We start from the raw sequence: 69731 nt of genomic DNA on the forward strand, positions 1-69731 counted from the left end.
ATGCCCGTTCGACTGGCATTTTGAGTTCAAAGCCTTAGAGGCTGGAAGATGTGTTGGTAGGGGCTGAAGGTAGGAGATATGTTTGAAACAAGACTGGAATCAGATTCTGAAGAGTGTGTACACCTTGTTTTAGACATCACTTTCTGCCTTGAGTTGTTAGGTCCGTACACACCTTCAGTCCCCTACTAGACGGTGACGTCCAGCTCCATGTCCTGTGCTTAGAAAGCAGTCACTATGTCCTGAATAAAGACTTCATTGTGTTGCTGTAGAGTGTATGGGGTTAATTAGACTGAGGAGATAGGTTCTACTGATCCATCTGACGAGTGCCAAGGAAACACAAGGGCATGGACACTGAGAGGTGCGAGTGGTGAGAGAGGCAACAGCAAGAAGCCGACCCAGTTTAGAGTTGAGCTCTCCGTTCCCCTTGCTTCAAACGCAGGTGCAGGCAGGGGGGACATGTCCACGGTCCCGCAGCCGGCTGACCCCAGGGCTCAGGTTCTCCACAACTTCTCCAGCTGAATTTGGCAATCCATATAAAAGACCAATTCCCTGCTTCTTAGTATGGAATGCGTCTACTCAGAGCCTCTATGAGGAGCTTAGTTTCTTCTCAGCCCCTCGGTACCCCTGGGGCTCTCACCACCCAGCGTTCTCTCCCACTGCTCCCCCTTCAGCAGCGCGGGGCCTGACCACTCACTGTGCTTGAGTGTTTCCAGGAAGGCAAGAGAGTTTGGTCCGTGGTGTCACATTTCTGCACAAGTAGAGATCAAGAATACTTTCTTTTCTCAACAAATTCTTAGAAATCACGACTACTTCCTCAAAGAGCTATTGTTTATTTGTTTGGTCTTTTTAAGCAAATTATGGATACATGCAACAACATAGCTGAATCTTAAAACATGTTGAGTGAAAGAATCCAGACAAGAAAGTACATACTGGGATGCCTGGGTGGCTCAGTCGGTTGAGCGCCCAACTCTTGATTTTGGCTCAGGTCATGATCTCAGGGTCCTGGGATGGAGCCCCGAGCTGGGCTCCGGGCTCATTGGGGAATCTGTTTGAGGACTCTCTCTCCCTCTACTTCTGCCTCTCTCTCTCTCTCTCTCTAGGATAAATGAATTTTTTTTTTTTTTAAAGATACCTACTGGTCCAAGGACATAGAGCTGGGACTTGAACCCAAGCGTGGGTGACTTTGAAACTTATCCTCTTTCTACTACTCCCTGGCTCCATCTTTTGGCTTCTGGTCTGGGCTCTGGGTCTGCTGTTAGCGGAGGGCCTTGGACAAGTCCTTTCCTGTGTCTGAATAATGAGAGGCTCGGATTGGATTGTTCCTGAGATTCCTTCCAGTTCTAACATCCTGTAACTCCATATGTCTCTTTCTTTTAAAAAATGTACTTATTTTTTTGGAATAGTTAATAGTCACATGAGACACAACCCAAAAATTTCCAAAGGGTGTCCATGTCACAGACCAGAGAGGCTAAAGAGATGTGACCGCTAACTGCCATGTGGTCTCCTGGATGGGATCCTGGAACGGAAAGAGGATTATTAGTGGAAAAGCTGATGGAAGTCAAAGTTTTGAGTTTAGTGAAGAGTGATGTACCAATGCTGGTTTCTTAGAGTTGGCAAAAATCCCATGGTCATAGAAGATGTCAACACGAGGGCAACCAGGGGAGGGGGCATATGGGAACTCTGTGTTATCTGTACCAACACTCAGTAAATCTAAATGATTTCGAAATAAGAAGTGGTTTGGTTTTGTCTGAGTATACAGTGAGACGTTGTCCTCTCACCCTTGCCCTTGGGCCACCCAATCTGCCCCCCAACCAGGCAGCCAATGGTACCCATTTTCTTTCATAATCTTTCAGGGATTATGTAAGAAAATATCCATATTGTATAAATACCATTTCTCAAAGCAGAAAATACATCTGTGAGATAAATTCCTCCTAGTGGAATTCCTGGGCCACAGTGTTCTTGCTAAGTTGCCTTCTATGAAATTTGGGCCAGTTCATCCTGCCGGCCCACAACACGTATGGGCCCCGCCATTTCACCAACACAGACGTGTCCGGGAGACCAAGACACCTCAGCTTAAGTCAGACTGCCAGCTCTCTAGAGCCTGTGGACTGCAGACCTCTCTAGAACGCTCTCACGGAACAGTGGGTCCCTTCTGAAGCACGTAGCAAGGTGAGTTGGGGGTGGCCACAGTGGCCATGGGCAGTGAGGCTGTGGGGAGTGACAGCCAGGTGGTTAACATTCTTCACAGCCATGACCATTGTCCTCAGGAGAAGCCATTCATAGGCGGCCATTGTCTCGGCTCCATGGCACACAAAGGGTCAAGCTTCACAAACTTGCTCATAGTTGGGGGGAAATCTCCCCACGGGTCAGAATGTTCAGATTACAGGTCCAGGAAAATCCCTTTACAGAAAGAAGACAGCAAATCCCCAGTGCAGTTGAAAGGACAAAACTTTCTTCACCTCAGAGATTCTCCAATGAATAAACCGGTTAAACATGGTTTGGATTTACTGAACATGAAAACAACTGGATTAAAGTATAATCTAGCTAGAAAGGAGAGGAAATGTACCGAGGAAGCTAAGTAATGACAAAGCTGCAGTGTTTGAATGTGCCAAGCGTGGACGGACATTCCAGTTTTATAACCGGGTTCTCTTCACTGTTTAACTTTCCTTTAGATCAAGAGAATGAGTCTCTGCTTGCGTTGGCCTCTGTGCTAACAACACTGGTATCAAGGCAACTGTTGGAGCACTAGAGAGGGGAGAGGGCATGGATGCTGTGGAGGCCACGGCCCTGGCAACCCCAGGATCTGGAGGCCGGGGCTGTCAGGGCGGATGCTTAGCGTGGGTCCTGCCCTCACGGCCAAAGGCCCATGCAATCTGTATCGGGGTCAGCATGGCCCTGGCCCCGGTTCCAGAATTAGAAGGACATGGGTTTCTTTCTTTTTTTATTATTTCTTTTCGGTGTAACAGTATTCATTATTTATGCACCACACCCAGTGCTCCATGCAATCCGTGCCCTCCATAATACCCACCACCTGGCTCCCCCAACCTCCCACCCCCGCCCCTTCAAAACCCTCAGATTGTTTTTCAGAGTCCATAGTCTCTCATGGTTCATCTCCCCCTCCAATTTCCCTCAACTCCCTTCTCCTCTCCATCTCTCCAAGACATGGGTCTCTACGCCAGTTTCACTTCTTACTGGCTGGATGACCTTGGACTGATTAATCACACCATCTCAGCTCTTCTTTGGTAACATGAGGATAATAACAGGCTATTTTGTGGGTTAAATGAGATAATGCACGTGAAAGCCCGGGCTGGAACCTCAGCCCACAACAGACAGTAGTAGGTCAGTTGTGTTTTGATCTCCCTCGCCCTCTCTACACACGCACAGCAAGTGAGGCCGCTTGGCTCCGTGTAGACTCAGGACATGTCCAGAGCTCGCTCTGGGACAGGAGCCTTCAGGAGTTGGGACATCACCACCTCCTGACCTTATTTGTGCCAAACATTCCCTCCTTGGATGTTTATAAAAGCATAAAATAAAACACACCGGATTATGAAGAAAATGAATTTGTTGAAATCATTTATTAAAGTGGTTTTTATTTTTATTTTTATTTTTTAGAGTGTGCGCTCGTACACAGACACACACACACACACACACACACACACGAGCAGGGGGAGGGGCAGAGGGAGAGAATCTCCAGCAGACTCCCCGGTGGGCATGGAGCCAGATGCAGGGCTCCATCTCACGACCCTGACATCAGGAGCTGAGCCCAAACCAAAAGTTGGATGCTTGACTGAGCCACCCAGGCACCCCATTAATGTGTTTTTTAAAACTTGTGATAAGGTAACATACGGGCCACTCTGTAACACATTAAACAAGATTCAGGGGCAGGTCTGACAACTACAATCATTTTCAAGCGGTGACCAGTGTATTTCAAGATCTGCAGCCACACATGGGACATACATACTCGTATTCTACTACTTCTCTGGTTGGCTCCCACCTTCACAAGGGAAGACATGCTAAGTCCCAGTTAGAGAATACGGAGTATAGACATGCAACCTTCCTCCCAATCCGAATCCAGACTCCAGATGAAACAACGGCGCCCCCTCTGGCCTCCAGACTGTGGATGAAAAGCATTTCAAAACCGTCCTGCCAGCATTCCTTTGACTCTGAGGCTTCTGAGATTTTCCTGTTGGTCTGGGATTTTCTGCAATTAGGAAATCATATGCCTACAGGTTGTTTTGCTTTGAATTGGTCCCGCTTGCTACCCTCTCAGCTTCCTGGACCTGGGGTTTGGTATCTTTAATTTTGGAAAGTTCTCGACCATGGCTCTGTTCTGTTTCCCCTTCTGTTCTTGCATGTGGTCTTCTTCTATTAAAACCTTTCACATATTATATAATTATTTTAAATATAACATAGTGGGGCACCTGGGTGGCTCAGTGGGTTGAAGCCTCTGCCTTCGGCTTGGGTCATGATCCCAGGTCCTGTGATCAAGCCCCGCATCGGGCTCTCTGCTCAGCAGGAAGCCTGCTTCCTCCTCTCTCTCTGCCTGCCTCTCTGCCTACTTGTGATCTCTATCAAATAAATAAATAAAATCTTTAAAAAAATATGTAACATAGGTATTTTAAATTCCCTGCCTGACAGTTCCAGAATCTGTGCCATGTCTGGCTCCGGTTCTGATGCCTGCTCTCTCTCTCTCTCCTGACTTCCTGCCTTTGGGCATGACTTGTGAAGTTTTGCTGAAAGCCAGACATGCTGCATTGGGTAACAGGAAGTGAGGTAAGCAGGCCTCTGTGATTTATGGTAATCTGGCTAGGGAGTGGATGTGTTCGGTTTTTGCTGTGGTTTTAGGTACCAGAGGCTTCAAATTCCTTTAGGTCTGCTTTTGTCTCTCTCTTAACCTTGGGTTTCCCTCATTACTTCTCAGAGTCTTATAGCAGTCAGCGGCGATCACTAGGGCTCTACCGGAGCTCTGGGGTGTGGTGGTGAAGTAGGGGGAGTGTATGCATGTTCTTAGGCCCAGATTAAATCTCCCTGTCGTAGTGGGCCTGAGACCCTCACCAGTGTGCCCGCAGTGGTAGAGCCTCGCCCCTCTGCCCCGTCCTCCCTTCTCGGACAGCCCCATTCCCAACCTGTTTCCTTGAAGTCTTGACAACCTGGTTGACTGAATGTATCCCCCCCTCCTTAGGTAAGAGAGGAAGGCTAGAGGGGCTGGTGGGCAAGGAGCGCCCTTCCCCTGACAGGGATTCGGCTCTGGCAAAATCTTTTGCCTTGGAGAGTAGGCCTTGGTGGTAAAGAAGGTTCTGGGTGTACTTCACAATGATTATTCATCTCCTCTCCCTGCCAGAGCCAGAAGGAGATCTTCTTAAGCTTCACTGTGGTATCTGGTGGGGTGCCTGCAGGTAAAAAGCCCAGGGACATGGGTTTTGAGCCCTGCAGCCCCTCAAAACTGCAGGCTCCAGGAACTTCTCACTCTCGTGCTGGGCCACGCTCAACTCGCAGCAACCCAGTATCGGCATGTGAGTGTTCCTGCCAGTTTATGGCTCAGCAGTGTCTGCTCCAGGCAAACAGATTTTTACTGTCTGTTCTAGAGGAGCCTCTTTCTTCAGATTTTGGGATGATGGTTTGCCCTGCAACCTCAATTCTGATGGGTGGGTCCAAGGAAAGACACGGAATTTCAGTGTGACCAGCTTTTCTGAGAGAGAAGAGTGTACATGTGTATGTGGGGTGGGGCACTGTGGGCAGAGGGAGAGGGAGGCCATCTTTTTTTTTTTTTTTAGTATTTTGATTATTTGACAGGGAGAGAGAGAGCACAAGGAGGGAGAGCAGCAGGCAGAGGGAGAGAGAGAAGCAGGCTTCCCATTGAGCAGGGAGCCTGACTCAGGACTCCACCCCAGGATCCTGGGGTCATGACCTGAGCCAAAGGCAGATGCATAACCAGCTGAGCCACCCAGGCGCCCCTAGGGAGAGAATCTCAAGCAAGCTCCACTCCCAGCGCAGAGCCCAATGCAGGACTTGATCTCACCACCCTGGGATCATGACCTGAGCCAAAATCGAGTCAGACGCCTAACCAACTGAGCCACCCCAGCTCCTCTGACCAGCTTTTTCCTGTAAGGACAAGAGTGCCAACTTTCACCTCTTTACACATCAGAATTGGAACCGGAAGTCCCTTTATTTTGAATAGCCATTCCCTTGCCTCCATCTGAACTCCTAGATCCCTTCTTGTCCTCACATTTGCCGTATCTTCTCTCTGGCTAGACTATCAGTGAGTTCTTTCATGATGGTTTTTTTTTTTTTTTTTTTTTTAAGATTTTATTTATTTGACAGAGAGAGCACAAGCAGGCTCCCCACTGAGCAGGGATCCTGATGTGGGGCTTGATCCCAGGATTCTGGGATCATGACCTGAGCCGAAGGCAGTTGCTTAACCGGCTGAGCCACTCAGGTGCCCCTGATGATGATGTCTTAACAAGACTGAGTTTCTTCAGAAAAGGAGCCATGGTTAGCCTCTTGCCCATGTTAACACTTTGCATACATACAATGCTTCGTGTTGCTGTTTGATTTTACTGAATTGCTTCCATTTATGACCTTCATTCTAACAGGAGAAAGCACCTGGTGAGTTTTAACCAGCACCTTCTAAACTTCTTTTCGTGCTGTTGAATGAATTATCAGGGTCTTCTTTTTTTTTTTTAAAGATTTTATTTATTTATTTAACAGAGATCACAAGTAGGCAGAGAGGCAGGCAGAGAGAGAGGGGGGAAGCAGGCAGAGAGCCTGATGCGGGGCTCCATCCCAGGACCCTGGGATCATGACCTGAGCCAAAGGGAGAAGCCCAACCCACTGAGCCACCCAGGCGCCCCTGGGGTCTTATTTTCTTAGCAAAGTTGGAATAACACAAATTTCATGCACTATGAATTGAGTTACAAAAGTAACTTCTCAAGATCTGGTAAGTCCTGACTCTTTTGATTTTTTAAAATTTTTAAGCTTTTACTAAAATTCCAGGTAGGGGCACCTAGCTGGCTCAGTTGATATAGCGCACCACCCTTAATCTCAGGGTCATTGAGTTTATTAAGCCCCCATTGGGTGTCGAGCCAAATAAATAAATAAATGAATTCCAGTTAGTCAACATACAGTGTAATAGGAGTTTCAGGTGTACAATATAGTGATTCAACACTTCCACACATCACCTGGTGCTCATCACAAGTGCCCTCCTTAGTCCCCATCCCCTGGTTAACCCATCCTCCCACCCTCCTCCCCTCTGGTAACCATCAGTTTGTTCTCTATAGTCCAGAGTCTATTTCTTGGTTTGCCTCTTTTTTTCCCCTTTTGCTTGTTTTCTTAAATTCCATAGATGAGTGAAATCATATGGTACTTGTCTTTCTTTGGATTTCTTGACTTTGTCTTGTAATGACTTAAGTAGCTAGGTTAAGATGGAATCTGACCAAATTCTAGGCAAAGGGCCTTCTGGCTAAGTGTCTGAACAGGCTGTTTCAGAATTATCTAGCAAGTTTAAAAAAAAAAAATTCTTGGACTCAGTCTTAGGGAGCAATTATGGTACACAGCTAAGTGTAGAAAAATAAGAAACTCCTGATCAGCAAGTTATTCATGTCCAAAAATGTTTTTATACCCACACTTAAAAAATCTAACCAAAAACCAAAACAAAACCCATCCATTCTTCATTCATGTTCAGTCTAGAAGACACAGGAAATGTTACTGAAAACTCATGCTTTCACTCATTTGGTAAATGTACTGAGCACCAAGTAAAGGCTGGTTACCGGGTCTCGGGACCCGTTCAAAAGCAGCAAGTGCACCAACGTATGGCTTTTAGAGTCAGACGTCCCTACAGTCTTCATCCAGAGCCATCGCAACCTGGGTGACCGTGAGCGTGTCCCTTAGGCTTGCATGGCCTCAGTCTTCCCATGTGTGAGAGTGATGCTCTGTGACAGAGATCACGAAGCAAGTACCAAGGAAAATTTACACTTCATCCTCCTAAAATGGTTTCTAACTCATTTCTCAGTCCCGGCACTGGCACACTGTAATCATCACAGCCAGCATCCACCGAGCAGCCCACCGACGTGCCGGGCAGCACGCCATGCTATCTGTCCATCCAGATGTCACACTGTATCTGTGAAGGTCTAGAGGCCAGTAGCCTCCTCCCTCCAGTGGCTGTTTATCCTCACTCCCGTAACCAAACACGGACAGAGCCGGCTGCAGCAGCGGGACAAGGGCTTGTAATCTACAAGAGGGCTGGGCTCAAAAGTCCCATGATGTAATAAAAAGATCCTCCCCTGTGTCCCCCCTCAGAGGTCATCACAACTGAGGGGCATGATGGCAGAACCTCCAATAAGGAAGCCAAATAAATACCAGATAAACCTATGCAGGAACAGCCGTGGGTTTAACGGTGGTTTCACTGACGAGCACTGCCATCAGGTAACGAAGTCTTTACGTGTCCCAGATACCGCTGTGCTAAGGACTTTTTTTTTTTTTAAAGATTTTATTTATTTGTCAGAGAGAGAGAGGGAGAGAGAGCAAGCACAGGCAGAGGCAGAGGGAGAAGCAGGCTCCCCAATGAGCAAGGAGCCCGATGTGGGACTCGATCCCAGGACGCCGGGATCATGACCTGAGCCGAAGGCAGCTGCTTAACCAACTGAGCCACCCAGGCGTCCCATGTGCTAAGGATTTTACATCCGGTTCGCCACCACTGTAAGTTACTGGAGGCTTTAATCACTGATGCTGATGCTTCACAACTAACAGCTGAGACGAGGCAATTACTGAGAGGCTCTTGTAGCACAACTCACTGCCAGATTAATTTCTACTTCTAGGAAGACCCTTAAGGACTTCTAGAACCCCCTCCTGTATGGTTGGAGTTAACAGCACCTGCATTTTTACTTCACAGGCTCGAAGGTGTCACTTCATTTTTTCTTCAGAGAATTAAGAGTGTGCACGTGCATACACACGCACACGCACACATGCACACATGACGAGTCAGGGGGCGGGGCACAGGGAGAGGGATTAGCAGACTCCCCGCTGAGCTTGAAGCCTGGAAGTGGGGCTCCATCCCAGGACCCTGAGACCATGACCTGAACCGAAATCAAGAGTGAGATACCTAACCAACTGAGCCACCCAGGCGCCTCAAAGGTGTTATTCTAATAGGGACCATGGTTTCAATTCTCTGACACAACCCTGAGAAGTACTTTCCCACATCAGGCAAAAACATATCTGAAATAAGCACCTTTTCACCTAACTTCAACTTTCTAAGAGCATGCCTGCCCTTAGGCAATTGTAGAGGTTAAAAGTAAGCAGGCCAGTACCATCCCTCTGAAGCCATGTTACTTCCTTGCCTATAAATGGCCAAAATCAAAAGAATTCCAGTGAGTGGAAGCCTCTGCACTCCTGGTGTTTTCTGACGTAGGAGCCCGCCCCTCGCATTGTAGGAGGCTCAGCGGCATCTCTAACTTCTGTCCTGTATAGTCGGTAGTGGTCCCCAGTTGTGACGACCAAAGATGTCTTGGGAGAGTGCGACATGTGCCTTGGGGGCAAAACCATCCCTGCTTGAAAACCACTGCTTGCAAGGAATGAATTCAGAGCTGCCACTGCTCCGTCCTGCATACCAACATCGATGGCTTTGATGTTACCTCTCCGGCTCACTGAAATCACCTGTTTAGCTTTGTACCTTCTTAATTTATAGGAAGTGAAATGTCCAGTTTATGGAATTGTGAAATATTATTTAAGCATAATATAAGCATATAAAAGGCCTTAGAGGGCAGCTCTAACTCCTAGGACTTCCAGTCTGCTTGGTGGACATCCTAGTTTGGCCCAGACCTAAGCTGGTTTCCTCTCAAATGGACTGACCTATTTCCAGAGACAGCTCTGGAGTGGGAGGACAAGCTTTCCTTACCTTGGGGTTTAACTCTGGGTCACAACGAGACCCCCCAAACCACCAGATGTTGTACAGACTCAAATTAGAGACCACATTCTGACTGCAATGGTCTGGCTACAACACAGTTAGAGAGGGAGGAGTCCTTCATTTTCTGGTTTCTTATCATTTACACAAGTCAGGCTAGAACACTGTGCCCTTCAGCCTTGGTCAAAGAGGATGAAGTGTGCCATGACCCCAAACCAAATTAAAGAGAAAGCGTGACTCTGCTGACCAAGAAAAGGGTTATTATACCCTTGCTAAGTGTGTTTAAACAAGTCACTCAGAAAACTAGGAAAAAAATTCCTGTGAAAAATAGGAGGCACAGTACTGACTTATCTTAAAAGGCCTTTTAAGAAGAATGACTTAAGATTATAAAGCATTTTTCAAATGCACAAAGTGCTTCATAACAACTCAGTAAGCTTTAAGGAATGCTTTTTCTAGTACATCACTTTTTTTGTTGTATAAAAGAAAATACCCCAATTCAAAGGGTGGTAGCATATTTGATATCACCACTGTTTAAGAGGAATGGAGTTACAGGAATGAGAAGTATATAATTAGTAAATAATCCCTCTCAACAGTGAGTTAAGCAGGAAAGCCATAAGGGCGTGGGGGGGAAAAACAGCCAGAGGCAACACAATCAGTGCATATCAGAAATGCTTTTTTATTTTTTATTTGAAAACAACTTAAATTTTTAGACAAATGATTTTAGTATATAAATTTGATTTTGTTTTTTATACAGAATATAAAGATTTCCCTCATTAATCTTCCACGCGAAGGGTATTACAAGCCTGAAGGGAGACTTTCTGCACACAAGTGTGTATCTTACACACAGGGGACTGGAAACCAATGGTGTCGTGCTTCTACACATAAATTAGGTCAAGGGACATCACATATTAAAAAGAATAAGAGAAATATTCTAGTTAATCAGATTCAAGAAGCAAACAGGACACAAAAACTGTGCAGATAAGACCAAGTCAGTAACTTTAGTTAGGACACTGTGGGTTATACTGGAGTAACAGGTCTGCGAGGCGATCGTGGGGACCACATTAAAACAGCAAGGAAGAGCTATTTATATAGAAAGGCTGGAAGAAGGGATTTTCACTAAAGCAAATTAACTTCTTGTCAACTGCCAAAACCAAACCAAACCAAACTGAGCGTATGGATGTTAGTATACCAAGGGCATGTTATACCAGTTTTTGTGCGGCATGCTGAGAGTTAGTTAGAACTTCTTCACTGGTGCGTATGAACCATTAATAGTCACGGAGAGGTGTGTTTTTTTTTTTTGTCTTTTTTGTTTTTTGTTTTTTTGCCCCTTCTCACCAAATTTCAGGCATGTCTTATTTTAGATGGAGTATAGCTTTTATCTATAATTTCATCCTGTAAAAACATGTGAAGACAACGTTCATTCTGTGCCAGAGGATGACCAGCGACCCTAGAAATTAAAAAACACACACTTAGTCCAGTGTTTTTCAAAAGCAAGCCTGGGGGGGTCAAACACACATTTTCTAAGGTTAAAAAGCATGTATGATTTAGTAATAATACGTGTTATTCTGGACTGCTCACAAGGCTATGCTCTCTCAGCAAATGGCTGATACTTCCTTTCCTTTGGCTCACTGGGGTCATTTAGAAAACATTTAATCACCAGTTCTGTACTGCTTCTGGAACACGTGACCAATTCACTTCTTTATATATTACTGGGTATATTCACAAGAAACCTAAATGAATTTTAACGTCAAAAGTGAAACATGTCATTAAATCTACGAACACATTTTAAAGAAGGAAAAGATACAGGATCAGAATTAGAAATATACTGAAGTTCACTAAAAGCTCAAAATATTAAGAAAGAGGTGTAAGTGTCCAGTTTTTTCTTTTTTTCTTTTTGGCTTGCTTTAAAGGTTTCCATTGCAGACTACACATAAGATACAGATGGGTGACCAGACTTCTATCTCTGAATTACAAAACCACCTCAGCTGGCGTTCCCTTCTCCTAAAGGAAAGCATGTTCGTAAGACAACAAAAGTGACGTGATAAGTGAAAGTTTAAGGCTTTGTACAACTTTCCCTCCTGTTTAACCACTCACAGATCTTCAATCTTTATTACTAGGTAAAAACTGAAGTGTTGATTAATACATAAGCTCACACAACCATGTTCTCCAGCATTTGATTTTATTTGGTCAAATTTAAGGCCAATGCACAATTACAGCGATCCCTTTCCTGGCATAATTCTATTACTTTGGTTTTTAAAAACCGCTGTATTTCCAAAAGCGTAAAATTAAAAGCAGAAATTTTGGTTTAAAAACCAAAATCTCAGGTCTTCTTACATTTTGAAAAAAATACATTCTGCCATGAACATTTTAAATGTGTACCTTTACATAAGACATGCTGATAATACCTCCATCTGCAAACAAAATGATTGCATGTGTACTCTAAGTTTTATTGTTCATGCTAGAACATACCTTAAATGAGAAAGAATCATAAGTAAAACTGTATTTTTTAAATGCTGCAATTTTAAATGTAATTTGCATAAATTAACTATGAAAAACAAATACAAAACTTAGGTCAACACAAAGCTACTCATTTTAATCACTCAAGTGTGTTAATATTTATCACACGATCTTCAACTTGTTACATACTTCTACTTTATTCAAATGGCACAAACAGTTAGGAAATGGCCAAAAAGAAAAGTAGTGTTACCGTTCAGCTTAATACCTAAATTACTAGTATTCACCTGAAGTCGTCTCAGAACACTATTCCCTCTTAAACCTTGAGGTACAGAAAGTACTCACTTGTTTATAAACTGCTCCAGTCCTTGCTTCCTTTCTTCAATAAAATTATCATCAAATATTCCATCATCTCCTCTAAAGGGAAGCTGACGCAAAAACGCTTTTCCAGGGAGCGGGGGAACTACAACCTGAAAAAACACAGGAAAGAAAGCTCTTGAAGATGCTGACCGGGTTGTGAAAATTTATAGCGCACAACATGAAGACAAGTATACGTTCACTAGGACAGCCATTCCACTGTGACACCAGTTTAAATATAAAAGAAAATCAGTAAAAAACACAATGAAAAAAGATTCAACGTTTGGAGGCAAGATAACCGAAACGCAGAATAATCCATCAGACTACGGCTCCTCAATGGCATGGCCTGTAGCTTAATTATCGTTTTCCCTGAACCTGTCGAGGCTCAAGTGTACCAAGAGAACACTCGAGCAATGCTACAGTAAAGGCTGTGATGCCTCCAGACAGTCCGGCTGCCACTTAGGAGAGATAATGCTCCCTACAGTTGAAGCTGCAGAGGCCACAATCAACTTTCAATTACAATAGTAACAGACTCTCTCCAGCCTGGGCAGGTAAGAATTTCATGGTCTGTCTCTTCCACCTCATACCATCTGCAAATAGTCTTTCCTACCTGTGTTCGAGCAGCATTTAAAAAATAAAATACTCAACAATTCTGTCACCACTCCACCATTTTCTAGGCTAAGAAACAGGTCAACTTTCTCCCACATCCGCTACCTTCTCTCTTCCCAAGGGCCTGTCAATTTCTTTCTTCTGACAGAGGAATATCCTGATTTTCCCCTTCAAAGCCTAACTGTCCTCTAGGACCAACTCATACTGATCTCTCTCTTCCAGGAATTACCTGGAGCTCAAATATTTGAGTTAAACAGCACAAAGCTCTATTTCACAGGTGAGTTTGGTTTCTCAAACTATGGCACTATTAACATTTTGAACCAGGTCATTCTCTGGGGGTGGGGTGGGGAGGGCTTTCTTGCACACTGTATAATGCTTAACAGCATCACAGGCCTCTACCCACCAGACTGAGCAGCATCCAGGAGCACCCCCTTGTTGTGACAATAAAAACTGTCTCCAGACATTGTCACATGGCTCCTGGGGGACAAAACTGCCCCTGGTGGAAAACCACTAACTTATGCTATCAATGCCTTCAAATAATGATCCCGTCTCAGGCCTTAAAATTTTAAGAAAGCCTGGGCACAAAACAGAAGCTCAAAGACCTGTTATATGACTAACCATTTAGCTGGATCCGTATCTTACACAAAACAGAAAAGGTGTAAGGAATCAATTCAGACAAGAAGAAATATAAACAGTAAACACCAGTAATAAAATTATATGCATTCTAAAAATTTTAAACCCTTGATGCAGTTTCTATCCTAAAACAAAAAGAAATGAACTAGGGTGAAAAAAGAAAGATCAACACAGGGCGCCTGGGTGGCTCAGTGGGTTAAGCCTCTGCCTTCAGCTCAGGTCATGATCTCAGGGTCCTGGGATCAAGCCCTGCATTGGGCTCTCTGCTCAGCAGGGAGCCTGCTTCCCTCTCTCTCTCTGCCTGCCTCTCTGCCTACTTGTGATCTCTGGAAATAAATAAATAAAAACTTAAAAAAAAAAAAAAGATCAACACAACTTCATACAGAATAGCAAAGAACAAAATAAAAGCAAAAGAGAACAGAAAACCAAATGCCCAACATGAACTTCCTAATTCCTTCCCAGATCCATCTACTCTTCTCCCCAGAAGACCAATGATTAAGACGTCTGAAGATTTACCTTCCTAACTCTGCCTTAGCATTCTCAAATCTCTCTCCCTATATCAGCATTTGTGAAGTTGAGTGTTAAAACCTGCAGCGACCATACAACTGAGAAGCCGAGACTGTGACCACTAACTGAACTCCAGTACGATGGCTATCTGATGGGCAGGGAAAAACACCTCCATGTATAAAGCTATTGTTAATAAAAGAAGCCAGAACTATACTAAACAAATAACTACCATTAATTCAGGGCATAATTTAGCATGAAACTTAAGATTACTATGTGTTATCTGCAGAGATATATTCTTCCTAACATAATATTCAAAGCTGTCACTGAAATGGATGGTGAGGTTGTAGGATTAATAATCTACAAAAATCATGAGTGGCTTGTTTGGCTAAGATTCCAAAGATCCTCTTCGACATCAAATTATTTTTGCTTAAGCAGTCTGAAACAATCTCGTTAGAGTTCTTACCAATTTAACAGTCATTAATCCAAAGATATTTGTGTATATGTGGGGTGAGAAGTGGACAGGAAGATACTTGGGCCAGCATAATAAAGGAAAGTATACTAAACATCACCTACTTTCTAGCCTCAAAAACCGTATTTTGGTTAAAAGTACTAATACATAAACGAAAATAACTGTTTTTAGCAATACTGTAATACAAGTACAACTTTCACAGGAAACCAACCCTTCAGATATTTAACTGGCCTATTACTAAAAGTGAAGTATTGACCTTCAAAGGACAGCAATTATATGAAAACAATCCATAAAATGGGGAGATTTTTGCAAATCACATGTCTGATAAGGAACTTGTAAGACTTTTTAAATATATTCGAGATACAACTCAATAATAAAAAGACAAAACATTCTATTAAACGGGCAAAGGACCTGAAAAAAGTGTTTCTCCACAGAAGATATATAAATGACCAATAAGTACACGGAAAGATGATCAACATCACCAGCCCTCAGGGAAATGAAAATCTCAAACCACACTGACCCCGCACCTCACACATGCTAGGACAGCTATAGTAAAGCAGCTAGCTGTAGAGGCACCTGTGCATCTCAGTCGACTCAGGTCATGATCTTAGGGTTGTGGGATTAAGCCCCGCAAGGGGCTCTGCACTCAGCAGGACTCTGCTTGAGATTCCCTCTCCCCCTCCCCTCAAAGCGCGCATACATACTCGCTCTCTATCAAGTAAGTCTTAAAAGAAAAAAAAAAAAAAAAGACAGATACTAGTAAGTGTTGGTAAGGACAGAGAGAAAAGTGGGACTCTCAGACATTGGTGGGATTGTGAAAATGGTATAGCTGCTTTGGAAAACAGTCTGGGAGTTCCTTAAACAGTTATCACAGAACCCAGTAAATCCACTCCTGTGTATACACTCAAGAGAAACAGAAACATATGTCCAAAAACCCTGTGCCAGATGTTCACAGCAGCGTTATCTCCAACAGTCAAAAGTAGAAACAACCCGAATGTCTACCAACGCATGAAAGGATAAATAAAATAAATAAATAAAATGCATATCCATACAACAGAATATTTGGCAACAAAAAGAAATGAACTAGGAAAAAAAAAGAATGAGTAAGTAATGTTAAAAACACCCTCAGTGAAAGAAGCCAGACACATCAGACTACATACTCTATGCTATTTATATGAAATGTTCAGAACAGGCAAGTCCATACAGAAAGTCAATTAGCACTTGTACAGGCCTGGGTGAGGGGGGGCTGAGGGAGAAATTGGTAGTGACTACTAATGGGTATGGGGTTTCTTTTATGGAATGACTAAGTTGTTCTAAAACTGACTGTAAAGATTGTTGTACAACTTTGTGAATATACTAAGAACCAATGAATTTTACTTTAAATGGGTGAACTGTATGGCATGTGAATTATATGTCACTGAAGCCATTATTTTTTCCAGAAGTGAGGTCTACATGCCCCAAATGTTTATTAAACACTCCGGGGCACCACATGCTATGTTAAGCAAAGCCCAAAACCTATCAAGACACTTCTTCCCATCAATCAAAGACAGACAAATACTGCATCATTTCACTTATGTGTGGAATCTAAAAAAATCAGACTCCTAGCAACAGAGAGTAGCAGATTAGTGGTTGCCAGGGGGTGGGGGATGGGGGAAATGCAAGCTGCTGGTCAAAGAGTACAAACTTCCAGTTATAAAATGTTCTGGGGGTCTAATGTAGAGCATGGTGACTACAGTTAACAATACTGTACTGTACACTTAGAAGTTGCTAAGACAGTAGATCTTAAATTTTCTCACCACCACCAAAAAAAAACCGGGGGACCGGGGGGGCAGGGATAGGGTGATTGGGTTATGGTTATGGACATTGGGGAGGGTATGTGCTATGGTGAATACTGTGAATTGTGTAAGACTGATGATTCACAGACCTCTACTCCTGAAGCAAATAATACATTATGTGTTAATAAAAAAAAAAAAGTTAACAATATGTGAGGTGATGGATATATTAACTAAGCTTACTGTGATCATCATTTCATAATATATACATATAACAAATCATTACGTTGCATGCCTTAACTTATACAGTGTTATTTGTCAATTATATCTCAATAAAGCTGGGAATTCTTCCCTGTAGTCATAAATAATTTCTTGTTACCCAAAATGTTCCTAACTTGTTTTGTACATTTAGATCTTCAAACCATCTATAATTTATATATAGTGAGTTATAAATTTTTATTCCTAAATAGACAGCCAAAATGTTTCAACCCCATTTACTGAATATAAATTATTTTCCCTACTGATTGACAATGTTATTTTTGTTACTAAATTTCCAATGAACATGCAAGTCAGCCCCTAAGTTCTATTACATTCTGCTAATCTATCTGCTTATCTCTACTGTTTTAATTACTGCAGCCTTAAGAGAAACTCTGATGTCTGCAGGTGCTCCGTACATGCTGAAAATAATTTTTGACTCTTCTTGGTATAAATCTGTAAGTTTATTAAAAAAAAACAAAAAACCACTAAGATTTCTATCAGAGAGATAATGCTTTACTTTGATCAGGTCTACTGCTAAAATGTCACCTCTAAGTGAGGCCTTCCTTTGACAACTCTAAAAAAGAGTACTCTCCTGGCTCTCCCTACTTCCCTTGGTTTTTGTTTTTTCTTTTTCTTTCTTTCTCTCTTTCTTTTTTACAGGTTTTATTTATTTATTTGACAGACAGAGATCACAAGTAGGCAGAGAGGCAGGCAGGGGGTGGGAGGAAGCAGGCTTCCTGCTGAGCAGAGAGCTGGATACAGGGCTCGGTCCCAGGATCATGACCTGAGCCGAAGGCAGAGGCTTAAACCACTGAGCCACCCAGGTGCCCCGGTTTTTGTTTTCTTCAGAGCATATCACCATCCGACATACTAGATATCTATTTTTTCTGCTTTCCCATCACCGCCAGCCGACTTCCCCAACTGATTATAAGGACCATGAAAGTGGGGACGTAATGTGTTCACAGATCTATCCGTTAAGTCAAAGGACATCCAGGATAGCTCTCAAATGTTTACAGAATAAATTAATCTTCAAAAGTGAATATTCCAAACCAAGAATGTAGCATTTCTATTTATTAAGTTCTGCTTTTGTCTTTCAGTAAAGTTTTGAAGTTTTCTTTACATGGGTCTTATATTTCTAGTTTTATTCATAGGTATTTGTATTTTATTCTTTGATATTCTTTTGAGCCAACTGATTCTGCTTTACATTTCTACAGAATGCTATGATTTGTGTAATATATCGCTCTTCTATCCAGCCACAGGTATCTGGTTAAGGACATTTTCCTTCCACTTCAACTTATCACACTTGAGAAATGAGCACAAGCTAGCCTTCACCTGCTTCAGGGCTCCAACACACCAACTTCTGATGTCCTTCTGACACCGGGCTGAAATTAGGGTCATTAGAATGAGACCTTGCCTTGCCTTGCCTTAATTTTTTTTGCAGCTAAAGCCACTAAATTTTAAGAGAAGATAACTCTTACCAAAGTATACAGCAGTGTTTTTAAATTGCATGTAGCAACCAATGAGACCATGGCCATCATTTGAAAAGCTAAGCTGAACAATATCAGCACATATCACAGGTAAGGTAAGTACTGGTTTATGAAAACTCTGGTTATATGTACATGTGTGACGATGAAAAAGTGTATTATGAATCAGTAAAAGAAAAAGAACTGCAAATACAATGATATATGAGATGTACTGAGGAAGAGAAACTTAGGAAGGTGCAGGGAAGGGGGGTCAAGACTGAAGAGGAAGGTGAGGGAAAGAAAGGAAGTAATAGCAAAAGAGTTCTGAGAAGTGTTGGTCAAGCGTGAGTCAGTAAAGGCCTCAACTGGGCCATTAAAGTAGACAAGGGAAGAATGAGTTTTAAGGAAAAATTACAGCCTTCCCCCATCTCCCAAGAAATAAGAGGAAACTGAACTACCAGAAAAAAAGAAATTATACTTGCTTTTACCTCCTTCATTCAAGGTAAGTATTCTGAAACATTAAAATTAAGAGTCTTTGGCTTTAAAGTCCCATTACAAATAGTTCTTACCTTGCTCTCTCTTTCTAATTCACTTCGCAGCCATTCAAAGTCACTGTATCTTCTTCTAACGGTAGATTCCTTCAGCTTGAAAATAGGCAGATTTGTCTGAAATTTTAAAAAAAAAATCACTTCTAAGTTGAAGCATGGGATAGGGACTTCAAAAACAGAGCTGGGGTGAGGAATCTGTTTGTCAAACTGATAATATGGCAAGCCTGGTTACCTTAAGAAAATCATGAAGTTATTACGATGACATTTTACCTCTAACAAAATAAAACTTGGCTAAACATCAAACAAGTGTATTATTTACGCTGGAGTACAACTTTTAAAAACGTACGTCTGGGGACGCCTGGGTGGCTCAGTTGGTTGGACGACTGCCTTCGGCTCGGGTCATGATCCCGGGGTCCCGGGATCGAGTCCCACATCGGGCTCCCAGCTCCATGGGGAGTCTGCTTCTCCCTCTGACCTTCTCCTCGCTCATGCTCTCTCTCTCACTGTCTCTCTCTCAAATAAATAAATAAAATCTTAAAAAAAAAAAATTTAAAAACGTACGTCTGCACATAAGCTTTAGAAGGTCATTCTGCCTGAGGTCAGTTCCGTAAATATAGGGCATTTTTCCTATTTTGGTGAGCTGTAGAAATGTCAAGTGGACAAGAGTGGGATAAAACTAGCTCCGATGGCTGTCCAGTTTAGACAGTACTGTACCATACAATGCTCAAAGAGGGGAAGAGACCTTAACTACTTTGACATGATATACAAAATATTTTATTGTGATGACTGGATTAGATGTTTCACAATGAAAGAAATGAATAAAGGATTATGCTTAATGGTCTTCTAAAAAAATGCGAGAAACTAGCAGGGAAAGAGTGCAAAATCTGCACTATTACTACTAGTAGGAAATCAGGAGTCATACACATTAGATCAAGTTCATAGATCCACAGCTTTATAGGCTGAGGGCAATTTTAAGAACTGAAAACATAATGCCCAGAACTCTGAGGTTACGTTGGAATGGAGACTGCTCTTTACAAGACTGCAAGAACCACTTAGGTCTACTTCTAAAAGTAATAAGAAAGATTTCTGTTATCTTTTACTGATCCCTAGAAAAAGAGAAAATATACCACCAAACCCACTCTAAAATGGCTCATGATTAAGGGCTATTAGCAGAAGCAGTATACCACCATGACTTTTTTTTAGCAAGAACAGAATTTAAAGTGCACATAATATCACAAAGTTTATAGGGGACAGAAATGATCTAACATAATTAATGCCATACCATACTGAAAATGCTATTTAATATTATATACTCATGGGTTATACTTTGTCTCTAATTTGATCTTCGTACTTGTAGAACAGCAAACCGTTTTACAGCTGAAAAGAAAAGTTAAGTGTCACCAGAAGAGACATCAACCATCATGTAAACCTTACTCTTCAGAAAATGTCGATCATTTGTTAAACTTAATGCCACTGATAAATAATTGTCATTCAGCACAAGAAAAGCTTTTTATTCAGGGCCTTAAAGCCATTTTGTAGTAGATTTCAGTTTTTTCCAAAGTGTATTAACTTCTCCATGCTGTATACCTTATAGTTTGGAATCTTCTACAGATGCTACTGGGCATAACACTGGATAGGTTTCAAGCGTGAAACCAAATCTCACAGGAGGTTTAAAAGCACTTGGATTTTCTTTCCCAGGTAACCACAACATTTGTTCATTGTATTAATGACTAAGAGCAAAATTGCACCTAACAAGACTCTTATTATACTAAAAGTCAAGCTTATATTTAGAGATGCTGGCTTGCTGTGTACAGAAGGGTACTCTCGTTCCCCACAGGGAATAAAATTAGGTCCCCTGGGGAGGAGGATGATAATTCCCAGAAAGAAAGCACTGGATTATTTCTCTCTAATTTCACCCATTGGCTTTTTAACCAAGTTCACCCTTCCGCATTAAAATATTAAGTCTTTGTAAGTGTCTAAAGATAGAAAGGCTTTTACAGAATTGAGTGTTTTCTGCAGGTGAGATTTTACATTTTGAATTCCCTCCTCTCAAATTACTTTACAAAAGGGATTAGCTGCTCTCTTTATTCAACACGTTAAGATCAAGCTTGTGAAAAGAGTTCCCTGCGAATTTTCATACTTCTGGGTACGGAAGTCCATAAAGTTAATCTCTGAAACAACATATCAAGCTTACAGGTACAATGTTGAGGGAAGAGTGCCAATTCAGCTCATTTTACCTTCCATTTTCCCTTTTGAACTTTTGACACAATCATGATTATATCTGATTCACTTTAATAGAAGGGGAGTGGGAAGGCGAAAAAGTCCGTTCCATTCTATGATTAGCTAATAATTTTTTAGATTATATATAAAAAAGGTTCACAGTTAAAGAAAATTCTTCTATTTAGTCTGCTCAGCTGGCTATGCTTTCTCTTTACATGAGGACTGCTTTAAAGTTTTGATAAAGTCACATCATGTAATTCTTAATATTATTTACCCATTACATTTGGAGTGGCAAATTTGCCTGTTAACTTCCTCCTGATCAACACAACTTGATCAAAATAAAAATGAAAAAATGTGGAGGTGTTTTCATTAAACCACTGTTGATTATAAACTCTTGCTCAGTCACTTTCAACTTATTTAACCCTCATAAAATGTTCCATTTTGTTTTTCTAAATAGAGAAGAGTGAGGGTGATTACTTTTTTTTTTTTTTTTTACTACAGGTTTAGGAGGATTCAACTATTTTTACAATTTGGGAACATTTATAAAAGGGCTAGTGCTAGGTAAGTTGAGGAAATGTAAAGCCTGAGACGGAGCCCTAACCCTTTGAAGCTTATATTAGGGAGGTTAAAGGGTAAATATACAAAAAATTTATGTGGTTAAAAATACCATATACCATAAACAAAAACAAAGTTGAAAGACCAAGAACAAACTGTAGACAAATATTTGCAATATAAAACAAAGGGATAATTGTATTAAAATGCAAAGAACTGGGGCGCCTGGGTGGCTCAGTGGGTTAAGCCGCTGCCTTCGGCTCAGGTCATGATCTTGGAGTCCTGGGATCGAGCCCCGCATCGGGCTCTCTGCTCAGCAGGGAGCCTGCTTCCTCCTCTCTCTCTGCCTGCCTCTCTGCCTGCTTGTGATCTCTCTGTCAAATAAAGAAATAAAATCTTTAAAAAAAATAAAATAAAATAAAATAAAATGCAAAGAACTTAGAGACCAATTTAAGGAAAAGATGAATAACCTGACAAAACAGGCAGAACATAGACTAAAGGCCAATAACATTTGACCAACTTCACTCACACAAGAAATGCTAGTTGAAACAGTAAGATCCCATTTTCATTCAGACTGGCAGGTATTACATTTTAATACCTAGTGATTGTGAGGAGACAGACAGATGGACAGACATTTGAAAAATCTGGTTGACTGGTACAACCTGTAAGGAGGGCATTTTGGTAACACCTATCACTCTTTCAAATACATATATCTTAAAAATAAGATGAAAACAGGGAGGCAAACCATAAGAGACTCTTAACTGTAGGAAACAAATTGAGGGAGGGCTCCTGGAGGGGAGAAGGGTTGATGATGCGGTAACTGGGTGACATTAAGGAGGGCACTTGATGGAATGAGCACTGGGTGTTATATGCAAATGATGAATCATTAAATTCTACCCCTGAAACTAAAAATAATAATAAAATAAAGGCATATATCCTCTAAGCCAACAGTTCCACTAGGAATTAATCCTACAAATATTTCCACATACACAAAAAGATACCAGTATTATATCATAATTATATATCTCAGTAGTTTACTTAAGCATTGTTCATGTGATAATAAAACAAACAAAATCTAATAAAACTGTTACAAACATAAATGAAACATTATACAGCTTTTACAAACTAAACTTCAGCCAAAGGCTGATCAGAAAGCCTGAGATGTGTTAAAGAGAAGTTTAAGAGCATGTGCCTTTTTTTTTTTTTTTTTTTTTTTTGGAGTATGTGACTCTTGATCTCAGGGTAATGAATTCAAGTCCCATGTTGGGGGCAGAGATTACATAAAAAAGTAAAATCTTTAAAAATAAGTTTCCGGGACGTCTGGGTGGCTCAGTTGGTTAAGCAGCTGCCTTCGACTCAGGTCATGATCCCAGCGTCCTGGGATCGAGTCCCACATCGGGCTCCTTGTTCTGTGGGGAGCCTGCTTCTCCCTCTGCCTCTGCCTGCCACTCTGTCTGCCTGTGCTCGCTCTCTCTCTCTCTTTCTGACAAATAAATAAATAAAATCATAAAAAAAAAATTTTCCTAACAGTACATACAGTATGATACCATTTTATGATACCATTCGTATAATTAAAGTGTAAGGGAATTGATACTGGATTTGGCCAGTATTCTCTTAACACATGGAATAAGCCACACTGTAGGAAGACCTTGGAAAAAGTTATATAGTGTGAGCTACATGCTGAGTACACTAAAGCGTAGGTCATGGGAAAACTGAAAAGGTTAAACTATGCCCTGAGTATCTGGCTAAGGTGTGTCTCTGTGAGCATCAGGATTAATAAACATCTCTGAACAGGAAAATAACTTTGAAATAGAAAAACAGAAGAGAGAAATTGCCACGAATTGAAGCCACAGAACTGGACAGATGAGCTACATGTTTGTGCATGAGGGGCCTAACAACGGGTGCCGTTCCTAAGTTGGTTCCGTTCTCATCACAAGAAAAGAAAATTTTTTTGTGACTACGTATGGTAGGAGATGTTAACTAGATTTACTGTGATCATTTCACAAAGTATGCAAATATGGGATCATTCATTACACTGTACATCTGAAACTAATGTAGTATGTCAATTGTTATTATTATTAGTTTTAGTTTTCTTTAGTTAGGTAAGCTCTCCACCCAACATGGGGCCCAAACTAACAACTCTGAGACCAAGAGTCACTAACTCTTCTGATTGAGCCAGGCAGGTGCCCCATGTCAATTATATCTTAAACAAACAAACAAACAAAAAAGAACAGCTGTTCTAGCCACTTCTAAGGTTTATCCAGCTTGAAGAAAATGCACAAGAGCCAGACTACTGAGGCAAATTAAAGCAAAAGTTCCTAATAGACTTTACTTTAGATTTCATTTAAAAATGCTTTACAGACTTATCCAGAGAGAAATAAAGTGGTGAATTCTGAAATTAAATGTAAATCAGACTCAGGGACTCTCTCTCTCTGTCAAATAAATTTAATTTAATTTAATTAAAAAAAAAAGACCAAGGTTACTCACACTCACCTTCAGCGTTTACTAGTAATAGGTACCTATGCACATAAATGAAGATTATGGCTTAGTTTATGGTTCTTGCCTGATGATGGACTTTACTTGTCTCTGATGTTACGTGTCTCTGATCACTGTTCCTACAAATAAAATACCGTGGTTTTATAGGTAAAATAATAGTAGCTGGCAGAAAATAGTGGCTTCTAGTTTATGCACAGTCTGAGCAATTTAGAACTATGGGGGAAATATGAATGTCAGGATGAGAGAATACTAAATGTTGCCTTTTGGAAGTTTCAGAGTTTTAGTCATTTAAATAAGTTAACCATATTGAAGTCTGATTTACATTTTTTTTTTAAAGATTTTATTTATTTATTTGACAGAGAGAGATCACAAGTAGGCAGAGAGGCAGGCAGAGAGAGAGAGGAGGAAGCAGGCTCCCTACCAAGCAGAGAGCCCGATGTGGGGCTCGATCCCAGAAACCTGGGATCATGACCTGAGCTGAAGGCAGAGGCCTTAACCCACTGAGCCACCCAGGCACCCAACCTCGGTCTTTTCAATAGCATCCATGTAACTGTGAAAGTTGTATAACTTGTTTCATTATAAAACTGAAGCAAAGACAGAGGCTCCTACAAACACATCAACTATTCCTATAGCATCTATATAAGAAACCCAGTATTAATAATAATTTGAAGCTATGTCAGGGCTATGGCCCAAACTTTACATTTAAAAAGCAAATAATTATAATTATCTGCCTCTTAAAAAGCTAAGCAAGTTGCCAGGAATTCATTAAGTCTGTAGAAACAATTTTATACACTAGGGAATTTGGGTGGCTCAATTCGTTAAGCATCTGCCTTCAGCTCAGGTCATGATTCCAGGGTCCTGGGATTGAGCCTTGAGTCAGGCTCCCTGCTCTGCAGGGAATCAGCTTCTCCTTCTCCCTCTGCCACTGTTCATGCTCTCTCTCTCTCTCTAATAAATAAATAAAATCTAAAACAAAAAACAAAACAAAAACCCACCAATTTTATTCACCATTCCAAAATATACCTTTTTAATTATTACAACCCAAATACTAGTTAATGTGTCAGCACTACTTATTGACACTTTTGGGGGGGCACCTGGGTGGCTCAGTTGGTTAAGCATGCGACTCTTGGTTTCAGCTCAGATCAAGACCTCATGGTCATGAGATCAAGCCCCCTAGTGGGGCTCAGTGCTCAGTGCAGAGTTTTCTTAAAACTCTCCCTCTGCTCCTCCCCACCACTCTCTCTAAAAATAATTAAAATAAATAAATAGACAGAAAGATAAATAAATAAATGGTGCAATATTAAGAAGTCAGAGAAAAAGAGACAAATCAAAATCTCCACTCTGTATCTTACCACTACTAAAATCAATGACATCAGTAGTTCTTTTTTTTTTTTTTAAGATTTTATTTATTTGAGAGAGAGAACATGACCAGGGGAGTGGGGAGACTCCCACTGAGCAGGGAGCCCCCCACCGAGCAAGGAGCCCAATGTGGGGCTCGATCCTGGGACTCCAGGATCATGACCTGAGCAGAAGGCAGACGTTTAACCACCCATGTGCCCAGACATCAGTGGTTCCTAAACCCAGTTATGTTTCAGAATTACCTAGGTACCTTGAAACAATTTCTTAAATGGAAGTATAACATATGAGCAAATAACACTGAGGGTATAGCTTGGTTAAGTTTTCAGATAGTAGCAATCTGGGCAGTCTTTATAATCAAACAAACAAAAACAGTCTTAAGGCCTGCTTCAGAGCAACTAGATCAGTTTCAAGGGGGAATGAACCCTTTAAAGATCTTACTTACTTTATTTTTTTTAAGATTTTATTTATTTTACAGAGAGAGCACATGCGACCACAAGCAGGGTGAGTGGCAGGCAGAGGGACAAGCAGGCTCCCCAGAGAGCAGGGAGCCCAATGCAGGGCTCGATCCCAAGGCCCTGGGATCATGACTGGCACTGAAGGCAGATGCCTGACTGACTGAGCCACCCAGGTGCCCCAAGACTTTTTAAGGCACCCCAAGATTTTAATTATTTTAGAGAAAAAGAGAGAGGGCAAGTTCTAAGAGAGGCAGAGGGGAGGGAGAAGGACAAGCAGACTCCACACTGAGTGCAGAAGCAGGACACAGGGTTTGGTTCCACAACCACAAGATCATGATCTAAGCTGAAACCAAGAGACCAATGCTGAACTGACTGAGTTACCCAGGTGCCTCGGGAATGAGCCTTTTAAAAAGGTTCCCCAGATGATTAATATACAAGTTTAGAAACTATTAATTATAACATGTATGACTGGTTCAAACAATCACCCAACAAGTAGCTAAGCCAGTGCTCAGATGGAAATCTACAGCTGTAAATGTCTACATTAAAAAAGATGAAGTATCTCAAATGAATAAACTTCCACCTTAAGAAACTAGAATAAACTAAACACAAAACAAGTAGAAGAAAGGAAATAATAAATATCAGAGTGGAAATCAGAGTGAAAAACAACTAAGTGGAAAACAGAGAATAGAAAAACAGAGAAAATACAAATGAAAAGCATTCAGGGGCACTTGGATGGCTCAGTGGCTGAGCATCTGCTTTTGGCTTGGGTCATGATCCCAGGACTCTAGGATAGAGCCCTGCATTAGGGTCCCTGCTCAGCGGGGAGATGGCTTCTCCCTCTGCCCCTCACCCCGCTTCTGCACACATTCTCAAATAAATAAAATCTTAAAAAAAAAAAAAAAAAAAAGCATTCAATGCTTCAAATAAAGAAATGAAATTTTAATCAAATTTAAGACTTTAGGGTGCCTGGGTGGCTCAGTGGGTTAAAGCCTCTGCCTTCGGCCCAGGTCATGATCCCAGGGTCCTGGGATGGAGCCCCACATCAGGCTCTCTGCTCAGCAGAGAGCCTGCTTCCTCCTCTCTCTCTGCCTGCCTCTCTGCCTACCAAATAAATAAATAAAATCTTAAAAAAAAATTTAAGATTTTAATATCTTGTTTTACAAAACTTTATAGTACTCATACTATTCCTTCTGCAAAGAAAATTAAAGTCAGTAGCCCTACTCTTTCTCATTCTGTCAAATCTCACATTTTATACTGAATCTCATTTATAAAATCTCACATTTTATACTGAATCAATCATTCAGTATAAAAGTACACACTTTATGATATTCTATATTACAACAGTGGTTAAGAGCTCAGTCTCTGTCTAGGTTCAAATTCCAGCATGGTCACTTAGCTGTATGACTTGGGCTAGGTTAATCTATTTTTTTTAATTTGCTCATCTATGAACTGGGGATAACAGTGTGAGAGTATATAAAAATAAATGGTTTAGAAGTTGAACTAGCCCAGATAATTTCTTTTCTACTGCTTGGGAAATCATTCAAGGGATAAAGATTTTGAAATAAATTCGATATGTGGTTCTTGAAGGCCATGTTCTTATAACCCTATCTCGTACAGCTGTTGTAATGATGAAATGAGGTATTACATATAAACACACTAGAACCATACATAGCACCCAACTGCAAAGTCTAAGTTGCTTTTCTTACATCACCCCTTTTGTATCAGCAAAAAGTTCTATTATTATAATACTCTCCTTTACCCTTAACCAACTGCTGTTATTGTTACATTTGCTTTTTTTTTTTTTTTAAGATTTTATTTATTTATTTGACAGACAGAGATCACAAGTAGGCAGAGAAGCAGGCAGAGAGAGAAGAAGGGAAGCAGGCTCCCCGCCAAGCAGAGAGCCTGATGTGGGGCTCCATCCCAGGACCCTGCGATCATGACCTGAGCTGAAGGCAGAGGCTTTAACCCACCGAGCCACCCAGGCGCCCCTACATTTGCTTTCTTAATCTTCTGCAGCAGTTATTTCTGCGGAACCATTTGAGAGTAAACTGCAGACATCATAATCCATTACCACTAAGTACTTTGGTGTGCGTTCCCTAAGAACATTCTCTTATTTAACCACAGAACAAGGACCAAATACAGGACATTTACATTGATGTACAGTCCGTATACAACAGTCGTCCCTTTAAGACTTTTTAAAAATTGGAATCTAATTAAGAATCAAGCTCTGCCTTGTTGTGTCTTTGGTCTTCAATTTAGAACACTCTTTCTGATGTTTTGCCATTCAAGACGCTGACAATTTTAACCACTGAAGGCCAGATATTTGAGATACATTATACATTTGAGTTTGTCTGTTTCCTCTTAACCAGCTGCATGTCCTGCATTTCTGGGGAATGTGCCTAATGGCTGGAATGCTGAATCTGTCTCAGCACATCACATCAGAAAGACATGATGTCAGTTTGTCCTGTTACTGGATCACCTGATTAAGGTTAAGTTAGCCAGATTTCTCCAGTGTAAAGTTACCTTTTTTCCTTCTTTACAGTAAGTCTTTTTCTTATTCTTGTACTTGCCCTTATAATAAAATTTAGTGCCATTTGGAATTTATCCACCTAAATTTAAAGCTCAAGAACGGTCAGAGCATAAAGTGAATTCTGCTTCTTGGAGAAAATTCACATTTTTAGGTGAAGTTATAGGCCTGACTTTAACCATAAGGAGATGAGGTTACTGGACTACCAAATAATAGCACCAACATACAGATATGTTAAGGACATTTGTTTCACAATTTGACTTAGTAAACAGATTCAGAAGAGGATTGATAGTCTATGTGGCTAAAATGAAGCCTTAGAAGAATATTTGTACTTGCCTTAGGAGAAATTCAGGGTGATTCTCAAGCTTCTGTGTATCTTGTTTTTTCAATTGCAAGAGGAAAATGTATTTTGCAGAGCACATGAAAAGGTAACAGACTAATTATACAAGATACCTGGTATATTCAGAAAACTCGAAAAGAGTGTAAGACTAAAAACTTGAAGAAAACTATTCAGTATTGTCTTTTATGTTATAATAATATACCAGAAACAAAACCCCGGAGGGATGAAACGTGATGTCTGTATGCCTGTACTGCACGACTGCTATCTAGTGGTGAGCACGGCATAACCTACAGACACACTCAGTCATTAAGCCGTACACCTGAAACTAACATAACATTGCTGCAACCGCACGCAAATATAAAAAATTTTAAACCCTACCATTTATATAAAAGAGAAACCAGCCATGTCCCAGAAGGTATTACTAATGACACAGAGTAAAATCGTCAGAAATCCAAACAGATACTACACACTATAGAGCAGAGTTTTGAAACCATGGTACAGACCACTATTTTAGAAAATAAGTGCTCCCTTCACATGTAAGCAGAGGAAACTGTCACACTGGTCTCCAAAAACCTGCAGCTGACACGCTTCCACAGGCTGACCTATTCAAAGTCAGCAGCTCACAGATACCCTATATGTAACCTGATGATCACTGACAGCCAAAGAGAAAACCAAGCCTCAAAATGTGATCACATGACTATAGCTCAACAACAGATAGTAGAAAAATGTTTACTAGGTGTTTCTAGTATTTCTTCAGATAGTGTCATGTATACATTTGAGAAAAGAGACTGGCAACAACATCAAAAGTATACTCAATAGACCATACTCTATTTAACCAATCCTAAGAGATGTAAATGGATGCCTCACTCCTGCTCTCATTAAACGGCTGCATTTCTCCCAGTATCTACATCTAGAGATAAAGGATAAGCTGAGAAGTGCTTAAGCTATTACCTCTCCCGTCAGTACTTTTGATACTTGTTTTACCCCATCTGGAACAGCATGAATAACTGCAGATATGGTTTATAACCTAGATGAACTCTAAATATGGCTGGGGAGAAGTCATTTAAGTGAAGAATAAGCTTTTTAGTCCAGAGAACCTTTGAAATGTAGATTGTCAGTAAGCCAAGGTATTTAGTTTAGTTTCTTTAAAAAAAAAAAAAAAAAAAAAAAAAGGACATGGCTTTCCAGTGATACAATTTCCCATTATTTTAAAAGAAGTATCCTTTTTTTTAAATTGAAGTATAGCTGACATACAGTGTGATATTAGTTTCAGGTGTACCACATGAAAGAAGTATCCTTTACAGCATAATATCCAAAACAGTAGAGAAGAAATTATCTAGACTGCTTTAATGCCTAAATCAAGTAATTCCATATACTTTTTCTACTTTGACCATATTCTTCATTTGTGAATTGGCAACAAGACTCATTTGTGAGCCCATGAAAGGTTTTTGCCTTTAAGGAAACCACAGTAATAATTCTACTGTAAAGAAAAACTGGTTCCTCATAGTTCATGAATGTTTATATCATCCCATACAGGCTTCTGAAAGAAAACTGCTTATTAATAGTCTGTGACCTTTTGTGAACTATTTTAAAAGTGCAAAACTATTTTCTGTATCTTCCTAACTTGCCTCATGGTGAGAACTGTCTCAAGAGTTGTAAACACCCCCCATTCCCACATATCCCAAGTGCCAGAACCTACAGAATCTCATTCGCATTAGTCTGAGGTGGAACCCGGACATCGGGGTTTTTAAGCAATTCTAAGGGGCAGCCAGAGTTGAGAATCACTGCCCCAGAACCCCGGCCCTACACCTACTAACTGTGAGACAGGGAAAGGGAGCTAAGGAATCTGCATGATGACCCCGTCATTTCAGTTTAGCCAAGATAATTACAGGCCATGATATTTTACCTCTTCAAGGATAGTGATTTGGAACTAACTCTTATGACACTAACTGGAAATGGGATGCAAAGTCATTGTAGGTAAAACTATAACAGGGAAATCAGCGGAAGAATATTAGTTAAGAACCTACTCAGTAAGTGTATTCTGAACAACTATATACGCAGCATCAGGCACATGCGGACTACAGGGATCTAAACAGGATCTCCCCCTCGAGAGCTATGCACGGCATGAAGCTGGAAGGTGGGAGGGATTAAAGAAGTAGAGTAGAAATAAAATAATTTAAGGGGCACCCGGCTGGCTCAGTCTGTGGAACATGCAACTCTAAATCCTGGGGCTGTGAGTTCATGCCCCAAGCTGGGTGCAGATTACTTAAAAATTAAAAAATCTTAAAAAAAAACCCCACACCAATATACATATGAAAAACACATTAGGTTAAGTTTGCATGATAGGCTCATAAAAAGTATCCTTACAATTCAAAAAATTAGAACAGTAATACACATTCCTTTCTAGATATTTCATTCTGATACATATCCTTTCAGACTTCTATATATACAACTTCTATTTTTATTAAATATGTTTAAGGAGAGTCTCATTTGTATCATTAACAGGATTATACACAGATGCTATCTACATGAGAGGTGGTTCAATACAATGATGAAGCACACAGCTCTGGAACCAGACAATCTGGTTTTAATCCCGGCTCCTGCATTAACCAGCTACCTCACCCTTGGCAAAATGCTATGGAAGAGAGAGTTAGATGAAGCCTTGATACAGATCCAGGGAATTTATATACTTTCCTTAAGACAAACCCCTGAAGGTGAAATTACTGAGCCAAAGGCTATGAATGCTAATGCTTCACAATGGCCTCAAGGGAGGCTACTTCACTAGACTGAGGGGGTCTGGAACTGGAGCAGGCGGTTACTTTGGTTACCTGCAGTAAATCACGATTTCTGTATCCTTTCCCCTACCGACTCCGCCATGTAACCGCCTTTGATGAATGGTACATTACCAAGTATTTGTGAATTGAGGCTTGTCCTCTTGGAGCATCTATCTGTTCACGAAAAGACATTCTCTCTTGGAACCCAGACACTATTCTGTTAGAAGTCCAGCTATTCACATGAAGGAAAACTCAGGACCTGATCAACAGCCCCAGCTGAACTCCCAGTTGGTGCCAGCACCAACCTGCCAGCCAGCCATATGACTGAATCATCTTGGAAATAAATCTCCAGCCCCGGTCAAGGTGCTCCGGCAGATATCAAGGAAAACACAGATAAACTGTTCCTTCTAAGACCTGACCAGACGGCTGAATTGTGATAAAGTGAATGTTAGTTGTTTTAAGACACCAACTTTTGGGGTTGTCTATTACATAGTAACAGATAACTGAATGAGTAACCTGACTTTGGTAGAATTATGCTAAACAAAAAAGCACACAGAGAGGACAGTATTTCATATATAAAAACATGGTACTTAGTAAGTGTACAGACTTCTTTATTTTTAACACTTTGCTCTTAACTTTTTTTTTCCTTATTACCTCCTGACTATGTTCTGGGCAGCTGAGATTCCCAGAAAATCTAAAACAGTTCATTGATTATGGATTATTTAATTATGGAAGTGTTTTTCCATAATTTAAGCGGGTGATAAAATGAACTGAAAAATTTCTACTCTAGACAAAAGCAAGGTCCTAAAATAAGTTGTAATTTAAGTTGCTTTCTCTGCACTAACATGATAAACCTCTAAGAATAGAGTATGAAATAATTGGCCACCTACATTATAAAAGAATGAAACCGACGTGTTTCTTCAAAGTATGAAATAGTACCTGGGACACAAAAACAAGAGGGTACTTACCGAGTCTTAATTCTTTAAGACCTGAGTAATGCTTCTGTTAATAAAGTCTCTTCTCTTCTTGTGAGAGTGACTAGCTATAATAAGACCACCAGACAACGACATTAAATACTATATACATGAGACTGGCAGCAGTGTCATTACATTACTTTATGGAAGGAACTTCATTCCTTCCATAAAGCCCCACAAAGAGTGATTACCGTTCTTATAACTCAAAAGTACTCAAATCACTAACACAAAATCCTTTTACTAGATACAGTAAGTAACTCTCTTAAGAACCCCCATAATAAACCACTGGAAAAAGCACAGGTCACAAGTTACAACCTGTCATCAAAGATTTCAATACATTAATAATTAAGTTAGTAATATTAAAAAAATTTCTTGCCAGCAGACTGTCTTTAACTATTAAGTGTTTGCGGTAGGGCTGCAGAGCAGGGTATTCTGGGTTCTGTCCCTCATAATTTAAGTTCATTTCTGAGTACTTAGTCTAGCCTCTTTTCTCCTCATACTTTCCCTCCCTTACCCTCTCCTCTGAGTTATAAAGCTACTAAGAAAAGGAAATCATTCCAGATCCTTCACCTCTAGCCCCCAAACTATCTAGAAGTGTGGGAAATATATTTTAAGTCATGACACTTATAAATATTAATTATGAATCTCATAAGCCACTGATGTTACTTAGAATGCTAAGAACCATACAGAATAAAAGTTTTAATTGGGAATCCACCACAAACACTGGCTAAATATATGGACATGGTCCCTGATTAGCAGACTTTATATAGACAAGGATAGGTAAGGTTAAGGAGAGGGAAATTAAGGATACTAGAATACAATGGGGCAAATTTCTGTAAGATGGTACCCAATCTGGGGAGTGTGTTATTGTAACACAGACATGTATGTACAACCTTTTAAGCTTAGAGGCTTTAATACTCATTAAAATTTTTTCTGAGGCTCCTGGGTGGCTCAGTAGGTTGAGACTTCACCTCTTGGTTTCTGCTCAGGTCCTAATCTCAGGGTGCTGGGATCAAGCCCTGTATCAGGCTCTGCGCTCAGTGGGGAGTCTGCTTATCTTCCTCTGCCCTTCCTCAGCTCTCTCTCTCTAAGTAAGTAAATCTTAAAAAACAAACAAACAAACCATTACTTTTGGGGCGCCTGGGTGGCTCAGTCATTAAACCATTAAGCCTTCAGCTCAGGTCATGATCCCAGGGTCCTCAGATAGAGCTCTGCGTTGGAATCCCCGCCCAGCGGGAAGCCTGCTTCTCCTTCTCCTACTCCCCCTGCTTGTGTTCCCTCTCTTGCTGTGTCTGTCTCTATCAAATAAATCAATAAACTTAAAAAAAAAAGGTTACCTTCCTTCTCTGAGTTGCATCATCTTTAAAATGAAGACACTGTCATTCACCTCAGTAATTAAAGAGGAACTTTTATTACTTCAAACATATTATCACTTATCGGATATTGAGTGTAGGACAAATATCATGCCACATTTTTTCAAAATTTTTACATAAATTCTAGTTAGGTAACATACAGTCCAATATTGGTTTCAGGAGATCAGTGATTCATCATTTACATAGAACACCTACTGCTCATCATAACAAGTGCCCTCCTTAATGCCCATTGCCTTTTAGCCCATCCCCCTCCTACCTCCCTCCATCAACCCTCAGTTTGTTCTCTACCTTTAGAGTATCTATGGTTTCCTTCTCTCTTTTTCTGGTCCCCCTTCCCGTATGTTCATCTGTTTTGTTTTTTAAATTCTACGTATGAGTGAAATCACACAGTATGTCTTTTTCTTCTGACTTATTTTGCTTAGCAAATCCATCCATGTAACTGCAAGTGGCGAGAGTCCATTCTTTTTTATGGCTAAGTAATATTCCATTGTATGTGTATGAATGTGTATGTATGTATACGTGTGTGTTTGTATACCACTTCTTTATCCATTTATCAGTCTATGGATATTTGGGCTCTCTCCATAGTTTAGCTATTGTAGATAATGCTGCTATAAACATTGGGGTACACGTACCCCTTCAAATCAGTATTTTTGTATCCTTTGGGTAAATACCTAGTAATGCAATTACTAGATCGTAGTTTCTATTTTTAACTTTTGAGGAACCTCCATACTATTCTCCAGAATGGCTGTACCAGTTTGCTTTCCCACCCAACAGTGCGAGAGGGTTCCCCTTTCTTCGCATCTTTGCCAGCACCTGCTGTTTCCTGTGTTGTTAATTTTAGTCATTCCGACAGGTGTGAGGTGGTATCTCAATGTGGTTTGGATTTGTATTTCCCTGATGATGAATGATGTTGAGCATTTTTTCACATGTTTGTTAGCCATCAGGATGTCTTCTTTGGAAAAAAGTGTCTACTCATGTCTTCTGCCCATTTCTTAACTGGATTATTTGGGTCTTTTGGGGTTTTGAGTTTGGTAAGTTCTTTATATATTTTGGATACTAACCCTTTATCAGATATGTCATTTGCGAATATCTTCTCCCATTCCGCAGGCTAGCTTTTATTTTTTTTTATTTATTTTTTTAAAGATTTTATTTATTTATTTGACAGAGAGAGTGAGAGATCACAGGAGGGGAGAGAGGCAGGCAGAGAGGAAGGGAAGCAGGCTCCCTGCTAAGCAGAGAGCCTGATGCGGGGCTCGATCCCAGAACCCTGGGATCATGACCTGAGCCAAAGGCAGAGGCTTTAACCCACTGAGCCACCCAGGCGCCCCTTTTTATTTTATTTTTTTTTAAGATTTTATTTATTTGACAGAGATCACAAGTAGGAAGAGAGGCAGGCAGAGAGAGAGGGGGAAGCAGGCTCCCTGCTGAGCAGAAAGCCCGATGTGGGGCTCAATCCCAGGACTCTGGGATCATGACCTGAGCCGAAGGCAGAGGCTTTAACCCACTGAGCCACCCAGATGCCCCGTAGCTTTTAGTTTTGGTTGATTCCTTCACTGTGCAAAAGCTGTCTATCTTGATGAAGTCCCAATAGTTCATTTTTGCTTTTGTTTCTCTTGCCTCCAGAGATGTGCCTAGTAAGAAGTCGCTATGGCCATCAGAGGTTGCTGCCTGTGTTCTCCACAATTTGGATGGTTTCCTGTCTCATATTTAGGTCTTTCATCTATTTTGAATTTATTTTAATGTGAGAAAGTGGGTCTAGTTTCATTCTTCTGTATATTGCTGTTCAGTTTTCCTAACAGCATATGTTTAAGGAATTGCCTTTTTCCACTGGATATTCTATCTTTTGTCGAAGATTAGTCGACCATATAGCTGTGGGTTCATTTCTGGGTTTTCTATTCTGTTCCACTAATCCACATGCCTGCTTTTGTGTCAGTACCACACTATTTTGATGATGACAGCTCTGTAACACAGCTTAAAGTCCAGAATCATGATGCCTCCAGTTTTGTTTTTTCTTTTTCAGGACTGCTTTGGCTGTTAGTCTTCCACAGCTTCATACAAATTTTTCCATACAAACTGTTCCAGCTCTGTGAAGAATGCTGGTGGTATTTTGACAAGTATTGCATTTAATGTGTAGACTGCTTTGGGCAGTATAGCCACATATCACATTTTATCTTCTGAAGTTTCATTTTATGGCTGAAGAAACTCAAAAAGCAGAGTGAGGTAACTTGCTTAGGGTCATATGCATACAAATAGGCAGAGAGAGAGAGAGAGAGAGTTGTTTTTTTTTTTTCAAGTTCAAAGTTCATGATCCTAAGGCATACTATGGTTACAGTACCTGATCCAAAGCAGATGTTAAATAAAGCTTTAAAAACCCCACTAAGCACTTAATATCTAAACAATTACTATGTGCAAGAAGCTAAGTAATATTTGATCAAGAGGCCTTTAAAAACATTTAAACATTGCACAAAGAGTGCTCCTGAGCAGATAAAAATTAACATTAAAAGCGTAATAATATTAGTAAGACTTCTTCAAAATATAAAACCTCAAAAAAAGATAGAATGCAGAACAGTAAGGGTGGGAGCTGCTGGAATGGTGAAGAGCTAAGTAAAACATCTCCGACTCCCTCGCCCCAAATCAATGATAAAACTAGACAAACATGTCAAAAACAACCCTATCAGGATTCTGAAAATTGGCTGAAGACATATAACAAATCGAAAAGCATCTATTCAAGAAAAAAACAGTGAACCTCAGATAAGAGTGGAAGTCTGTGGTGTTTTAACCACCGCCCACCAGCTCCGTCACTGGTAGTTTCACCAGCGTGGGACAAAACCAGCATAATCATTGCTAGAGGGGGATAAGTGATTAAGAGAAAAATACAGAAAAGTTCCATATGCAGGGGGTATTGTTGAGAACAATAGTGATCTTGGTTGCAAACAATGGAGAAGGCCAAAACTGCAGCAAGCCAATGGTTCCAAGACTGACTAGAGCAAGAAACGAAAGGGGTACACCTGACAGAAACTCAGCAGAGATGTCCTGAGAATGGCACGACCACGATGGGCCTTAGTAAGTTATCCCTGGTGGTGTGAGAGGCTGTGTGCCTGCACACAGCTGCTGCATGCAGGCCTAGGAGAGACTGGCAAGGACCCTACTCATCTATGTATCCCTGGCTGTAAGGTCTTTCACAGATACAGAAGAGTCATGGACGTGAGAAGACTTGGCACAAACCAGAAGCTGGAATTTGTAAATTGCTTATGCTCTGAATTCATTCCCAACCTACAAATAAATTCACTGTCAAAGGGCAGAGGCCTTAATGGCTCAACATGCTTATGTAGAACCTCCAACTCAGTCACTGGCTAACCACACTAAGCTATGCTAATCCAAGAGTGACCCTTAGGAAACTAGGCTTAAAAAAACAAGAACTGGGGGGAAAAAAAATCAGAGATATTGGCAATAGCACACCACAGACTTTGTGCAGGCAGGTCCTTAAAAAATATATAGAAATAGACCCTGTCCTGTGTGGGAGAGGCAAAAGGAGACAGAATTCATGAGTCTCTAAAATATATTATCTAAGAGGTGCCTGGGTGGTTCAGTTGGTTAAGTGTCTGACTTCTGCTTGGGTGATGATCTTAGGGTCCCAGGACTGAGCCCCATGTTGGGCTCTGTGCTCAGAGGGGAGTCTGCTTCTTCTTCTTCCTCTGCCCCTCCCCCCGTTCGTGCTTGCTCATGCTCACAAATATTTAAAAATAAAAAAAAATAAATTGTCGGGGCGCCTGGGTGGCTCAGTGGGTTAAAGCCTCTGCCTTCGGCTCAGGTCATGATCTCAGAGTCCTGGGATCGAGTCCCACATCTGGCTCTCTGCTCAAGCGGGGAGCCTGCTTCCTCCTCTCTCTCTCTCTGCCTGCCTCTCTGCCTACTTGTGATCTCTGTCAGATAAATAAATAAAAATCTTAAAAAAAAATTTTTTTAAATAAATAAATAAATAGTAAATAAATTGTCTAAAATGTTCAAACAAAATAAAAGGTTCAGCTTAACAAAAAAGTATTATGAAACATGCAAAGAAACAGGAGAGTGCATTCTACATTCAGGGAAAAAATTGTTTTCAATAGAAACTATCTCTGAAGAGGCTCAGCTGTTGGACTGAGCTGACAAGGATTCCAAGGCTTTCAAAGCTATCATGATAAATATGCTCAAATAACTAAAAGAAATCATGCTTAAAGGATTCAAGGAAAAGTATGTTGACAATGACTCAAGGAACAGAGCACCTCAACAAAAAAAGATTATAAAGAAGACCCAAGTTGGGGCACCTGGGTGGCTCAGGGGGTTAAGCCTCTGCCTTCAGCTGGGATCATGATCTCAGGGTCCTGGGATCGAGCCCCACATCAGGGTCTCTTGCTCAGCAGCGAGCCTGCTTCCCCTTCTCTCTCTGCCTGCCTCTCTGCCTACTTGTGCTCTCTCTCTCTGTGTCAAATAAATAAATAAAATCTTAAAAAAAAAAAAAAAAAGACCCAAGTTGGAATTCTGAAGTTGAAAGTGTAATAACTGGGGCACCCGGCTGGTTCAGTCAGAGGAGCACGCAACTTTCTCGTCCTCAGGATTGTGAGTTCAAGTCCCAGGCTGGGTGTGGAGATTATTTAAAAGTAAAATCTTAAAAATAAAAAAAGAGAGAAAAGTGAAACAACTGAAATGAAAAATTCACTGGAGGGGCTCAACAGATTTGAGCTGGCAGACAAGAGAAATCAGCAAATGACAGATCAATAGAAATTGTTCATTCTGAAGAACAACAAAAAAAAATAGAACAGAGCCTTAGAAACCTGTGAGAGTCTGTCACAGGTACCAACACACAAGTAATGAGAGTCTGACAATAAAAGGAAAAAATAAATAAATAATGACTGAAGACTTCCCAAATTTGACTAAAATCTTTATACATCACATTCAAGAAGCTCCATGAATTCCAAGCAGGAGAAACATAAAACACATCCATACCTACACACATCATGGTCAAACTATTAAAAGCCAAAGACAACTAGAAATCTTAAAAATGGCAACCAGAAAAATGACTCATCATAGATAGGGAGACACACAAGATTAATAGCTGACTTCTCCCCTTAAATACAAACTAGGAAGCATTGGAATATCCGTAAAGCTGAAAAAAAAAAAAACAACAAAGTCTATAAATTCAGTGGTAGACAGCAATCTGACATGCACCTGTCCCAATTCCCACCCTTCCCATATGAGTGGTACACACCTCCCATGAGCGTGTGGGTGAGACCCACAAATATGATGGATGTCACTTTCATCATTAAGTTACACTGTATGGCAAAGATGAAGCACTTTTGCAGATAAAGTCCCTAATCCATCTTTGCGTTCCTCAAGAGTTTTTTGACTCGACTTAATCAGGTGAGCCAATTAAAAAGAGAACTTCGGGGGCGCCTGGGTGGCTCAGTGGGTTAAGCCGCTGCCTTTGGCTCAGGTCATGATCTCAGGGTCCTGGGATCGAGTCCCGCATCGGGCTCTCTGCTCAGCAGGGAGCCTGCTTCCCTCTCTCTCTCTCTGCCTGCCTGTCTACTTGTGATCTCTCTGTCAAATAAAAATAAAAAATATTTAAAAATAAATAAATAAATAAATAAATAAGAGAACTTCGGGGGTGCCTGGGTGGCTCAGTGGGTTTAAAGCCTCTGCCTTCAGCTCGGGTCATGATCCCAGGGTCCTGGGATAGAGCCCCACATCAGGCTCTCTGCTCTGCAGGGAGCCTGCTTCCTCCTCTCTCTCTCTCTCTCTCTCTGCCTGCCTCTCTGCCTACTTGTGATCTCTGTCAAATAAATAAAAAAAATCTTTAAAAAAAAAAAAAAGAGAACTTCGGTTCCCCTGAAATCAAGATTTTTTCCCACTGGCCTTGAAGAAGAAGTCCACTATAAATTTTATAGCTACAAGAAAATGAGTTTTCCCAACAACCATGTAAGCATGGAAAGAATCCCAGACCTCACATGAGACCACAACCCAGATCAAACCTTGACTGTAGATCTTAAGACCTGAGCAAATGGCACAGCTAAGCCAAGCCCAGATTTCTGACTTACAGAAACTGGTGAGGTAGTACTTTAAGGTACTACATTTACAATAATTTTTTATGCACTAATAGAAAACTAATATATCCAGTGAAACTATCCTTCAAAAATAAAGAGAAAGGGTACCTTGGGCTCAGTCGTTAAGCGTCCAACTCTTGATCTCAGCTCAGGTCTTGATCTCAGGGTTGTGAGCATGGGCAGACTGGGCATGGAGCCTACTTCATACATACATACATACGAAATAAACTGTTCCCAGAGGAACAAAGACTGCAAGAATTTATAGTAAGATCTGCCTTACAAGAAACACTAAAGAAAGCCCTGGATGGCTTTGTCTGGTGCCTGGATGGCTCAGTCGGTTAAGGAACTACCTTCGGCTCAGGTCATGATCCCAGGATCCTGGGATCAAGCCCCATGTCAGGTTCCCCGCTCAGCCTGCTTCTCCCTCTCCTTCCTGCTTGTGCTGTCTCTCACTATCTCTTTCTCTCTCAAATAAATATCTTTAAGAAAAAAAAGAAAGAAAGAAAAAAAAAAAGAAAGCCCTTCAGGCTCAAAAGAAATGACAACAGATGGTTACTGGGATCCACATGAAGAAATAAGAGCAGTAGTAAAGGTAATTACACAGTAAATGTATAAATGTGTTTTTCTCTTCTCTTAGATCATTAAAAAGACAACTGCATAAAACAATTATAAACCTCTACTGTTATCCTTGTACTATGTCAAGATATAATACACATGACAATATAAAACAAAGGAAGGGGGAGGAACTGGCTATATTTGGAGCAAAGTTTCTATATTTTACTGGAATTAAGTTAGCATTAAAGTGAATCACACTGTGATTGTAAATTCCTAGCTCAAACACTAGTAATTTAAAGAAGAATTTTAAAAGGTCTTAGGAATTAAAATGGCATATTAAAAATATCTATTTAATTTAAAAAAGCAGTAAAGGAGGAATAGAAAAACAATGAGATATAATAAGTAAGTATTAAGAAGTACACTTGTGGGGCACCTGGGTGGCTCAGTTGGTTAAGCATATGACTCTTGATTTTGGCTCAGGTGATGATCTCAGGGTTCTTTTTTTTTTTTTTTTTTAAAGATTTTATTTATTTATTTGACAGAGAGAAATCACAAGTAGGCAGAGAGGCAGGCAGAGAGAGAGGAGGAAGCAGGCTCCCTGCTGAGCAGAAAGCCCGATGTGGGGCTCGAACCCAGGACCTGGGATCATGACCTGAGCCGAAGGCAGCGGCTTAACCCACTGAGCCACCCAGGCGCCCCTGATCTCAGGGTTCTAAGACCTGTTCCTGCACTGGGCATGGAGCCTGTCTGAGATTCTCTCTCCCCTTGCCCTCTGCCCCTCCCACCCAGCTCATGCTTTCTCTCAATAAATAAATAAATAAATAAATAAATTAATTAATTAATTAAAAAAAAAGGGGCACCTGGGCAGCACAGTCAGCTAAAAGTCTGACTCTTGCTTTTGGCTCAGGTCCTGATTTCAACGTTGTGAGATCAAGCCCTGTGTGTTGGGTTCTGCAATCAGTACAGAGTCTGCTTGAGATTCTCTCTCCCTCTTCCTATACTATGCCCCTTCCGCTTGTGCATGCTCTCTCTCTAAGATAAGTAGTAAAGTAAGTAAATCTTAAAAATAAATAAATTAAATTAAATAAAAAAGAAGTGCACTTGTGATGAACAGTGGGTTATGTATGGAATTGCTGGATCACAGTATTGCACACCTGAAACTAACGTTAACATGGTATACATTAACTAACCAGAATTAAAATAAAAGCTTTAAAAAAGAAAAAAGTATCAAATGGCAGAAATAAACCCATCACTCCAATAATTCCATTAAACATATAACTATTAAACATTTCAATCAGGGACGCCTGGGTGGCTCAGTTGGTTAAGCAGCTGCCTTCGGCTCAGGTCATGATCCCAGCGTCCTGGGATCGAGTCCCACATCGGGCTCCTTGCTCAGCAGGGAGCCTGCTTCTCCCTCTGCCTCTGCCTGCCACTCTGCCTGCCACTCTGTCTGCCTGTGCTCGCTCTCTCTCCCTCTCCCTCTCTGACAAATAAATAAATAAAAAATCTTTAAAAAAAAAAAAACATTTCAATCAATAGACAGAGATTGTCAGTCTGGATTTTAAAAAAAGATTACCATTATATCCTGTCCATGAGAGTCACATTTAACATTCAAAAACAAATACAGGTTAAAAGCGAAGGATGGAAAATGATATAGTCTACAAATAATCACAAAAAAAGCTTGAGTGATATTGAGTGATATATTAATAACAAATAAAATAAACTTTAAAAATTTTTAAAAATATTGGGGCGCCTGGGTGGCTCAGTGGGTTAAGCTGCTGCCTTCAGCTTGGGTCATGATCTCAGGGTCCTGGGATCGAGCCCCGAGTCGGGCTCTCTGCTCGGCGGGGAGCCTGCTTCCTCCTCTCTCTCTCTGCCTGCCTCTCTGCCTACTTGTGATCTCTGTCTGTCAAATAAATAAATAAAATCTTAAAAAAAAAAAAGGGGAGGGGGGTCATGAAAAACTGTTTTCCTTCCCTGCTTTGGTAAATTCAAAGAAAACATTACATTAACTTATACAACTGCTCCTCCTCCATTATTTGCTTCCATTTTTTTTTAAGATTTCTTTCTTTCTTTCTTTGACAGAGAGACATCAAGAGCAGGAAACAAGCAGGGGGAGCGGGAGCGGGAGAAGCAGCTCCCCACCAGGCAGGGAGCCCGATGCAGGGCTCGATCTCAGGACCCTGGGATCATGACCGGAGCTGAAGGCCAGACACCTAATGACTGAGCCACCCCGGCGCCCGTTTTCATGTTTTATTTTTATGTGATAAAACACACATAAAATTTACCATTATATGTCACAAAGTAAACATTTTTAAATGTACAGAATTCTGAACCATTAAGTACATTCACACTGTTGTACAACCATCACTACCATCCACTGTCACATTTAAATAATATACTCTGCAATAGTATAAGAGATTCTATACAGTTTTGACTTTTCCTTAAGAACATTTCAATGATATATTAGAGAGTTTGGGAGAAAAAATACAAGTCTGGTCATGTATGTCAGAAAACCAATCCTTTACTAAAATCAGTACCTTCTTTTCTCTTTTTTTAAAGTAATCTCTACACTCAACGTGGGGCTCAAACTAACAATCCTGAGATCAAGAGTCACATGCTCTAGCGACTGAGCCAGTCCGGCGCCTCCTTCTCTTTTTTGATAATGCAATAGAAAGCTAAAGCCAACTCAGTAATTAAATAATAGCAACAGCTAATTTAAATGAGATAGGAACCCTGAGGAACACTGAGATCAAGACCTGAGCTGAGATCAAGTCAGACGCTTAAGTGACCGGGCCACTCAGGCGTCCCAAATGAGATTTATCAAAGTGCTTTATAATCAGAATTTAATGTCCTCCGCTGAGTTGCTTTTCATTTGCCTACAGGAGAATTTAGTGGTTAACATTTAATCTAGCAGATTTTCCTGAGGCCTTTATTAAGAACCCTTGAGGAAGTGGGGCAGGAAGGGATCTGGGGAAGCATTTCCTCTTCTACTGGCCACAGCAAGACCTGTAAGAGATCCAACTTCTGTGGAGAACAGGAAATTACTTCAGGGGCCTGAGCTAAATAACACCGGAAGGCCCAGTGCTCTCAACAGACCTGAAGGCAACTGTAACTGAAACCTATTGAAACCACACATATTTTACACGTACCTGTACAACACTGAAGAGAAGTAAGATTCTATACACTCTGAAAGGCACCATTTACTCTCATCCCAGTTCTCTTTGGTTAAGCTACAGTTTAACTATAGTTTCCAAACTTGTGCTCAATTTCCTAATGCATTAAAATTATCCTATAAAGAAAGTAAGTCTCTAACCTTTGACTGGATTAAGAAATTTTCTCTATCTTAATCAGCAGAGAACAGGGTGTGTGTGTCAGCGCATGCTGGGGAGTTTCGCCCAAGGGCAACAGTGAACAGACTGTGAGTGAACAATGACTGGAAACAACAGAGAGATGGGGCAAAAAGGTTACAGAAACTCAAGGGAAAAAGCTCTGATACAATGGTCCCCTTTATATATGACACATACTGTATATTCAAGCCCAATTATCACTTGTAATGAACTAAAGACAAGTCAAACAAGTCAACTTTAATCCCAAGGAAATAGATGTCTGGTAGCTTCTATCTAACACCTCAATTTAAATAGCCTCTTATGACTAATGGCTACTGTATTAGAACAGTTTTAGACAAAGGCCTATCAAATGTTCTAGAGAAAAGCAAACCAAAGAACATATACCTTCTAAATAACCCACTGAATAGTATTCATAATAGCCTACTCCAACCTATAAATAATTTTATGAATGTGTTACCAGATTTTATAGTTAAAATCCTTCTTCTACAATGCTTCCTTAGCTTTGACATTCTTGAACTTTCTTCATATAGAAATTCGTGTGCCTTACGTATTTGACACATAGTTTATATACCTCATAGCCTTTTAAGGTTGGATTCTTAAAATCTATCCTGTCATAAATGGATCTGGATATTTTAAAAGAACAGCCAGTTCCTGCTCATTATAAATAAATGCCTGAGGCTAACGTGCTGGTTTCTTTCCAAAATAGATATCCAAGAAAAAAAAAAAGAAAAGTAACATCAGAAGAAATTGTGTAGTTATACATTTATTGCCTGAAATACTTAAATGTTAGACTTTGAGATCTAGAATCACAAGATGCAGAACTCAGAAGTATTTTTCTCTCAACGTGTGCTATGAATATAAGACTATTGCTTCCAAGAACTTGCCTAGAATTATGGAGGGTCAAAGGCCCAATAATAAAGAATTATACCTTTTCTAAGCTAAATTTTAACCAAGAGCCAATAATCCACAGTATTCATCACAAAGTACACATAATTTTACATCTGTCTAGTCTCAGAAGTTGCCCCGTCTCATATAAGAGCACCAGATAACAGCAAGGATAAACAACCCTATTAAAGATTATATGGTTCTTTCTCTTATACCCAGTTTTTTAAAAAGATTTTATTTATTTTAGAGAGAGAGAGAGCAAGCAAGAGCAGAAGAGCATGGGGGAGGAAAAGCAGACTCCCCACTGAGCAGGGAGCCAGATATGGAGCTCAATCCCAGGACCTTGGGATCATGACTTGAGCCAAAGGCAGACATTCAACCACCTGAGCCACTCAGGTGCCCGGGAAATGACTTTTAGTAAAAGGGTATGGTCATTCTTATTAATTTCCTATTGCTGCTGTAACAAATTATCACAAACTTCGTAGCTTAAAACACAAATTTATTGCCTTAAGTTGTGGAAGTCTTCCAATAAATCTACAAAAACAGGGAAGCCCACAGCTTGCTCACTCCTGCTCTAGATCTATTAGTACCTTTTTTTTTTTTTTAATCTATTAGTGTCTTAATAATGTTCTCAGTGGGGTGCCTGGGTGGCTCAGTAGGTTGGGCTTCTGAATCCTGATTTCAGCTCAGGTCTTGATCTCAGGGCAGGGCAGTGAGATCAAGCCCCAGGTCCAGCTCCACACTCAGTAGGGAGTTAGCTTTGAGTCTTTCTCTCTCTCCCTCTGCCCTTTCCCCTGCTCATTGCTCTCTCTCTTTCCAAATAAATAAATAAATCTTAAAAAAAAAAAGTTCTCAAGTTACACAATATGGGAGGCATCTCTGGCTATAAATACATTTATTTAAGATTTTATTTATTTAAGAGAAAGAGAGAGAGTATATGTGCACACTCACACAAGTGAAAGCTTAAGGGAGAGAGGGAGAAAATCTCCAGCAGACTCTGCACTGAGCACAGAGCCAGACACAGAGCTCTATCCCACAACCCTGAGGTCATGACCTAAGCTGAAACCAAGGGTCAGATGCTCAATGAACTGAGCTACCCAGGCACCCCTGGGTATAAACTTAAATAAAGGCCTAACAATACATAATACATGCCTAGCCAACAAGACTTTTATCTACTTCTGTTTCCGCTTCAAGATAACGAATAATGTCAAGGCAAAAGAGGAGTGAGATGCAAAGAAATGGATGTAAGGAGAGGAGATTTGAGACTCCTCTCCTCCTCTGTATGGATCAAAATTCCCAAATTTACTATCCCACAAGGCAGGAGTGGGGAAAAAACAGAAAGCAAACAATCTATAGGTGGCAAATGTGGAAATAATTTAAGGAAATCCAAGCAAACAGAGATGTTACATCAGTGATAAAATCAAAGTCTAGAGCGCAAAGAATTAGGAAGTGCCCGTTCCGATACTGCTAGACACAAAATAATTTTATGAAAATTATTTCAAGTCTTCTATGATTTTCTGGTAAGAGACAATGATCTCACTTATTCTGGTATCTCAAATTATATACTCTATCATTCTACCATCAATTAAAATGCTGGTCCTAAGTAAAACTGCCTCCATAGTTTTAAACAGCCATGGAAGAAAAAAAAAAAAAGATTAATCATGTATTTTCAACACCTCTAATCCAACCCCAATCCCATGGTATACCTCTATCAGATATGCCATGTCTTAACAATAGTCTTTCTCAACTTATCGAAATTAATTCTCAGGAAGAAATCAAAACTCATTCACATTTAAGACTGTCACAACTGGGGCACCTGGGTAGCTCAGTTGGTTAAGCATTTGCGTTTGGCTCAGGTTAGGGTTCTGGGATCCCTGGCTCCCTGCTCAGTGGGGAGTCTGCTTCTCCCTCTCCCACTGGCCCTCCCACTCATGCTAATAAAATAAACAAAAAATCTTTAAAAAAAAATTGTCAGAACTAATGAGAACTCAATTTTATTTCTTACCCACCTTCCTCTAAACTTTGAAATCAGACATCAGCAAAAAAGTAAAGAATTAAGAGAGATGATCAGAATGTTGCTAAAGCCACACCCTAGAAGGGCTGATCCCAATTCCTTCTTTATTGTGGTAAAGCAAAGAAAGAACAGTGTCTGTTCTTCCTTTCTTCACATGGCTGAAGATGTGACTAAATTCCCAGCTTCTTTTTGAGGAAAAGGGCAATGGGGCAGGAATACATTTTCCCCTTGGCTAGAAGATGGACGTGATGCTGGGAGCTGACAGTCAAGCCAGGGTAACAGCCCAAGATTGCCTCTGAAACCTGTCATGTGAAAAAATAAAGACTCTACTGTTGAAGACTCTGTGAGAACAGCCCAAAACTGTATCCTGATACCACCTTTCTTGAAAGTTACATCATATGTCACATTTTACTACCATGTCAAAATTCCTAGGTTCTAAATATTTAAGGATGTAAAACTCTGGTTGAACACGTTAGGTCATTAACTATGAAATCAGTAAACAGCCACACTGAGATTATAGTGTTGCTTTTCTTGGATACCATCTCTCTTATCTGATGTTCAAAAAACTGCTGGCTCCGCTTACATGAAAGCAGCACGATATGGAAAATCATCGGAGTACATAAAAACAACAGTTCAAACTTTTTTTTTCTTTTTTGGTAAGCATGATTATGAAGGTGAAGACAGGAAAATTTCCATTGCAAAGAATCACCAAGACTGCTGAAAGTTAAACTTTTCCACTTTAAAGGTACAGTGTGGCAATACTAACAAAATATAAGAATTTCTTTCTTGGGACACATGGGTGGCTGAGTCAGTTAAGTATCCAACTTTAGATTTCAGCTCAGGTCATGATCTCAGGGTTGTGAGATGAGCCCCACACTGGGCTCCGCCCTGGGTATGGAGCCTGCTTAATTAAGATTCTCTCTCTCCCAGGACACCTGGGTGGCTCAATCGGTTAAGCATTTGCCTTGGGCTTGGATCATGGTCCCACAGTCCTGAGATCAAGTCCCACATCAAGCTCCTTGCTTGGCAAGGACCCTGGCTCTCCCCCTACTTGTGCTCTCTCTCTGACAAATAAGTACACAAATTCTTTAAAGAAAAAAAAAAAAAAAGATTGTCTCTCTGCCTCCCCACCTGGGCTCCTGTGCACACTCAAAATAATAATAATAATAATAATAATTTCTTTCTTAGATGGATATATATTTTATATTTTCCTAACTCCTGGCTCACCTCCCTGATTCTTACATGGGGACACAGTACAAGTGGCAAAAACAACGGTCTTGGCTGAATACAGCCAAGGCCTCCCCTCGTTCTGAAAAAGCTAAGCTATACAGGTTGTAACACTTTCAGCTAGTATCTAAATTACCTCCCCTCCAAAACCAGTTTTCTATCTTTGGCAAATGTCATTGGTTTTCCTCTCCACTCTCAGATCTCTAATCTGCTTTTTTGTTCTGGTTGGCTGATTTGTTTCCATTTATTTACTTAGAATTTGCCTTTCTAAATCACATCTAAGTACCAACCACTGTGGTTCCATATATATTTTTCATACTTCTCAGAGACAGAGAGCATGGTGCAACCAGGAATGAGCCTTCCTGTGTATCAGTAAAGTGTCCTTGCTAGGGTGTTTTTTTTTTGTTTTTTTTTTTTTTTTAAGATTTTATTTATTTATTTGACAAAGAGAGACAGAGTGGATGGGAGAGATCAAGAGCCAGGCAGAGAGGCAGAGGGAGAGGGAGAAGCAGACTCCTTGCGGAGCAGGGAGCCCAACACAGGGCTCAATCCCAGGAACCCTGGGATCATGACCTGAGCCGAAGGCAGAAGCTTAACCCACTGAGCCACCCAGGTACCTCAGGAAATGACAGTTTAAGAAGCACTCTAGCTGGGCTCCCTGCTCAGCGAGGAGTATGCTTCTCCCTCTTCCTCTCCCCCTGGCTCATGCTCTCTCCATCATTCATTCTCCCAAAATAAAATAAATAAAATCTTAAAAATAAATAAATAAACTACCATTTCCCAAATCCCACTTCTGCCCAATGAAAGAAGACAATGGTTTCAAAGGCTCCCCAGGAGAATGTTCAATACAGGCTCTGAAGGTCAGAAAATGTAGATCAAATCCCAGTTTTGCCATTTAATACCCATGACTTTGGGCAAGTTACTTAACCTTCCTAAACGTCATTATTCATAATGTCCACTACATGGAAGTGCAGTGCCAGGTGTTGAATAAGGGTGATTATGACAGTCCCTGTCCTCTAGGAGCTTATAGTGGAAGATACAAGAACTAAAGGAAGCCACAAATAAGCAAATAAATTTAACCCTCATAGGGGTACAAGGCTATACAGGAAGGAAATCCAATCTAAATCCAAGGATCAGCAAAATCTCTAAAAAAATGATAGCAAGGGGGTACCTGGGTGGGCCAGTTACCCCTGTGCCTACGGTACAGCCTGCCATTCCCCCCTGCTTGTGCTCTCTCGCTCTCTCTGACAAATAAAGAAAAATCTTTAAAGATAAATAAATAAATAACTTTATTTTTTAAAGTAATCTCTACACCCAATGTGGGGCTCAAACTCACAACCCCAAGATCAAGAGTCACACGCTTCACCAACCGAGCTAGCCGGGCGCCCCAGGAAGATGGTTTTTAATGGCGGAGGAAGTATGTAGACACAAGAGGCCTGGATAAAAGAGAATTCAGCTTATTTAGGAGGTACAAGCAGCTCACCAGGCCTGGAACATAAAGCAAGAATGAGGAAGGGACCAAAGATGAGGATCAGATCAACAGGGACCCCAGCTTTTACATCAGCAAAACAGGAATATTCCCTATTTTCTTCAGTTACCTCAAAGACCGTGTTATATATATACAGCAGTGCTCGCTTCAGCAGCACATACACTAAAATTGGAACGATACAGAGACTAGCATGGCCCCTGCGCAAGGATGACACGCAAATTCATGAAGCGCTCCATATTTCATAGACACATATATATAGCACAGCGCCTTGAATAGAAGAAGCACTGAAGTGCGAAGTCCCCTCTTCAGCTTCAACACACACAGAAAAAAAGGCCTGCCTTTTATAACATCACCCGCCAGCCAGTCAACAACGTGTTCCCTCCAGGTCTCATCAGAGCACAGAATTTAACAGCAAGCTCTCTGCAGCTGCTCGCCTCTCCTGGGTGCGTCTTACCCACTGTGCATTACTGAAGACTCAACTCAGGTCTCAAGAGTACCAACCCTGGGATTTCCTTCCAATGTTCAGACACCTGAGGGTGCCCCAAAACGAAGCTGCAGACAACAAAGGTTTTAATGTCCTGTTTTAAATTAAATGAACTGCAGCTGTGAAGCAATTCTGAACCAGGACCAGACTACTTCCAATCTAACCCCGGCTGTGACACTAGTCAGATAATTTACTTTGGGTGAGAGACAACGGTTTGTGCTTTCGTTCCCTAAAGTACTATAATGAACAATATAGAACAGTCCCTTGTAGCCCAATATAGCAGGACTACTTTTTAACTGTCACTGTTTCCCTCCCCCATCTTAAGGCATGGATTAGGTAAGAACCTTGAAAGCTAGTGACATGCCCATCCTTCATGGAGATCCTGGAAGCCAGCTGTAGCCACCAGCAAAGATGCGTATCAGACATCTCATGGCCAGCTGATAAAGCTACATAGATTCTGCAGATGTCCTTTGGCATAAAATACCTTGATTCTTTAAAACATCATTAAAAAAATATATCTGGGCCCTTTACTAAAACATTCTTATAAATACTGATAGCAAGTCTAAGAATTTCTTTCTTTTTTTTTAAAGACCTTATTTATTTGACAGAGATCACACGCAGGCAGCGAGGCAGGCAGGCAGAGGGAGAGGAGGAAGCAGGCTCCCCGCCCAGCAGAGAGCCCAATGCGGGGCTTGATCCCAGGACCCTGAGATCATGACCTGAGCGGAAGGCAGAGGCCTTAACCCGCTGAGCCACCCAGGCGCCCCTAAGAATGTATTCCTTAGTTTCCAACCCCGATATTAATAACTTCCAATTTAAAATGAGAGGACTCACACAGAATAAAATAACCAATACGGGTTTAGAATGGAAAACTGTCAAAATGCTACTTTTACTAACCATCTTTCTTGTCCAAATGTTTATCAGACTTGCGGCGCCTGGGTGGCACAGTCAGTTAAGCACCCACTCTTGGTTTCGGCTCCAGTCCTGATTCAGGCTCCAGACTTAAGTGTGGTGTCTACCTGAGTTTCTCTTCTCTCTCTGCCCCTCATACCCCACCCCCACGTACTCTCTCTAAAATAAATATATAAAATCTTAATTAAAAAAAAAAATATGGCTGGGTGGCTCAGTGTGTTATGTGTCTACCTTTCACTCTGGTCATGATCCCAGGGTCCTGGGATCAAGTCCCACACACAGCTCTCTGCTCAGCAGAAAGTCGGCTTCTCCCTTTTCTTTCTCCCTTTGCTCCTCCACCTGCTCATGTTCTCTCTCTCCATCAAATAAATAAATAAAATCTTTAAAAAAAAAAGTTGATTAAACTAGTATTCAGGGCGCCTGGGTGGCTCAGTGGGTTAAGCCACTGCCTTCAGCTCAGGTCATGATCTCAGGGTCCTGGGATCGAGTCCCACATCCAGCTCTCTGCTCAGCAGGGAGCCTGCTTCCCTTCCTCTCTCTCTGCCTGCCTCTCTGCCTACTTGTGATCTCTGTCAAATAAATAAATAAAATCTTTAAAAAAAAAAAAAACTTTAGTATTCAGCTTTGTATTTTAATAAGCCTCAATTTTAGAAGGCTACTTCTGTAACTATGCGAGGAGTTGCATGTTAGCTAATCTTATTGTGGTAATCATTTCAAAATATATGCACATAAAAAATCATTTTGCTGTACAGCTTTAATACCTTGTATATCAACCATATCTCAATAAAACGGTAAGAATACTATTATAATCACAGGAAATGTGCAACCTTAAAATATGAAGTATTCTATTAAATATTTTTGGGCTTAATATGAAATTTACCACCTTCCAAATGACATCACAACTTTCTACATGGAATCACACAAAATAATAAAAATTTCAAACAAACAAAAAAGCTCCTTGAACAAGATGGCTTCTTTTATGCTACATCTGCCGCAATGAAAGTATACTTCCATGCCAAGAAAATCTAACAATTTTAGTAACTCAACTGCACAGTAACTCAGAAAGTGTAGTTAGTTAATCACTGCCTTTTAAATTAGAACCTATCTGTTTTTAGAAAGAGGTAACTTTTGAAAGCTGAGTATATGTACCAGTCAATGCTAAAGAGATTTACATACATTATCTCATTTAGTCCTATGAGTACATGCTATTGCTAGCATACCTATTTTACAGAGGGGAAATGGGAGTTTAGATTGTGGACCTTACTCTGCTTATAATCTATTCACTGAACTCAGAGCTCAAGAAAGATCCTTAACTTCCCTCTTGTTTGAAACAACTGTCTCTAGTTACAATAGTAGATCTAAACTAACTTCAAATCCCCAGAAAATTAAGGTGGCATTATAGTACAAACTTCAAAAATAGTGACTGAGTTTCTCCTTTAAACTTCTCTTTAATATGCCAAAATAGTTCTAAACCCCGAGCTTTCCTAAACCTTTCATCATTTATGGTGCTCTCTGCTGTACCTACCCATTAGAACAATTTTTAAAAACATTAACACTGTACCAATTATTTTCAAAAGCCCAGAGATACTAATCAAGTGATCCTAATAGTCTTAAACACTACCCTCAAACTGAAAGATAAGTGGAGACTGGGAAACTTCCATTCTAAAGCACCACTATCTAGATAAAATTACTTTGTGAATTAGAGTAATTTCAATCAGATTCTATAAAATTGAACACTTTTCTCAAGACCAGGATTAGAAAGTAACTATAAGATAGTTTAAGGTCCCAAACTCCACATGGCAATTCAGCAGCAAAGGGCAGGCAATAGGGGCTAGGGAGAGAAGAACAGTTTAGAAAGTAGTAATAAATCAAATTACAAAATGACTTAACTATTCATCTTCCTGGCCATTTTACCTTAACACAAGGCTGTAATTACTCTAAAAAATCATATGCTACTTAAGTAAGACCTACTGTCTTACTATAAGGTGTTCTGAATTTTAAGTTAACACACCACATATTAAGAAAAACTCCAATGTCATTTCACAACCATTAGAAACTCAATTACACTTTTTTGGGGATACCTGCATATATGACTAATACCATCATTAACACACAAAAAAACTGTTTTATATGATACAAACCAATGCAGGTGTATTCTTTGTTCATTCCATAACTTATTAACCACTCTTAAAAAGGATTATTCTTAAAAATGTAAATGATCAAAAAAAATGTAAATGATCATACCATAAACACTATTTTTAAAGTGTCCCATCAGCTATGCAGTAATCACGTATCAGATGTCTTTTTAAATGATTAAATTATAATACAATGCATTTAATACAATGCACTCAGCAAGATAAACACGAAGTTATTAAATGGAGGAAGTGGAAGCAGAAGATTCTGCTTCAGTTGTATGACAGGAAGTACGAACTATGGAAGTTTAGAAACAGGAATATCAACTTCTGTTTTAGCACAAAAAATAAAAGGAAAACATGGTGGTGAATTAGGGTAAAAGAGGAAGTTCTTTTTAGTGAACATTCCGCCATATATTTTAAAATCATTCCAGGGCGCCTGGGTGGCTCAGTGGGTTAAGCCGCTGCCTTCGGCTCAGGTCGTGATCTCGGGGTCCTGGGATCGAGTCCCACATCCAGCTCTCTGCTCAGCAGGGAGCCTGCTTCCCTTCCTCTCTCTCTGCCTGCCTCTCTGCCTACTTGTGATCTCTGTCTGTCAAATAAATAAATAAAATCTTTAAAAAAAAAATTTAAAAAAAAAATAAAATCATTCCAAAAGTAAAAAAAAAAAAAAAAAAGGGCGGGGGGGGGGGGGCCTTACCCTTTCACCAGGCTTATGTGGTAAAACACTTCCTTGACTATACGGGAGCCTGGATTTTTTCACAAAACTGCGTATGGCTCAGTTTACAAATCCGTAGGGACACTAGGGTGACTTGGAACATAAACTTTAGTTTCACATTTTAAAGACTGATTATTAAAATTCTTTTAGCAACACATATTTTTTAAATGCATAAATTTCACAATATGAATATACTTAGCACTACTGAACTGTACACTTAAAAATGAAGATGGCAAATTATAGGTTGTTTTTTGACCATATGCACAAAAAAATGCACAAGTTAATAAGAAATTACTCCACTTAAATATTAATAGTAACTTGTTATGTAAATTTCGATTACTGTAAAGTGAAATTCTTAATTTTTAGTAAAATTTGTTGCCGTTTTTAACAGCTAGATTAATTTCAGGTCATTAACTTTTAAAGATACTTTCATACATAAGAAAGTTCTTTAATCCTGAACTACAGTGAAAGTGAAGCACTATTTTCAATTAGCATCTTTCAAATCATCTGAATTACTTATTGCTATCAAATACTAGCTACGAAATTATAAGTGTGTTTCTACTTCAGCTGATTCCTTCATTCAGTTAAGTGCAAATCTCGAAATTAAGAGAGCAAGATCCCTAAGTGAATAGGCTTTCTTAAAAGCAGTTGTAGTCTTGGATTGTGAGGTAGACAACACTCGCCACACCTCAGCCTTTAGCACGATGGTGGCCCAAAAGGCTAAAGTCTATCACTCTTCTCTCCAGGCTCAGCCCTACCAAATTCGTCAGGCTTCTATGAACACCCACTAGATTTTGTTCCGAGAAGTGTACAACCTGGTCAGTTTGGTAGTTCGGGAAGGGCCTCGAACAACCAACCAGCTTGGCTCGGCCACCTTTAGGAAAAGTCTCCAGCTCAAGAAGACTGGGAAAACTTCAACTTTGCGCAAACCCCCTTTCTCAGTCAGATCTAGCTCCCCTGCCGATGAAGCACTGTGTTCTCGAAAGATCTACACCTTTCCAACTCAAATGTCATTCCCAGATCAGCTGCTTGAGGGGCAAGCGGCGCTCAACCCACGCCCTCTTCTTCAAGCACCTTCTCCACATACCAGGGCTGGGCTCAGCTCACTCTGCAGACCCCTTGTAAGCCCTAGAGGAAGCGGGGCCCTGGCCCAAGACCCCGCCCGGGGACAAGGCTGCCCGACCGAATCAGCCCGGGGCTCCCGGCCTGGGCGGCTGTAGCCGCCGGAGGGGACCACTCGTGGGTTGGCTGGGGGAGACCACGGACGGCGGGAGGGGTCTCTCCGAAGGGGAGAAAGCCTCACCTTGACCCTGATTTCGTAGGTGGTGAAGCGGCCCCGGCCGACCCCCACCGTCTGCGGGTTGCTCACATCGATCTCGAGGAAGTTGCTGGGCGGCCCATAGGCATCATTCAGGTTCTGCGGCTTGGTGATAAGCCTCCGGGTGTCCGCCACGGTCTCCGCCATTTCTCTACTGCAGCCGCCGCCGCCGCGGACTCCCTCCGCCCCCTCCGCGTTCCACCGACGCCGCCGCTGCTGCCCGCCGCGGGGACACCGGGCTCGCGCACAGCGGTCGCGAAGCGAACGAGCACGTAGGACGGGCGTTCACCCCGCACGCGAAGCTCCTCCCTGCGTCTCTCCGGCTTCCGCCTCTTGTGCCCCGGCGAGAAACAGCTGACTCGCCGGGACGCCGCGCCCTGGGCCGGCGAGGCCCAGCCGAGGCCACGGAGGCGGACTGAGGGCTAGGCGGCCGCGGGGCAATGGCGGTCACGGGACTTGTAGTCGTGAACAGGTTCCGGCCAGACTACAGTGCCCACAATGCACCGGGCGAGCGCGTCGCCGCCAGGCTGAGGCCGAGGTGCGGCCGGACCTAGGGGTCCGAAGGTGGACGCTTCCTGTCTCTCTGCAGCCGCCTGGGCCTGGAGCGGTGGGAGGAAGCGCGGAGATGATCTTCGCGGCCTAGGGGGCTGCGAGAACAAAAGTTAAACAGCTAGATTTGGGGGATTTGCCCGCAGTCGAAATGAAACTCCAGCTAACTCTGTGTCACCGTGAACCACTGACAACGCCTTTCTAGATAACAAACATGCCTCACATTCTTATTTTGACATCATCGTGACAGTTTGACCAGACGCGTATCTAGATTGATAAACGGTAGGTGATTAAGTAGGAGAGTGGAATACAGACAAAGATCTTGCCAGATCACAGCACTAAGGTCAAACCATTTGGAGACTGTTGGGCTCTCGAAAACAAAATAACGTAAAGTGGGCTGAAACCTGCCTTTAATGACCTATGTTTGGGTAAACTGCACTTCCCTCATTTCCCACAAAGTTCCAGTAAGTAAAAAAAAAAAAAAGAAGAAGAAGAAGAAGAAGGAAAAGTGGTTAACATTTACAGCATTTTATTTTTTTTTTAAGATTTTTATTTATTTGACAGAGAGAGATCACAAGTAGGCAGAGAGGCAGGCAGAGAGAGAGAAGGAAGCAGGGTCTCCACGGAGCAGAGAGCCGGATGTGGGACTCCATCCCAGGACCCTGGGATCATGACCTGAGCCAAAGGCATGGGCTTTAACCACTGAGCCACCTAGGCGCCCCTCTACAGCATTTTAAACTCAGATAAGACTTTCTAAGAATTGGGGGGAGAGGGGGACCACCTGGAAAAAAACCAGTAGATGGTAGTTCATCTGTAGCAAATGGAGATTTCGAACTTTGAGGTAGAAGGATGTTTCTATCCCTGCCTAGAGGGTTATCTCTGTTTATGGCATAGTTCTGCAACTATGTCTGCATTTTTAAAAGTATATTGAGTTTCAGAAATTTCACTCTGAATAATCTGACCCTTAAGTTGAAAAATAGCCCAGATCGTTAAAAACCATTCCTAATAACACTAAGAACAGTTGGAATAAAGAAATTACTTAAATATGATACAGACTATTTTCTGAAAAATCAACGTTCATTAATTCAACAAATATTTCTTGAAGGTCCAGTAGGTATTTTTCAACTGTCAATACTAGTGAGTTAAGAGTAGATACTAGTGAGTTAAGGGTAAATAAGTTACAGAAATTCTCTGAATTCATCAGGTAGGCTATCGAGTTCTTGGGGAAACATAGTCAATAAATAATATGATGGGTGCTATAAGGAAATAAAGCTAGAATAATGTGATAGAGAATGAGACAAGCTCATTAGACAGGGTGGTCAAAGAAGCCTGCTTTGAGTATCTTTCAAAGAGTAAGGGTAAAGTTAGAATAAGTATGTGCAGACAGGACTCCCTGCCGGGCCTGTCTCCTGTTGCCAGAGACCAAATGGGAACTTGGCTGGTATGATTATAGCAGTGAGCTCAAGAATTGAGTATAGATTGTAGGGGAGGAAAAAAATTTCCTTCTACCTTTCAAGATTACCCAACTGGTTTAAGAATCAAATTTATGTGAGACATTAACAGGAGAAAATAACCCAAGTTTAATTACATGCTCATGGAGGCCCTATAATGAAATTGAGATCCAAAGAAATGACCAAAGCAGGCAATTCTTATACGTTTCAGAAATGAGACAATAAATCTGTGAGGAATTAATAGGACACAGAAAACAGAAGGTTGGGAGCTCTAATTAAGTAATTCTGAGCAGAATTTGGGCTGGGATAATAGATTAGTAAAAATTAACAAGGTTCTTTCTATAACTTTGGAGACTTTACAGTCTTGATTCCCAGTGATGAGGATTTTTTTTTCCCTTAGTAAAGGAAGGAAACCTTCCATGTGGAAGATTTATTTCCTGCTCTCAGAGGGGAGTGAGGAGGGTCTGAGTGTGCTTGCACGGACTGTTTCCTGAGTAACTTTTACTTAAAATAATATGCCAAGGTGGCACTTTTTGGGAGAGCCTGCCTTTGATCCCTATGAGATGACACTTTGAATTAGAATATATGTGAGCCAAGAGACCAGGAATCATTGTATTGTGCTATGATCTGTGACACTTGAACAAAGCCCTCATGGGATATTCTCATAGGAATCTTCTGTCTCATTCCTTGGATGCCATGCAGAGCAGCTTTGGGCAGTAGCAACAAATGGCTGCAGTGGGAAGCAGCTACAGAAGAGAGTGGCATAGCCACATAGCAGCCAGACAGCTAAGAAAAGCTTCCTGGTATAAATATTGGGAGGAAAATTATTTTTCAGGATATATGATTGTATTCCTAGAATAATCCAAAAAGAGTAAGCTACTAGAATTAACAAGAGAATTTAGTGGCTGAATGAAAGTACAGACCCTATTTATACTTTTCTCTGTCTGGGCAGAAAAATGGAGTCCGGATGGAGAATATATCAATTTTTAATTATTAGGATTAGAAGAGGAGTGTTCATGATGCGTTGGTGAGGATCACAGAAAAATCTGTCCAGTATGATGTCATTTGGTTAAACAAACAGAACAAAAATAATATATAAAGATATGTACATCTATATGGGCAGATTTCTGTATGTGCATGGGAAAAAGTATGGAAAGATATAATCAGGCTGTTAACACTGGTAACTCAAGAGAGAGTGGCAATTGCAGTGGGGAAAGGAATGGGAAGATATCAGCATATTATAAGGATAGACTTAGATGTTAGAAATCTATTACCGGGGCACCTGCGTGGCTCAGTGGGTTAAGCCTCTGCCTTCGGCTCAGGTCATGATCCCAGGGTCATGGGATCGAGCCCCACATCGGGCTCTCTGCCTCTCTCTCTGCCTGCCTCTCTGCCTACTTGTGATCTCTGTCTGTCAGATAAATAAAATCTTTAAAAAAAAAAAAGAAATCTATTACCAACTTTATGTTTTCCTAAATGGCCTAATTCTAGAAAAATAATTTGTTAGTGTACCTGTATTACTGTGGAAGCATAAGAGGTGAGAGTTGTGTCCCTTAAGTAGTATACTAGAACGTGTATATATATATATATATATATATATATATATATATATAAATTTATATAATATCATATTTCACTTAATAATGTATCTTGAAGATAGTTCCATATTTGTACTGTTGCAAAGTATCCCATTACATGATGTGCCATAATTTCACTTAATTTAACATAATTTAACATTACTATCCCAAAGTATCCCATTACATGATGTGCCATAATTTAACTTGACCCCCTATTCACAAATATATAGGGGATTCAGCCTTTCACTATTACAGTATTACAATGAATAGCCTGAATATTCTATCATTACACATACACGGGATTATATTTATAGGATAAATTTCTATAAATGTAATTACTATGTCAAAGGATATATTTATTTATGAGAGGTATTGCCAAATGTCTTCTGTACAGGTTTAACCAGTCTACACCCTGTTCAGCAATGTATGAAAGTGCCTGTTTGTCTATAGCTTCACCAACATGAAGTGTTATCAAACTTTTTAGTCTTCACTTATCTAAATGGTATCTTTATTTGCATGTTCCTTAAAAGGAGTTGAGCATCTTCTCATATGTTTACAAGCCATTCATATTTCCTTTTTTTTGGTGATATATTTGTTCAAATGCTTTGCCCATTTTTCTATTGACTTGCTCTTTTTCTTGATATGTTGGAGTTTATTAAATATTAAAAGTTTGGGGTGCCTTGGTGGCTCAGTCATTAAGCGTCTGCCTTGGGCTCATGTCATGATCCCAGGATCCTGGGATTGAGCCCTATATCTGGCTCTCTGCTCAGCGGGAAACCTGCTTCTCCTTACCCACTCCTCCAGTTTGTGTTCCCTCTCTCACTGTCTCTCTTTCTGTCAAATAAAGAAATATAATCTTTAAAAAGTAAATTTAAAATATTAAAAGGTAACCATTTTGTGTGATATGAGTTGCAAATATCTTCCCCAGTTTAACTTTGTCGGTGATGGTTTTTTACCATGTATTTTGTAATTTAATTTATGTAGTTGAATTTATCAATCTTCTCTTTTATGGCTTCTGAGTTTCCAAGCATGCTTAGAAAGACCTCCTCCTCTTTTAAAAGAAAAGCCAGGGGCGCCTGGGTGGCTCAGTCCTTAAGCATCTGCCTTCGCCTGATCCCAGAGTCCTGGGGTTGAGCCCTGCATCGAGGCCCCTGCTCTGGGGGGAGCCTGCTTCTCCCTCTCCCGCTTTTCCTGCTTGTATTCCCTCTCTTGCTGTGTCTCTCTCTGTCAAATAATAAATAAAATCTAAAAAAAAACCCACATTTTTTCCAGACTATTTATAGGTTCTTAATTTTTTTTAATTTTTAATTTTTTTATAAAGATTTTTAATTTACTTATTTGAGAGAGAGAAAATGAGTGGTGGGGGAGGAGCAGAGGGAGATAAAGAGAGAGAGAGAGAGATGCAGACTCCCCACTGAGCAGGGCTCTATCCCAGGACCTGGAGAATATGACTTGATCTGAAGGCAGCCAATTACTGGACTGAGCCACCCAGGCACCCCTATTTGTAGGTTGTTTTTTTTTTTTTTAATTTGATCCACCTAGAATTTCATTTGGCATGAGAGAAATATGGATCTAACCCCCCCCATTTGACTACCTAGTTGCTGCAACACCATTTACTAAACAATATATATATATATATTTTTTTTTTATTTATTCTTTACTCAGTAATTTGAGATGGTTGTATTATTATACTAGAAGTCACATGAGAATTTCATTTCTCTTTGATCTTTATCTGTGACTGTATCTGGTGTAATAAAAAATAGATTGTTTTTTTTGTCCCCGGTTCCCAGCACTGAGTTCCTGAAACCTTTGGAATTTTCTGAGTAGTGGAAGTGTCTTTTGTTATTCCTGAGGAGCCACTTTTGACCACACCCAAGTTTATGCTAACGAGGTGACTCAGGGCAGGCCCCTAGGTAGCTTCAGGATGGGAGCTGATCACCAGAAAGGCCGAATACTTGAGGAGAGGTTGGCAAATTTCAACGCCTGGAAGGTGGCAGTCAGAAGAGGGAATAAAATTTCCACACACCCCGTCCCCAGACCTTGCCCTATGCATCTCTTCCATTTGGCTGTTTTTGAACCAAATGTAAGAGATAAACCAGCAAACATAAGTAAAATGTTTTTCTGGTATCCATGAGTCAAATTTTCAAGCCTGAGGGGGAGATTATGAGACCCACCCCCAAATCTGAAGTTGGCTGAGCAGAAATGGCTAGCTTTGGCACCTCATTTGTGGCTGTGGGGACAGTCTTATGGGACTGAGTCCTTAACCTGTAGGGTCTGTGCCAACTTCAGGTAATTTGTCTCAGAATTGATTTCAATTGTGGTGGTGTTGGAGAATCAGAGGCTGGTATTCATCTGTTCTAGTAACACATCACACCGTTCCTCTCCTCTCAAAGGTGAACTGCCATGCTTCCGAGGTCAGGGAAGCAGCATGGGTTTGCATCTTAGTCTCCGAGTTGGAATCCCCGGAAGGCTTATACTTTAGCTGAATACATCTTCACACTGCTTTCCTTTGTATTTTTGTTTACAGTGTTGTTTAAAGAGCTGGAGCTGGAGCTAGCCAAGGTCGAGGTCGCATACGGCTACTAGGCAAAGAAAACCTGATGGTAAGGTGACTCTCACACTCAGCTGGCAGGTTAGTGACCACCTGATGGTAAGGTGACTCTCACGCTCAGCTGGCAGGTTAGTGACCACCTGTTGTGTTTTAGGCATGCCCTTGAGGGGTCTTAATCCCCACCCTGAGATCCTTTGCTAAACATCTCCTCCAAAACAAACAATTCTGCATTTTGTTATTTTGTGTGTGTGATTTAGTGCCTCTTCTGTATCGGTAAAGCAGGCAGTGACCAGCTCTTTTTATTAACATCAGAACCACTCTCTCTTGCTTTCTTCAAGTTCTTCTCCACTAATTATTCCTTTTTTCCCCCTATATCTGCTCCTTACTCTTTGTGGTAGTCGTGAGAATGTGCCTCTCCGATCGCCAGCCTCAGGAAACATAATTAACCTATGGCCTCAGCTGCTGTGCTCTGAAATTTATTACTGCATTTGCTCCAAGGCTGTATTTCCCACAGGCTGCTCCCAGCGAATGGCTGAGGATTGCTCAGACATCAGAGATAGAAGGCCCATTCCTGGGAGAGGAAAGATTCTTCTGATAGATAACATTGGATTCACTGTCTAGAAGTCAAAAGCAGCCATGACAAGGAGAAATTCCTGTTTCCAGCTGAGTGGTTGATTTCCAGGGCTGAGGGAGTGGGAGGCAGAAACAGGATTCCTTTTGAGATAGAAGGGCCCCTGCCATGCAGAGTGACTTATTTAAAACACGTAAGGACAGGCAAGGTTGGTGTATACATGGATTAGGGCAAAAATAATTCCTTGGCTCTGGGAGCACTGGAAACCAGGCATTTGCATTCCTTCTCTCAAGAAAATGGATTACCAGCTTTTGAGGAAAGACCCACCAATGTTATCTTTTTTATTTTCACTTATTTTTTTTAAAGATTTTATTTTATTTGTTTATTTGATAGAGAGAGAGACACAGCAAGAGAGGAAAGACAAGCAGGGGGAATGGGAGAGGCTTCCCACTGAGCAGGGAACCTGATGCGGAGCTCGATCCCAGGACCCTGGGATCATGGCCTGAGTTGAAGGCAGACTTAAGGACTGAGTCACCCAGGCGTGCCCACCAATGTTATCTTGAGCAGAGTTTCTCAAATATTACTGTGCATACAAATCACCAGGAAATGCAGATTGTGATCCAGGAGATCCCGGAGAAAGTCTGAGATTTCTAACAAGTCTGTATTTCTAACAAGGTCCAGGTAATGCCAATGCTGCTGGTCTCCAGACCACAATGAGTAGCAAAGATCTAGAGCATCTCAAGAATGCAAGATACATTAATTAATTGGTGGGGTAGGGAGAGGGTCGCATTCCAGAATCAGTGGCATCATATAGTCTCTTTTAGCTGAACAGATAATGTCCCTCTTAGGACTTTCAGGCTCTTCTGGCCATTCATGTGGCAAATATATAGGTACTGAGCACCCACAATAAATCAGTGTGCTCAGTGCTGGGGGAAGGGAGAGTATGGAGAAGAGGGAAGGTGGCAAACAAGATACAGGTTTTGCTTCCAGGATCTTTCAGACTGGTTACAGAGACATAAAAATGAATTAAAGTGTGATGAGGGCCACGTAGCCCAGTCTTGAGGGTAGTATGGCAAGAATTCCAGAAGGAAGCAGCAGCAAAACTAAGATGTAGCATTGGTGTTGGAGAGGCAAGGTGCCTGTGATTTGGGTGTGCATATGTGTAGGAGGTGCATTCTGGAGATAGAGATGAACACACGCAGAGGCCCCGAGGAAAGAAAGAGCATGGCATAGTTAGGGAGCTACACATAGTTCAGTACCACTGGAATGAAGAGGGAATAGAAAGGGCTAGGGCCAAGAGGGACAAGGCCATGAGGGGACATACAATCCATGTTTATGGTTCTGGATATTATCTAAAGACTTCCTAAAGGAAACCACTGAATAAGAGTGATTTGATTGATTTTTGGTTTAGAAAGACCACTCTGGTGGAATTAAGATGGTAAGCGGTGGGAATGCAGAAAAGTGAATAGTCTTGAAAAATATCTGCCCCGGGTTCCCTGGTTTGGCCCAAAGAAACCACTTCACTAAGCAACTGAAGACTGTTGAGACCAAGTTTGTGAGATGCCAAGTCAAGGAGGGTGCCAGGAGGCAAACAACACCACAACACCTATTGGGACACAGAAGTCCTGGCAAATCTCTGTGAATTGGTGCCAGTGTTCTAGGGAAAGACCTCAGCCATGAGGACATAGCCGCCCAAGTGTACCAGGTTGGTTGCTAATCATATTTGTAAGAAAGTAAACTCTTCTCACTATTCATTGGGAAACTTATCTGCGTAAGAGATGTATTTGTCCAGAACTTGTGGGTTTGGTTTGGTAGAGAGCTTGACCAAACCTGCTGGACCAGGGCTTGATCCACTAGGCTGTTTAATGCTCCCAAATTTATAACAATCTCAGCTCGGAGTGGGTGTATCACTACAATGTTTGGCATTCATCGCATCACATACTTAAGCAGGTACCCATATGCTATTTCCATTTGTTTTCCTATTGGGTAAATCCAACTCAACATGTCTAAAATCATCCCGGCCCATTAACCCTTAAGCAATAGCTAATATTTACATCCTTTTTGCTGTAAATATTATCAATATTTTTCTAATCACTTAGACTTATAACTATGAGCCATCTTTTTTCTCTTCTTTTCATCCATGCTTTTCTCCCCTGCCACAGCTTAGTTTTGGTTAATGTTAGACCGCAGAGATCTCCATAGTGCTTTGTTCTCTCTAATCTTTCCCAGCCATTATTTACATATTACCATGCTGGTATGTTTTTATGTTACAAATATCTCTTAGCTAGAATTTTTGTGTTTTATATAAATGCATCTGACTTGAAGACAATACTATGAGCAAATCAATTCTGTTTAATCAGGGCTTGGTAGAGAAGATGGGCAAATCCTTATACCTGTGTAACCCTAGAAAAGTTACTTTGCCTGCTGTGCCTCCATTTCTTCATATATGAGGTCGGGAAAATAATAGTACCTACCTCACAAGGTGGTTATGGGCACTTAAAGGGTTAATATTTGTACAGCATTTAGAACAGTGCTAGATACATGCTAACCCTTGAAATCTGTGCAGTAGTCTATAAGGAAATAGGCTTATCTAGAAAGAAAGAACATGGGTGGAAAATTATAGGATGAGGCCCTGAATCATTATCATGAGAGACTGGTGGTGTGTGGCTAGGTTTGTGAGGAGGGCATATTAAATGAATATTGCATCGAGATGAATCTAGTCGTGGAAAGTTTGTTGATCCTCTTGACCAGAAACCTGAGCTTAAATTTATTAACAGAATGTTTCAAAGCCTTGATTTATTTACTGTCGTTTTAGATTCAAAACATTGGTTTTCACAGGCATTTCGGTGTAATGCAATGTCAATTAATTAGGTCCCAACTAAGACAGCTGTCACAGGAGGTTTACATTACCGTAGCTTACATCTGAGAAAGTCAAAATTTTCAAAATATGGTTAGTTCCAATGTATATTTTTGATAAACCAGCTTGAATACTGCATTGTGGATAACAAGGTTAAATAAAGGTTCTAATAAGACAAACAGCGACAATTTAAATAAATCAGATGTTTTTGCAGAAGATTACTCTGTGATTTTCTCCAATTATTCATGACATTTCACCCATTCATATTGTGATCTGCTTTAATAGTGGAAAGAGAAAAAAAAACCCTTGTCTCCTTGTTTATTCTTTGTTCTCAAGGAGATAGGCTGTTTATAAAGATACGTTATTTGTTATTTAAATCACTTTTACTGAAGTTGTTTATTTCCTTGTTTTCGGTTTCTAAAAATATTGCAACAATTGTAATGCTTCTTAGAGATGTCTATTCAATTCAGAAATGATTTGTACTGAAATTCTTTGCTAAATGGGCACAGGTGCTGATGTGTATAAAGTGCTAGAGTGAGTCAAAACTAATACTAAAAAAAAAGATAACGGGGATATACTGTGTCAACTTTTGAAATCTGTGATTAAAAATATCTTAGACCTAAAGCCTCAGCTATTTGTAAAGGTTATTTCTATACGTGCCACTTCATAACTATTTAATAATAGTAATAATAATGATGATAATAATAAATTGATAACACCAAAACTACAAGCAGAAAAATTACATAATTTAAATCCAGACATCTATTTCTTAGAAAATGCCCTTTAATCTCTTTGTAGACTTTCATCATCATAATTATCATATAAAAGTAATTACATTAGAAGATAATTTATCTGGTAGTTAAGTATCAAATTAAACCTGAAAAATAGTACTTGTAAACAGAATTATATTTAAAAAAATTTTGAACAGCAGAATGGCAAACTATATCTCCTTATTCTCTCTTTGCTATGCATAAGATCACTTCCAGAAAAAATTTTGGTAATTTGATACTATAATGCTACACAGTAGTATAGCATGTTGCTCTGTATTACAAGTCCTCCATGTCAATGTACAAACCCATACTATGGCTTATCCTAAGTAATCAACAGGATCGATGTGTAAAATAAAGCCAAGTAGATTTGATATTTTAAGGGATAGTTGATTATTTGCAAGAATTAAAGTTTCAAAATCCAGCTGAGTTGATTTGGACTAAAAAATGAAGCCTGGGACCAGAAATTATAGTATGTATTCCCACTGAGTAAGCCCTGGGTACTGCAAACTTGGATCTGGGGATGCACATCTCTCCCTTTGAAGTTGATGAGAATTGCTTGGCCTAAGTGAGATACATGCTGGGAAAATTGGGTCCTTACATTTGGTGTGTATAGACATTAGAGGTCTCATGACGCTTTCCTTATCTGTTCCCTTCATTTTCTGCGCACAGTCTTGCTTTTGGCAGAAGATACTCAACTTCTGAATAAACCCTTCTTGAATTAGATATGTCCCATGACTAAAAGGTATTTAGGTTTCATCATCTAGAGAGTGTAGATTAAGAACTTCTCTGTTGTTGGGGAGCCTGGGTGACTCAGTTGGTTAAGCACCTGACTCTAGATTTCAGCTCAGCCAGTGATCTCTGGGTTGTAAGACCGAACCCCATGTTCAGGCTCTGCACTCAGTTCAGGGTCTGCTTGTCCCTCTCCCTTTGCCCCTTCCCCTGTTCTCTTTCTATCTTTTTTAATTTTTTATATTTTTAAAAGGATTTTTGTTTATTTATTTGACAGAGAGAGACACAGTGAGAGAGGGAACACAAGCAGGGGGAGTGGAAGAGGGAGACGCAGGCTTCCCGCTGAGCAGAGAGCTTGATGCGGGGCTCAATCCCAGAACCCTGGGATCATGACCTGAGCTGAAGGCAGATGCTTAACAACTGAGTCACCCAGGCACCCTTCTCTATCTTTTTTTTTTTTTTAAGATTTTATTTATTTATTTGACAAAGAGAGAGAGAGAGCACAAGTAGGGGGAGCAGCAGGCAGTGGGAGAGGGAGAAGCATGCTCTCCTCGGAGCAGGGAACCTAGCAGAGCTCCATCCCAGGACCCTGGGATCATGGCCTGAGCTGAAGGCAAATGCTTAATAACTGAGCCACCCAGGCGCCCTTCCCCTGCTCTCTTTATATCTCTTTCCAATAAATAGGTAAATAAAATCCTTAAAAAACAAAATAAAACATTACATTATTTAATAAAAAACAACACTTCTCTGTTGTCAGTAAAGTTGGATAAATAAAACTGACCTTGATTTAAACTTAACCAGGTAATCTCTCCAAGATGTCCAGTTGAAAACAAAACAAACCCCAGCTGATTCTTTTGAGGTCTAGGCCAAAACGTGGCCAATTTTGAGACTAATTAGTACAAGTACTAATACTGATTTGAACAAATGAGTTCATACAGTTTTATGATCACATCTTTGAGTTTCAAAGACTAGTCGCATTTTTGGCCAACTTAAGTTCCTCTGAATAAGCAGGCTATAGAACTGAAAAATATTCAGTCTGTTTGAATGCCTGGATGCATTGCATCCACCAACTGACCAACCAAAAAAAAATTAGATTATTTTGACCATCACTGAGTGTCAATCCAAATTCTACGTAGCATGATCTGTTTTTTGTTTATATATAGATATGACTTAAGGGCTATTTGAAGAACCATCTCATTGAATAGACAAGGTATTAGCCCCTATTATTACTAAACTAACTTCAAAAAGGAATAGTACCTGTGTCATTGTTGGTAAGTCATTTTTTTCTCATTAAGTCTGGATATTCATTTATATGAAATTTTTTTTCTTGTAATGGTGAATACTGAGCATGTATGCTGTATTATTTTTTTTTTTTAAAGATTTTATTTATTTATTTGACAGAGAGAGATCACAAGCAGGCAGAGAGGCAGGCAGAGAGACAGGAGGAAGCAGGCTCCCTGCTGAGCAGAGAGCCCGATGCGGGACTCGATCCCAGGACTCCGAGATCATGACCTGAGCCAAAGGCAGCGGCTCAACCCACTGAGCCACCCAGGCGCCCATGTATGCTGTATTAAATCTGGAACATCCTTGGAGTCGCCCTGGAAGTATTCAACTTCAAATTTTGTTGGTAAATTTGTGATTATTTTTATCAAGATGATTTTTTTTTTTCTAATTACAGAAAGTATCAGAACACACTTAGGAAATAAAGAAAGCGGGTAGGGAGTTGGAGATGGGATCAGTTCTCCAGTTTTTCCAAAATAATATATATATAAAGGTTCATGAAAACAAATGAGATGTTTGGTAAATCACTCATGACATGTTTTCTGGTTTTCTGAATCTAAATCATTTGACTGATACGAGAAAATGTTAAGTTAGATAGGAGCCAAAGCTTGATTTTCTAAAGGCTTATAATAAAGAAATTGAATTAAATTCTGTCGACAGTAAGAAGGTATTGCAAATTTAGAATCTGTGATGGGATGTGGAGAGATAGGTCATATTTTTGGAAACAAATCTGACAGCAGGCTGGAGTAGAGGAAAGAGTTATAGCCAGTGCATTTAGCCTTGGAAAGACAGGAGGAAGACCCAGTGATAAAAGGTGGATTTAAGCCTTATTAAAATGACAGGATTCAGGTGCATCTGATGAAAGATTGGATGTGAGTGATGAGGGACAGAAACTAGTTGAAGGTGGTGGTCAGATCACACATTTGCATGTGGAGTTTGGGAAGATTAGAATTGGTTAGGGGTCACTGCTCTTTTAAAAAGAAAGATGGCAGAGAGGGCATGTGGAGAAATTACATAAGGAAAGCTTCAACTCCTCCTTCTTCAAAGGTTGGGTAAAGAACATTTAAGGAGGAAAAATATAGATAAATACAGATGTCAAGTCACCGGATTTGACTTCCAAATATTTTGTCTTTGGGCAGTCTCTACTTACAGGTTAAACAATGTTTCAGTAAAGGACAAAAATGATAACTTTTGTTGTAAAGTTGGCAAATATATAATTCTTACTTATCAGAAGGAATGGACTGCTTGCAACAAAATTTATACTTCATGTTAATTCATGTTACTCAAGTAGGTGTATCTTGTTTAGAAGTTTCCATAGGCAATAAGGCACTTAACCATATTTAATGAGTTTGTGGAAATTAAGTAACTTAAATTATATTTTTGGTTCAGAATCTTTGAATACGAACATTGGAATTTAAAAGCTGGATATTTGATTCTATTTAACTCTACACAATGAGTTGTTACAGTTTTAAATCATTCCTTATGGGTCTTTGAGTGAACCTTATTGTTTCTTGTAGCTCTGAAGTATTTCTTTGTTAAATTAGAAGAATCTATAATTATGAGGTCCTCTAGTTATGAGGAGTCATGTGTAATGACAAGTCAATGAATAAATAAGTGGAAAATAAATACTCTTTGGTTGTATTCCACTTCTGTGATACCAAGTTTGATGGTGTTTTTAATCGTTAAAATGGGCCACCTGGGTGGCTCATTTTGTTAAGCATCTGACTCGAGTTCAGCTCAGGGTCATGAGAACAAGCCCTACCTTGGGCTCCACATTCAGCTGGGATCTGCTTGAGATTCTCTCTTCCTCTCCTTCTGCCCCTCCTCCTGCTTGCACACACACTCTCTCTGTCTAAAATAAATGGATAAGTCTTTAAAAATAAAATGGGCTTAAAATATTAGGAATATAACTGATTTCATGAAACAAGTTATTTGCTTTTTTGTAGAGACGAAAACAATACATTTTGTATTTTTACTAAGACTTCTCATTCAGTCATTCAACAAACCTTATCTACTAACCTAGGTGCTATCCTAAACCTTGGGGATACAGTAGTGAGCAAAACAGACATAAATCCCTGTCCACATGGAGCTTAAATTCTGGGAAGAGCAGATAATCAACTAATAAATTAGTAAACATATGTATTATGCCATTATGGTAACTTGTGGAGAAAATAAGTCTGGGAGGGAGGAAAA

At 40.5% G+C, this 69731-nt stretch overlaps 1 protein-coding gene and 1 non-coding gene across 3 annotated transcripts; one reads left to right on the top strand and one right to left on the bottom strand.

The window, feature by feature from the left end:
* Nucleotides 1-10551: 10551 nt before the first annotated feature.
* SNX3 (sorting nexin 3) lies at nt 10552-55648 on the bottom strand. 2 transcript variants are annotated; one of them, XM_047734129.1, is made up of 4 exons: nt 55254-55648; nt 18987-19082; nt 12695-12819; nt 10552-11342 (listed from the first exon to the last, which is right to left on the bottom strand). In XM_047734129.1, exons 1-4 carry the CDS (start codon nt 55347-55349, stop codon nt 11237-11239), a joined length of 423 nt encoding a protein of 140 aa, XP_047590085.1. In that variant the 5' UTR covers nt 55350-55648; the 3' UTR covers nt 10552-11236. The 2 variants fall into 2 exon arrangements, with proteins under 2 accessions (XP_047590085.1, XP_047590084.1); XM_047734128.1 differs by having other exon boundaries at nt 55188-55639.
* Nucleotides 49777-49880, top strand: LOC125103374 (U6 spliceosomal RNA). Its single transcript, XR_007128378.1, has one exon. It is a non-coding gene; the product is annotated as a U6 spliceosomal RNA (small nuclear RNA).
* Nucleotides 55649-69731: the final 14083 nt, after the last annotated feature.

The sequence above is a fragment of the Lutra lutra genome, chromosome 6 (genome assembly GCF_902655055.1).
Source record: "Lutra lutra chromosome 6, mLutLut1.2, whole genome shotgun sequence".
Taxonomy (NCBI): domain Eukaryota; kingdom Metazoa; phylum Chordata; class Mammalia; order Carnivora; family Mustelidae; genus Lutra; species Lutra lutra.

Excerpts from the sequence above, each read along its gene's own strand:
- SNX3 (XM_047734128.1), bottom strand. The coding sequence starts at position 55,349 with ATGGCGGAGACCGTGGCGGACACCCGGAGGCTTATCACCAAGCCGCAG. Across the intron at positions 19,083-55,187 it reads CCTACGAAATCAGGGTCAAG|ACAAATCTGCCTATTTTCAA; the intron begins GTGAGGCTTTCT and ends TTAAAATTTCAG. Across the intron at positions 11,343-12,694 it reads CTGGAGCAGTTTATAAACAA|GGTCGCTGGTCATCCTCTGG; the intron begins GTGAGTACTTTC and ends TTTAATTTCTAG.